This window comes from Periplaneta americana, chromosome 9 (assembly GCF_040183065.1).
Source record: "Periplaneta americana isolate PAMFEO1 chromosome 9, P.americana_PAMFEO1_priV1, whole genome shotgun sequence".
NCBI classification, from domain to species: Eukaryota; Metazoa; Arthropoda; class Insecta; order Blattodea; family Blattidae; genus Periplaneta; species Periplaneta americana.
In genome coordinates, this window is record NC_091125.1 from 83,535,040 (window position 1) to 83,607,128 (window position 72,089).

The 72,089-nt window shown below is 34.5% G+C and overlaps 1 protein-coding gene across 2 annotated transcripts; it reads left to right on the top strand.

Annotated features, from left to right (window-relative positions):
* Nucleotides 1-15,886: 15,886 nt before the first annotated feature.
* Nucleotides 15,887-26,922, top strand: LOC138706144 (U-scoloptoxin(16)-Er12a-like). 2 transcript variants are annotated; one of them, XM_069835129.1, is made up of 4 exons: nucleotides 15,887-16,032; nucleotides 23,948-24,049; nucleotides 24,654-24,777; nucleotides 26,703-26,922. In XM_069835129.1, exons 2-4 carry the CDS (start codon nucleotides 23,956-23,958, stop codon nucleotides 26,806-26,808), a joined length of 324 nt encoding a protein of 107 aa, XP_069691230.1. In that variant the 5' UTR covers nucleotides 15,887-16,032; nucleotides 23,948-23,955; the 3' UTR covers nucleotides 26,809-26,922. The 2 variants fall into 2 exon arrangements, with proteins under 2 accessions (XP_069691230.1, XP_069691231.1); XM_069835130.1 differs by having other exon boundaries at nucleotides 15,899-16,029.
* The last annotated feature ends 45,167 nt before the right edge of the window (nucleotides 26,923-72,089 follow it).

Sequence of the window (72,089 nt, forward strand, 5' to 3'; positions counted from 1 at the left end):
ACATTTTATTTTTACTTCAATTTTTATTGTACCTGAGTTTTTTAATGTACTTCACTCCCACCCTCTCTACTATGTAGTAAATCTCACCCGTGCTCCACACAGAAACAAGGCCGCATAGGCAGTACTGAATGAGTGAATATAGTACGTTCCAGAAATATGGTGGCATTTTCCAGTGAAGAAAAAGCACTCAATATTGAATCATATTTCCGCACAGGAACTGTGTCCGTTTGGTTACCTCGCATCCCGGTTTCACCTACCCGCTTCTGTTCGCCCTTCTGTAATGGCTAGTGTCTTAGCTATTTTCTGAAAATATTTGCTGTTAGTAATCGGAAATATACGTTATATTATACAACTTTTTTAAATAACTTAAATGGGCCTCGTTAAATAATTAACTGTCAAGTGATTTCATCCCTTTCTACAACCCTACGACATAACCACTTGGATGGACAGAGTAAATTTATCTGTGGGATCGGGCAGAATTAAATTTACAGTACGTAAGGTACTGTTGTAGAGTAGGTATATTCCAACATGAGTTATTGTTTTTAGGTACGAAGGACGAAACTGGAAATACGAATTAGGTACAATATAGTGCGATAATATGCAAAAAAGAACTGAAGCCTCTATCGAAATGAACGGTCATCATTTTCAACAATTTGTTTAAATATCCATTTTTGATTATTTTTCAATTTAAAAGTATTCTCTATATTATTTATGCTAATGTGCTGTAGACAGTATAATATACACTGCACAATGAATACGTCCGCTCAGTTCATAACACTTATTGTTAACACTGTAGCACATTTTGATTAAATGAAAACCTAACGAAAATTATCAAACTCAGAATCGTGATATTTCCTAGTTTACGTAAATGGATGCACTACGTTTCTTCCCTCCTGTAATCAGTAAAGTGATTTGTTTGCATTTTACGCTAATACCATCAAACTCAGGTTGTGGAATGGGGTAGTAAACAGTGTTTCCGGTTCTCAACCTTTAATACAAAGGTATAGCCAGGTTAATATTAGAAATGTTAATAAAAATAAAATAATGTCCCGGTATAATTTCCTATAGTTACGCATGTATTGTGCGCTTGTCTGTCCATGTCAAAACAATAAATTGAATAACATTATGTTTATGTTTTAAAATATATTGCAGTCACCATATGGCTTTTCATAAACTCTTCCATGTAAGTTATGTATAAATGAGAACTTCCCTGGCGTATAGCAATGGATTCTTTCACATTGTATTTATTGGATGTGTCGTAAGCATTTCCATGGAAACAACAATGTAATTAATTTCAGATTTTCAAAATCCTTTCAATTTTTCGCTAAAGTGGCGAATTAGGTAGGCCTACAGCAGCTTTCAACAGTGCTGTTACGATGATATCCAACTGGCACCAAATACACGATATCGCCAACATATGGGCATGACATTTACCTGGGGCGTCGTTACCAGGAGAAATTTGCTTTTTTTCCTCCCCCTCCGTCTTTCTTAATATTACTGAGACATAGCGCCAAAGTTTGCGACAAAGTTAGGTAATCGGCCTGGATGCCACAATCGGTAGAGTTCTGGACTTCTGTGCCCGAGGTTGCGGGTTCGATCCCGGCCGAGGTCCATATATTAGTGACAAATGCTTTACGCAAAAATGACACAAGTGAAAGTTATGTCATTTTGATATATTTTTATTTCTCAAAATAGTCGATTTCTACGATATTCCTCCATTTTGCTGTGATAACGTGATACGATATATTTGAAAAATCTGCATTTTCTTATTGTGCATTAAAAATCCGTCGTTCTACGCCTTAAATCTTGCACCTGACAAGTGCATTGAATTCTTAAAGAAAATAGTCACGAATTTTACTAGCAACATTTCGATTCTCTATTGTTTCACAGGGCTCGGTACGGCCCGGTGTTTAGTGGCAAGCATAGTAGGTGTTGCTGTAGTGTCGGAATTATCCACTAATTCCCAATTTTGTATTAGTGTAGGTCAAATATAGATGTTACTTGTAAAAATAAATTAACAGAATGTCTGAATATAAGAAGGCAAGATATTTCAATTACTGACAAAATTTACAGGAAGTCAGTAAATTGGTTTATAATGAGTATTCAAGAAATTTAGTCACTGCCTGTTATCAACATCTCTCTGCTTAATTTACATCTATATTTTAATTAATTGGCATAAGGGTACTTCCCAAATATATAGCTGCATTCGAGTGGTCTAGTGATGCTTTTCGTCCGACCCGAAATTCGTGGGTTTCAATCTGGCAGAGGACGATGTATTTTAAAGGATGATAAAATCCTTAGCATGACTTGTCGGCGAGGGAAGTAATGCTGTATGTCCGTGTCGTAGAGTTACTGTACTAAAGACAATCCTGTCCCTGACAGAAAAGTTCACAAAATTTGCCGGCCATTTCTCGCGTAATTTGAATTTCAACGTTGAATAACACTTGCAGTTCAAAGCTCTGACAAATAAAACACTACTAAGCACTCTACTTCTAAAATAACTTACACAACAGGCTAATTACAAATAAATATACAGTCTGCGTACAAAACCAACCAGCTCAAAATTCTGACTTAGCAAATCAAATTATATACTACAACTATGGAACAATGCATATCTAAATAAATTCCAAAATGATTGGAAAATTCGTATTTCAGCACGGATGCCACATTCCAAAGCTACACCACAAGCTAACCGCCGTCAAAGCCTCAAACCTCGTAACTATAGCACAACTGTCGTATTGAATTAAATGTTGCATGTAATGTTCACAATCATATTAAAAATATTATCATTTCACAGTTATGTGCTAACGAAAATTTCACAGTAATATGACTAGATTTTTATTCAAACTTTCATGGAAGAACATGATGTACATATATGCAAGAAAATACATTTTCTGTTAATGTTGTCACTTTTAAAAGCTTATATTTATGTTTTAAAATTTGAATTTTATTTCATGATAATATCAACTAAAAATAACTGCTGTTTACATAAACTTGAAAACCATACATTTCTGTAATAAGGACTGTCCCAAATTGATGTACACACTCTATGAAATACTATTTCACAGCTAAATACGATTTTTGCGGTTTATGGCTCAGAAGGCAGTGGAAAGCATGGAAACATGTTCATCTGTTTATAAACAAACATGGCGTTGCAATTATCGTTCGATGAACGTAAATGGATACTGAAATGTTATTGGAAAATGGATAATGCTGTTGAGGTTCAACGAAGTTGGAGGGTTGAATATGGAACACAACAACCAACAAGGTTAACTATCGCAAGAATCCGAGATAAGTTTGAAGTCGACGGAACGGTGCAAGATGTGGGAAGAAAGAAGTTCCACCGATAACGAGAGTGTTGATGTAGTCATGCAGGCTTTTGCACAATCCCCAAAGAAGTCAATGAGGCAATGTTTACGTGAGATTGGTATCAGCAAATCCAGTGTTCATCGAATTTTGCGTGCTCAAAAATGGAAGCTTGTCCACGTACTAAATTAGAACGATCCAGATAGGCAACTGCAAATTTGTGAGTGGTTCTTGAACATGTGTTATGAAACGGAAGATTTTTCAAGATTTAATTGTTTGGTCAGATGAAGCCACATTTTAACTCAATAGCACAATTAACCGGCACTGTGTACTGAGCTAACGAAAACCTACACATTCTCCAAAAAAGGCATTCCAGAAGTAACAATATGGTGTGGTCTGTGTTCCAGAGGAATAATTGGGCCGTACTTCTTCGAAGGGACTGCCACGGGTGAAAATATTGGAAATTACGATTCCACGTCTTAATGGCCACTTTGAAAATGAAAATGGGTTTTACTTTCAACAAGACGGGGCTCCAGCTCACTTTCATGTCTATGTTAGGAAGTTCTCGATCGCACACTCAATCAGGGATGGTTAGGACGAAGATGAAGTGCTGCGGATGTTCCGCCTCGATCTCCGGATTTAACCCCTCCAGATTTCTACCTATGGGGAGCTCTAAAGGACACAGTGTACGCCAAAAAACCACGAACACTGGAGAAACTGAGAGTTCAAATTGAACATACCAGTAATGATATTCCATTAGCAACAATTCACTTGGTATGTCGTCCTGTTGTACGTCGTTGTTGGGAGTGTACTGTGGCGGAATGGGATCATTTTGAACATGTACGGGCTTAAGGAATACAAAACCGCAAAAATCGTATTTCTGTTTCATCTCGTTGCTGAGAAATAGTGTTTCAAAATGTGTATACATCAATTTGGGACACACTGTATGTAGAATAAGTCCTGGTTAAATCATGCGATATAGGAAGTATATTTTTCTGCAAGAGGCGTAAAATTTTTATCGAGAAAAAAATTCGAAATGACGTTCATTACCTAGAGCAAAATTGATAAAAAAAAAAAGCTAATTAATTAAAGTAATGTCTACTCCACTATGAGTTATGTTAGTTTCATAAATACTTTTGTATTTGTACTTACATTTGCGTTTCTGTTTGAGTATTTATTTCTGAATTTCTCTCCGAGTTCTTCAGTGACTTTGGAATAGACATTTTCAACTGCAGTGGCGAAGTAATTTTTGCACAATCATGGTATTTTGAAAATTTACAAACAAAGACAGACTTCTATGGTGCTCGTGTACATTTCATTTGTTATAACTTTCTACAAAAATATTCGTTAGATAATTAGTTACTGTTATAAAAATATCAAAACGTGTCGAGCATGAAGTCTAAGAAGGCGGCGTCCACGCTTCTGGATACTTTATGCTGATATCTCGGCGAAAACGATAAGGATAACAAGGGGACAAGGAGAACAAGGTGACAAAAAGTACAAGGAGACGACAAAGAGAACTAGGGTACAACAAGGAGAACAAGAGGATGACAAGGAGAACAAGAAGACGACAAGGAGGACAGAGAGAAGAAAAGGAGAACAGGGAAAGGCAAGGAAAACAAGGAAAAGATAAGGAGAACAAGACGAACAAAGATAATACAAGGTGAACAAATGGCATATAAGGAGAATAGGTGGAATATAAGGAGAATAAGAAATGCAAGCAATAGCGGTGAGAGGGATTGAATTTTTATGTGATGGTCAATTCTTAATTCTCCACAACTAGTGAAGAGAAAGACTATGTACGTGAAATTGGCTGTAATAATTTTTTCTTAAAATCTCATTTGATAAGTAAAATAGTGTTATAGCTGAAATGGTGTAGGTTATGTTCCCACACTCCTACTTTATGCAGATTTTAGGACGCACTACATAGGACAGTCATAAAAAAGTCACTTAATCTTCATTCGCATTTGCTTACATACAGAAGAACAGGTATTTTTATGATCGCCTATATTTTCACTTGCATTCCTTATCTAGGTCGTTGATTAAACACTCACCTAGTATTCAGCATACTATTTTTTCATTGACTGAGTAAAATGCATAAAAGGAGTTTGTAATTCTTATTAACTAAATGCACAGAAATGGCTGTGGCCAATACTTTATCATAACGGAAATGGCGTTCATTGCTATTCGGGAGTCACCGAACATAATGTTATTGCATTTATTGCAGCTCCCCTGAATCCCACAAGTAAAATGTGCTCTCGAGAGGGTTATCACCTTGGAAGGGGCTTGGCAGCCCCAAATGATTCAGACGGCAATGTAACGGAAACCTAGCTAGCTAACTGCCCACAGGATGGGGAGGGAGGGTGAGAGAACGAAGTGGTGAAGGCAGCTTGATTAAAAACCTGCAGTTTAGAGGCAGCCAAACGCCAGATTTACTCCAATCCTGCCCCGAGGATATATTCATTACTGACAAGCTCCAAGGAAGGTTGGCCTCAGGCTCCGAGCTCAATTAGCACGCACAAGACAAAATAAGAGCAGTACAATAGTACCAAAAAAAAGAGTGAAAAAGATTAAATCACTCTAACGCTTCTCAGTCATATTTTGGTTTGTTTAGAAACTATAAAAGTCGAATTTATTTAATAAATAATTCAATTTAATTCAGTTGAATTTGTAACACTAAAATTTGATTCTATTTATTTAATTCGATTCAGTGTGATTTCAATAAAATTAATTAAATAATAATAGTAAATAATAATAATAATAATAATAATAATAATAATAATCATAATAATCATAATAATCATAATAATAATAATAATAATACTCCATGCAGCAACAGCCCAATGGCGGGCTAACCCGATCTCGTTTACACATTTCGGCAGAAGTGAAAGATTACGCCTATTCAATCAGTACGGGGGTAACATGAAGTCAGAAAGATAATCTTCCTCTACGGTTATAGCTGGCTTACGAAACTGAATTTAGGTACTCACTGCAACTTCCCAAATTCATCACGATGGTTGGTGCCAAATAATGGACGAGATTCCATGGGAAAATTTCTTCCTCCATGAGAACTCGAACCAGCGCAAATTTATTCCGTACCGCTAGTCCCAGACTTGACGCCTCAGACAACGCGAGCTACAGTACGGGACACTTAGGTCATTGCTTAATATAGTTATATTTACTCTGTTTAATTCGGATCAATTGAAATTCAACCATTCAATTAGCTTAAATTTCCTTTCTTCTTTTCCTTCTTAATTTCTTATTTCCTTTCTCTCTTTTCTGTTTCCCTCCATTCTCATTGTCTTTCTTATTTTCTTCTTTTTTCATTTTATCTTTCTTTCTTCATTTCAGATACAATCTTTTTCTTTCCTCGCTTCTCGCTTCTCTCCTTTATTCCCTTCCTTTTCCCGTTTTTCTCCTCCACTTTCTTTCTTCTATGCTTTTGTCGTTCCCCTCATTCCTTATTTTCTCCCTTCCTTTTACCGTTCCTCTCCTTCATTTCCTTAATTCCTTTCTTTTCCAGTTTCTATCTTTTCTCGTTTCCTTTCTTCCTTGCTTTTATCGTTTTCCTCTTTTTTCCCCCCATTTCTTATTTTCTTCCTTCCTTTCTTTTCCCGTTTCTCTCCCTTCTTATTTCTTCCTTCTTTATTTCCTTACATCCTTGCTTTTCTCGTTTCTCACCTTATTTCCTACCTTGCATTTCTCGTTTCCCTCCCCTCTTGTTTCATTACTTCTTTACTTGTCTTGTTTTCCTCTTTTCTTATTTTCTCCCTTTTGGTTTCCCTTACTTCTTATTTTTCTTTCCTTCTTTTCTCATTTCTCTCCTTTCTTATTTCCTTCCTTTCTTTTCCCCGTTTCCCTCCATTATTTCCTTATTTACTTGCTTTTCTCGTTGTCCTCTTTTCTTATTTCCTCCCTTCTGGTTTCCCCCATTTCCTATCTTTTCTTCCTTTATTTTTCCCGTTTCTCTCCTTCCTTGTTTTCTTCCCTCCTTATACCGTTTTCCGCCTTCTTCATTTTCTTACTTTCTTGCTTTTTTCGTTTCCTTCCTTCCTTATTTACTTCTTTGCTTTTCTTGTTTCTCTGATTTCTTATTTCCTTCCTTCCTTTTCTTATTTCCTGCCTTTCTTATTTCCTTGCTTTTCTCTTTTTCATCTTTTCTTATTTCCTCCATTCCTCTCTTCTAGTTACCCTCATTTCTTATTTTCTTTCCTACTTTTCTCACTTTCTTATTTCCTCCCTTTTCCAGTTTCCCTCCTTCCTTATTTTTTGTTTCCTTGCTTTTCTCGTTTTCCTCTTTTTCTTATTTCCTACCTTCCTCCTTTCTGGTTTACTTTATTTCTTATTTTTTTCGTTCTTTCCTTTTCCTTTTTCCCCCTTATTTACTTCCCTTCTTTTTCCGTTTTCCTCCTTCATTTCCTTACTTCCTTGTTTTTCTCGTTTTTCAATTTTCTTATTTCCTTCCTTCCTCCCTTCTAGTTTCCCTCCTTTTTTATTTCGTTCCTCCTTTTTCTCATTTTCCTCCTTTCTAATTTCCTCCTTTTCCTCGTTTCCCTCTTTTCTTATCGTCTTTCTTCTTTCTTTTCTTTAGCTCTTATTACATTCCTTATTTAAGTTTTTTCCTTTCTAATTATCCTTCTCCCTTTTTATTTTTTCTTCCTTTATTTTCTTGATTTCTTATTTCCTTCATTTCTCTCTGCCTTTCTTGGTCTTCTTTTTTCCGCCTTTCTCATTTCCTTCCTTTGTTTCCTTCCTTTTCTTCTTCTCTTCTTTCATGCTTTCTTACTTACGGCATAAAGACAATATTGTAATAATATATTTTTTAGAGCTTAATGTTCAATGATTCATGTTGAATATTCGATATGTTTGTATTGAATTGGTTGCTAACATTTTCAGACAAAGTCAATTAAGACCTTACGAGACTCCCCTAGTCTTAAAAGACAGAAGAATTTAATTTTTAACGCTGGCGGATCAGGAGGACGGAATTCAGTATAGTGTATAGTCTATGCAATAGATAAAAATGAATATCAGCATAATTTAATTCTGATGTGAGCGAGAAATAAAAGATAATACAATATAATATTTGTTTTATTCAGTCTTATGACAAATAAATTATTAAAACAATGACATATATTTCATAACATGTAGTCATTGAGTTTTATACAAAGTAAGTTACGAACGTTTTCGCCCATTCAAGCATCTTTAGGTACAATATCTCATTATTAATCTGTGTGATAATTACAATGATAGTCGATGAGATGGACTGTTTAAAATTGATCATGATATATATAAAATGTACAAACATATGCATAATTAAAATGCAATCATGTTACAAGGTCATAAAATTGTGAAAATTGTGAACACGTAGTGTTTTACATTTTGAGAAATAAAATGTTAATATTTTTTTCTCTCTCTGCAACCCTCCTACATTTATTTTAACGTACAAGAAATATAAAATACCAGACTCCAAGCTTCATATTTACTTGTCTTACCAAGGAAATCGTAGTAATAATTGCTCATCGCAACTAATATCATCGGCTTCTACCCGCGATCCTTGAATGCAGTGGTGAGCGTTAACAGCTACTAAACAGCAGACCATAACATGAATTCAATATTCGCAGTGTGATTGGTTCAAAGATCAATTTACTTAGATTCATGACTTTGACGTCATAACGGGATGTACGTAAGGGTCACGTCTATTGGACTGTAGACTAGTGACATGGTCACCACAGACTCGCAGAGTTCTCAGAAGTCCTACCGGTATATGAAGGGAACAGGAAAATGACTTCTTCTTTTCGACCATAATACCGCGAATTTTTGTACAACTTCTCGACTGAAATCTTTAGTTCCAATTAAGAAGCGCGAAGCCATATTTGTTGCGAAGTCACATTGGCGTGAACTTCACCTCTTCACTCAAATATTATCGAAGTTTCCGCCTCAATGAAGATGAGCAACGGCCCTAACGTCCCGGATCTCCGACTCGCAGAGCAACAGTTAATTGGAACTAGGAAATATACACTAATACTCTACTGAGCGCGATGCGCAAGAAAACTATTCTGTTTAAGTACTTCCTCTGCTGTTACTGAGTGATACAATATTTCCGGAGATACTAATTTAATGCGCAATTATGACAACAGTAAAAAAAGTTAACTTTATGAGTCGAAAGAATTTGCATATAAGTACGTTTAAAATATTGAATATGACATTATTATGTAATCTTCTAGACATCTATTATCTCATCATCTCGTTTCTTAAGTTTCGAGTTTCTTGGTTCGATATTTCCTAAGATATTTCTAACCAGCTTCTTTTTTAAGTCTAATTTTTTTATTTTACTGAAGAACTCGTTTTAACTAACGCCATATATACGAGAACGCAATAGAATTCCAGCCATAGCTACTTAAACAGCTTCCCAAATGTATAATATTACATAAGTACTGTTCTTCAACCAGGAGATCAACAGTGAAAGGAATGTGCTTACTATTGCGTCATCTTTTGGAGCGAAGTAGATATATAATATTATCGTTATAACGTCAGTTTAAAAACCATTCGCTCTCCTACATTTGTTATTTCCCGTATGGAGAGATTAAAAGACCAGGAGATTAACAGTGATATAATTTTGTAACTAGGGTAGTATAAACATGTATCAATGTTATTGTTTGTGCTGTGACAGCGAGCCAATAGAAATACGAGTACCCACGTGTGTGACCTTATGACATCTTATGACATCAACATTCATTCACAGCATTACTCCGCTTCGTCTCATCCGGCAGAGACTTTCTCGTGGTTGGAGCACAGTATTTATCTTGCACATATTACATTTTAAAAATCTTGCAAATCTGTTTTTAAGAAACGGGTCCTTCTAAATCTTAGACTGATGCTTATTGTAATCCAAATTGCGGCTTAAAATTAATAAAAAAATAGTTCGATTTAAATTCACTTGTAATTAATGAAGATAAAACAATAGCTATCCCATTTTCTTTAAATAATAGAGATAATAAACCGATTTCATCTACACTAAAAATTAAAATTCACAATTTTGACTGTTCAGATATAAATTGAAATTGTTCAGTTACTAATGAAGTTAATGAGGTTAAATACTTAGGTATAATTAATGATAATCATTTAAAATGGGATAATCATATTCATTATATTTGTAATAAATTACATAAAATATTATATTACTTTGTTGTTCTAAGAAATGTTTTTGTCAATTAACTGTTTACTTACAATTTATTTAGCATTATTTCCATCTATGTTTATGTATGGTATTACAGGTTGGGGTAGAACTTATAAATCCAACTTTTATCCGTTAATTTTACTACAGGAAAAAGTATTAAAAATTTATTTAAAGAAACAGAAAGATTACTCAACTAAATTGTTGTTTAAACATTTTAAAGTTTTCAACATTAAACAAATTTATTATTTTATTTTATTAATTTTTTTTTCACAGAAATTTTAATAACTTTGAAAAGTATATACATAAACGTAGAACTAAAAATATGAATCTTGTGCGTTTATATGAACCTAAATGTAAAACCAATGCAGCTTTTTATCATATCATGGGTCAAGGTCACAGATTATTAAACAAATTTTATTCTAATATTAGTTTAACTACTAATCCTATCCAAATTAATAAAAAAAAATAAAAAAATATATTGGATTTATAGTTTCGGTTTAAACATATTTAACACTTTTTAATCTGTATTCACTCTTAATTTTAATTTTATTTTTGTCTGTATTGGAAACCCCTCCTGAGTACAAGTGTTACTCATTCAGGGGTGGGCTAGTTTATATTACATTGTATTAACTTGTATTCATTTGAAACTTATTAGGAATGAAATGAATAAATAAAAGTAATTAAATGGAAGAAAGGAGTATATCGACGATTTACAAAAGTAAAACTAAGGAAGTTCAGAACATTATGTATTAGAACATTCGTTTCATCTCTGAAAGAATTGACAGAGATACAACAGATTATTTTTCTAGGTCCACTATTATATTTGTTACCTTCCAATCAACAACAACGTAATTTAACTCACTGAAATCTCTGATCATTTCTAAGTAACACGTGCTGAAGTCGGTTTATGGAAAATAACAATTATCTGTATTACTTCGTATGACATGAAAATCTCCTTCACAAAACCAGTCATGAGATTTTAGAAAAATGTTTAAGTAGAGTAAAATTAGAAATTCGAGGAGTATTTTATTATATAAGTAACAGAGTTTATTACTGTGCCCATTTAATCTCCGAGCAAAGAAATTATATTTACATCATAATTAACACATACAATCAATTAAATGGAGTAATAAAAAGACACTTCGGAAAAAATGAACAAAAGCACAAAATTACATTCACACAATACAACGTAACTTACATCTTCTCACCGTATAGAGTTAAGTTTTATTAATTTTAGGATATCGGTTTGTGGTGCAATGAATATCTATTACTCAAGAATAAGTTCATTGGATCAAAAGTCACCAAGGGTCACCGATTAGCTTCACCATATCATTTAGGTTTGTAATGGATGTCTAGCGAGATAAAACCGATGCAGAGGCACACGCATTTCGTCCAAATAAAATATGAATCAAGTGTTTCTATGATGGATATATTTACTTTATTTATTTCACATGAACTACTACTCCTATTTCCCTTCATTTATATCCTCTTCCATTTCATTCCAGGTCGATTCGTCCACACCACAAAGTCCAATACACAGAAAGTCCACTACAAAAATGTTCACAACTAAAACGTTCAATAAAATAAGGTCACTAGTCAAGATGTCCAATATGCAGAATGCCCACAAGTCAAAATTTCCAATATGTAGAAATGTCTACAAATCAAATGTCCAATATACAGAAATGTCCGCAAGTCAAAATGCCCAATATATCGATGACTGAGAACCAGATTGTTCTAAGTCCAACTTTTTATAAGAATGAAACCTTTGTATCATTGTGTTTCAGTTTTTGTTTGCATATAGGAATCGAACAAAATTGTAAATATTCCTCTCCATGAGGTTGCTATGAAGCTATTCCAAATTGTTTCATGAAGCTTTGAATGCTAGGAGCTTAAAATAACTCTCCTGCAAAGAAATTAGTACAATGGACTTGGAACAGTCTGGTTCTGGGCCATCGATATGTATGTTATGTACAGAGATGATTATTCAACATTCTGTTTGGAGAGCCTCATTTCATCAAATACCATCTCGCTATCACCATTTCCATAAACACTAAATAGTTGATACAGCATCGTAAAATAACCAAATAAAGAACACGTTACAAGGTGGTCATAAAACCAATAATGTAGTGGAAGGTCTCCACTTTGGATTTCAAAAAATTATTTATCATGTCAGTAGGCCTATTTTGAAATTTAGAGAAAACGTAATACAAGAACAGATTTAGACAGAGAATACCATAACTTAATCCAAATTCGCTATGGTCACATAATAGCAATAGGTTGGCTTAAACTAGATGAGAAAAGAAATTTACATTCACGTCTCCTTCTCTTCGAAAAATTGAACTCTTCTATTCCTTCGTACCTCTCGTCTCGTTTCACTTATCTTTCTTCTCACCATAATTTGAACACGCTCTCGCCATGAAACAATAGTCTACTAACAATATCATCCCATCGCACTTCCTCATCCTCTTTCACAATAGCCCTGCCAAGACTCTGAAATTCGCTGCCTGCTAGCATCAGGGACTGTCGAAATAAAATTGAATTCAAACACAAACTTACTATGCACTTGGTCAGTAATTGAGGGTCGTTCAGACATGGCTTCTTGCAAATAGTTCTCTTATTCTAGCACAAAATATTTCAATATCCGGTAATTTTATCACTATATAATTTTATTCTAGGTTTAATTTTTCCGTATGTAAATATATATATATATATATATATATATATTATAAGCGCTTTCTTTATGATTGATGTAGACTTCTCATGTGTTTGTGCTGATAGTTGTAACTATCGTAAAATTAAGTTTACATTTCTCTTATTCATAACATCGACAGAAAAAAAATGTAAAAAACGTATTTATATCATATTATCTCAAGTAAATAGAAAACTTTAACCCTAATATACTCATGTAAAATAGGGTTTTTATGTGGGGGAATATATATATATATATATATATATATATATACATATATATATATATATATATATATATATTTCTTCGTCCTTAACTTCTACAATAAACTGTCTAGCCTTTATTAATCAGTTAATCTTTTAGTATTTTGATTTTATTGCATTTGTAAATTTAATATTAATTGTAATTATAATTGCAATTGTATTCTTAATATTGTAGTTGTAATCCCCTGGTAGAGGGGAAGAGAAGGCCTGATTGTCTTATCTCTACCAGGTTAAATATATATGTATATACTATAAACGTAAGACACCACCAAAATAAGAAATATATTACAAATCAACGGCGAACTGAAGGGAGTGCATACCGATACAATCAATATAATGTAAAACAATATTTCCGGGCACTTTCGTATCATATGAAGCTGCATGCTGATCCCAGCGCAGAAGAAATTTAAAAAAATAGAACTAGTTACTGGTACAGAATATTATATAACTTTAGCTTACATTTTATTGTTAAATAATTTATTTAAATTTTATAAATATTGCTTGGACATTCATGATATGGTAAATGCAATAACTTCGGGTATTTTTGACAGTAGCAATTTAATTACTGTGGATATTTTTATACTGGACATCTAATCAGAGTAGACATTTAATATAATGACCATTTATTCAATGTAGACATATTTTATACTGGTCCATTTTGACGACTGTGGACATTTTTGATTATGGACATTAATGATGATGGACGTTTTTGTAATGGACAATTCGCAAGTGGACTAATTGACTGATAATCTTCCATTGACAACATCAACATCGTCGTCGCTATCACCACAACTTTCTTCGTTAACGCTTAATTCTTGTCTTCTTTTCCTATAACTATATTCTTTCCATCACCGTTTCCTTCTCTTCTTCCTCCTCCGGCCCATCCTTCACATCATTACAATAATAATCTTTCTACTTATTTTGCTACATTTTCCATTGTCATTCTAATTTAATATTTATTCTTTAATCTTATATACAGTATTAATTATTTACTTACAAATCTCTCTTAAGGAACCCGCATGTTCATTGCCGCCATCACATAAGCCCGTCATCGGTCCCTATCTTGAGCAAGATTAATCCAGTCTCTATCATCATATCCCACCTCCCTCAAATCCATTTTAATATTATCCTCCCATCTACGTCTCGGCCTCCCCAAAGATCTTCTTCCCTCCGGCCTCCCAACTAACACTCTATATGAATTTCTGGATTCGCCCATATGTGCTACATGCCCTGCCCATCTCTAACGTCTGAATTTAATGTTCCTAATTATGTCAGGTGAAGAATACAATGCGTGCAGTTCCGCGTTGTGTAACTTTCTCCATTCTCCTGTAACTTCATCCCTCTCAGCCCCAAATATTTTTCTAAGCATCTTATTCTCAAATACCCTTAATCTCTGTTCCTCTCTCGAAGTGAGAGTTCAAGTTTCACAACCATACAGAACAACCGGTAATATAACTGTTTTATAAATTCTAACGTTAAGATCTTTTGACAACAGACTAGATGACAAACGCTTCTCAACCGAATAATAACAGGCATTTCCCATCTTTATGCTGCGTTTAATTTCCTCCCGAGTGTCATTTATATTTGTTACTGTTGCTCCAAGATATCTGAATTTCTCCACCTCTTTGAAGGATAAACCTCCAATTTTTATATTTCCATTTCGTACAATATTCTGGTCACGAGACATAATCATATACTTTGTCTTTTCGGGATTTACTTCCAAACCTATCGCTTTACTTGTTTCAAATAAAATTTCCGTATTTGCCTAATCGTTTGTGGATTTTCTCCTAACATATTCACTTCATCCGCATAGTCAAGAAGCTGATGTAACCCGTTCAATTCCAAACCCTGTCTGAATCTTATAGGCCTTATATTACACGTATTTTGTTTTGAATTTCTTGTTTATTCCTTTTATTTTTGTATTTCTTTTGTTAAATTTTATATCGCATTCCTTTTCCTGTACTCTTCTAGATATGTTACTTTCTCATTTGATTCATCGTTTACCTTTCCGCATTCTTCCTTGTATTTTCTTGTATTATCTTATTTTCTTTCACTTCACTTCTGCTTGATGATATTCTTAGAAATTTATTTCTTAATCATTGTTTGTCTCTATTTTTATCCAGTTTACTAGTCATTCACCGCCTTGAGTCCTTTTTCCCTTCTTTGAGTTTTGAAATATATCTTCAGTCTGCACGCACTACGTACCTAACAAAAGTAATGAAACGTCATGCCCATGTGGTCAGTAATGCTCTAAGCCACTACATGGTGCAATACACTACAAAACAATACAATATCTATACACAGTACTTATAGGAAGGAGATATACCTGCACATTCGTCTCGTGTATGAGTCCGGTTTTTGGTGGGGAAAACTGGACTGCATTAAGTTATTACTCCGATAGGACTCGACAAAATGCTCGTACTATAATTAAAATGTCATTTCTTATCACAGATTATGTTCGTTAGAATTCACGATAACCAGTCTGGAAAAGTTCCAGATTGACGATCTGTTGCTAGACGCCGCATAGCATTGCTTAGTGTGAACAAGACAGCATCGGGTAGCTGCAGAAGAGGATAACTGTTCCTTTCACCAAGGTTGTAAGTAGTCGTGAGCAATTATATATAAATGCATGCTGTTAATATTTTTGTGGATTTCCATTTATGCTTTAAACAGATCATCTCGTCTCCCAGACACATATTTCAATAACTTCACTTACTTACCTTATCAGTTATATTTAGCGTTACAGTAAAATAACAGAATTTTTATTTTTATACAATATCATTTATTTACTTCTTCACGTATGTAGTTAATTACTTGTACAGTATTTATCCATTTTATTTTACTTTCTTTACTTACTATTTATTTACATTTATACTTGTTTATTCATTTAATTAGGGCCTATTTCAAGTTTTTACATAATAATTTACGTAGCCTACTTCTTACTTAATTGTCTTATGTATTCATTGTTATTTATGATTATTTGCTCATTACTCCTTTACAGTTAAATTAATTTGCTTAATTATAATTATTTATTGCATTAATTCCGTTTATTTTATAAATAATCTATTTATTTGTGTACTCACTTTATATTTTACCTAATTTACTTTGATTAGTTGAAGAGGTTTATGAGGTGAAGTTGAATTGAGTTGGTTAAAATGAATGGAGAAATTCGGCAATAATTTCTCTGAGAGTGATACTTATTAATCCATTAACTAACATATTTAACTATTTATTTACTCATTCATTTATTTATTCATTCATATATTTATTTATTTACTCATTCATTTATACATTTTTCCATTTTTTCTTTACTTCTGTATTTCTTTCTATTACGTCCTTAGGCCTACATCTTTACTTCTTTCTCTCTTTCTTTCTGTATTTCTTTCTGTATTTACTTACTTGTTATCTTATTTAATTAAATATTTATTTACTTATTTAAATATTTATTTATTTTCCTACTTAAAAATATTTATTTCTCTCTTTATTTATTTATTTATGATGTATTTATTTATTTATTTCTCTTTATTTATTCACACATTAATTTATTCTATTTAATTATTTATGTATTTGTTTACTAACTTATTTGTTTATTTATTTCTTAACAATTTTTTATTGATTAACATAATTATTTACTTGTTATTTTTAGTTTACTTACGTACCTAAGCGTTTTAATGTACATTAAAACATGTAGTTATTTTAACATATTTTAATGTTTTGTAATTATCTATTAATTAATCTCATGATACTATAATCTACTTATATAATCTACTAATCAATTTTTCACATACTTACTGATCCATTCATTTAAGTATGTACCTGTTTACACGCTAAATATTCATATATTTACTTACTAATTTATTAATTTATTTTGTCTTTTGCCTCTGCCAGCATTCATATTCATATACATAGTCGTACACAATTATGGTGTACACATGTTTATATTAGCATTATAATTTCATCTTCCAGAAATTCTCTTACAGAGTAGTAATATTTATTTATTAATACGTAATTTATCTTCAATAGTGATTAATCTTTTACAATTTTGACAATTTATTGTAAAAAAATGTTACCTGAGTATGGAGATGTTTCATATTAACTCAATCTATGTGTTAAAAATTAAAAATCAGAAACAATTATTTGTTTTTAATAAAGGGTTTTTAGTTTGATTTAATAAAAATTAAAGTTATAAAGTATATATAACTTCAACGTTACTGTTAAAATATTGTATATTTTAATATAATGTTTGCAAGAAACTTTATTTTAAGACAGAAGATTATACTTCTGATTTTTTGAACAAGAAAAATTATTTTACAATTCACTAAGTGACTCCACAAAAAAGGTTTCCATAGCTAAGATAAGAATTTACAAGTGAATAATATATATATATATATATATATATATATATATATATATATATATATATATATATTAATTCACTTCCATCTAAAGAGTCTTAATTGTAAGAACAGAAATAGCCGTATTAATATAATCTTTGCTATATAATTTGTGTGTTCATTCCATTTTAAAAATCATCATATATAAACCAAGAAAATTTTCATTACTTCGAGACTGAATTTAAATGCTATTAAAATTGGAAATAAAATCTCACTAATAGGTATAAACCTATTACCAAAATTTATACAAAGCATCTTTTTATATTAATAATTAATATAAATTTGAAAGACCAGTTTTTTATACTGAGAAGTACAATTTCTGTTTAAACTTCTCTGAGTTCTGTGGTGCAGCTACAACCGATGTATCATCTGCACACATTAGAACCACTCCTTCAGTTATACAAAGAAAAAAAATAGATGGGTCCACCACAGATTGCTGTGCAAATCACATGTTTAAGAAACATGTTTCAGAAACATTATTATTTATTTGCACCCGTAATTTTCGGTTTATCGGATAGAATTTTAAAATATTTAAAAAGTATCTCTAAATCCAAATGACTGTAATTTGCTCAAAGTTATACGTAAATCCAAGCAAACGAAAGGTTTAGAGAGAGCAAAGAAAAGTCCTAATAACTTAATTTCTAGCGAAATTACATACTAGTAAAAATAAATGCAAAAAAATAAAACAAAAACAAATTTGAATTTTTCGGTATTTCTTTGAAGATAAATGCCCCGAGACTGGGCGGATTTAGATATGTTTTTAAGATTATATCTAACCTAGACTCGTCGAAATTTGCAATGAAAGCGAGGTATAAGCTCGAGAACAGCCTTTTTCCCTTTTTCTCCCACACGCTGTCTTCACTATCCATTCCCGTTCATCTCCCTTGGTCCCACGCATGCCATTTACTTTAAAATTGTGGGCAGATAAAATTTTGTAAATGACCTAACCAGGACATGCGAAAATTGTAATCTGTGTTTACTGAAGTCGCGTCCAGACTTTTAGGAAGGTTTTCTTGTCAGAGAGACGTCTTGCACAGATGCCCCTGCAACCTCCACTCCTACAGCCATAACAAAGGCTGGACTGTTTCTTCCTCTCCTTTCTGAGTAGAATTATTCTGGGGAATAGCTAGTGGAAACACACACGTTACTGCTACAGTTACGTTCATTTGTCGAAGCTAATAATTATAATTTATGTAGTTACTTTCAAGTTCGCGAAAACTCTGGAATGAACACTAATAATCTGACCAGAATTTACCTCCAACTTCATCCTAGTGATATTATGTTCTCATAATTAAACCGCAGAACTTCATGCAATTACATGTTTTTGTTGATTTGGCATATTTATTTATTTATTTATTTATATATTTAAATATTTATTTAAATATTTATTTATTTAAATATTTATTTATTTATTTATTTATTTATTTATTTATTTATTTATTTATTTATTTATTTATTTATTTATTTATTCACACATTCATTTATTATCTCCATTATTTACATATACATTTTATTAAATTATTTATATATTTGTTTACTAACTTATTTGTTGACTTATTTCTCAAAAATTTTTTATAAATTAACACAATTATTTATTTATTATTTTTAGTTTACTTAGGCCTACGTATCTAAGCATACCTGCCGATTACGGTTTTTACGTTGAGATGAAGCCAACTTTATTGTGCATAAATGCGTATTTTCAGGATTTTCCCTTTTAAATGCATATTATTTTTATTTTGCATATTTAAATGCAAATATTAAGATCTTTTCTTGTTTTACCCGATTTATTATCTAATTTCAAATTTGTCTCATAAAAATAAGAATAATTTCCAAGAAATATAAACATGATGTGAGAAATAAAACCAATAATTAGTTAATTACTGTTGAGGACATGAAATTGCTGCGACGACAAAGTGTAAGTTACTTCTCTCTACTGTATAAGTTGGATTTTTTTCCATGTTAACATGAGGCTATTTCTGTGTACGTACTATCGTGTAAGTGTAATGTTTCAGAAAGCAGTGCGAAAATACGAGTCGTCTAAATGTGATTCAGACTTTTACTCTGATTTCATAGAAACAAAACTGAATGTATTTAAACACCTGCGACAATGAAGTCACCTGTCACATCATGTGATGTCGAGAGATCGTTCTTGACATTTGAACTAATCTGACAGATAAGAGAAGAAGTTTCACAGTAGAGAGCCTGGAGAAACAGTTGGTTGTTCACTGCCATAATAATTACGTGAAAGGCAAAGGAAGTTTAAAAGAAATTGGAAAGTTAGAGATGTGTCCATTAAAATATGTATGTAAATTTAATAATAATTAATACATTTACAGAAAAAATACTTAATAAAAATGATGGTTACTTCAAATTATTTTCATTTACATCATATTATTAAATCAAATAAACCCATAAAGTGTACTTTTTACTGCATATATTTCAAATTTTAACGTACAAAGTGATCAGTTTGGGTATGGATAAAATAGAAACACCATAAAACATTTATTACTGAATTATATTTGTTGAAACTTTGTACATACAACACTGAAAGATGGGAGATTCCTCAGAGCTCAACATGACCCCCATTGCGCACCCTGCACAACTCATAACGGTGATGCAATTCAGCTCATGTCCGTTGTAACATAAGAGGTGTGATCTGTTGAAAAGCTTGAGTAATTTTTACTCTCAGATCATTAATGTTCCTGGGTTTCTGTGAATAGACACTGTCTTGACAAAACCCTACACGAAGAAGTCATTACGGATTAGATCTGGGGAGTATGGGGACCAAGTCAAGAAATAGCTGCTTCTCGTATTGGGTTTCGCCTGAGACTATCTGCATGTTTTCTTTTAAAACAGAACCTGTTTTGATATCACAACATTATGGAATCATATTTAGGTACATTACGCACACCATACACACGCCGAAATTCCCTTTGAACTCTCAAATTTAGCATACCAAAGAACACATTGTGCCCGCTGTTGATTTGTAGTAGCCATTTTAATCATCTACGATTTTCATTTGTCCTTTCAGATTATGCATATATGGAAACTCCCATCTTTTAATCGGAATATAACCAGCGAGAAATTTTTCCTACTATCATAATAGCTTTGTAATAATAAATTAATATTATCCATACCCAAACGGATCAGACTGTATATTTGAACAATTTTTACTGCATGTCATGATTATCTTCTTCCTCAAATTATCGTCCGAAAACCTGTTCTACTACATCAATTTTTTCGTTTTTTTTTTTTTTTTCCGTTGTTGGTAACTCTATAGCATCTATTAGATGCTTTATGGTTGTGCTAACAGATGGAGTTACTTGTCAACAATGTGACGCTGAAACGTGTGTTCAGGTTACTGCCCAGCGACAGTCCTGACGTATTTTTATATTGTGATGATTGGTTAATTTATATTAACCCGGCACACTCACAATCACATTCATACAAATTTCCAGACTCTAGACACCCAGGGAATTCCTCTTCTTCAAGAAAAATTCACCGAGAGCCTAGCCCGGGAATCGAACCCGGGACCTCCTGATCTGGAAGCCAGCATGCTGACTTCGTTCTTTTATTGAGCATTTTAATCCTTTTATACAGTATATCGAATGATAGCCGTCCAAATCTTGGATTTTAAATGTTGGCATCCTAATCAATTCAAATGAACAAACAAGAAAATGTAAATTGATGTTAAAAAAGTACATAATGAAATAAAAAAAAAAAATAATAATAATAATAATAATAATAATAATAATAATAATATTCTGCGACAAGATGTGGTAGCTATCAAAACAATAAAAATTTATAGAAAATAAATAATATACATTTAATATTATAAAGATGAATAGAGATGGTGATTCATGATGTTCAATGAAGATTTTAAAATGGTTGATGCAATTGTCTAAAGAGTCTTTTTCAGAAACCTTTAATTTTCTGAGAATCTCCAATGTAAATTTGGGAATTGTTCCTCGCCCACCAAACATAAGTTTTTATAAAATTAATGAATAATAAATAATTAATAAATTATAAAATAAAATTTTCATAAAATTCCTGCCATCTCCAAGACACGAAAGAAGATTACAACGAAAGAGATATAGGCCTACTGACCTGAAATTTGACTTAAATGTTCAAGAAGACCTCCATTGGATACACCCTTAATACATATTTCATGTCTATATTTTATCTGTGTTTTCCCCAACTAAAATGAAACTTGTTACAATAAAATTTCCGTTCGCAAAAAATTAATAAATATGAACTAAGTTCTTGAAATATTGTTTTGAGTAAACACCATTAATTTTCGTACAACTTCCTTTTAATGAGAACACTTATTATTTTTCATAAAAATTATTATATATCAGAAATGAATTAAATCGTAGATACCTAATGCGAACATCATTTTTCCAATAGGGTAAACTAGGGTCCATAGGACAGTCGGGCATGTTGGACACTCTGTACTTTAACGTGTTACCTCGCCACTTGTGGACACCACATTCTGCTAGAAGTCAATGACGGAAGTAGCCACGAGTGGGGTAATTCCGTCATTGATTTTTGGCAGAATGTGGTGCCCACAAGTGGCGAGGTAACACATTAAAGTACGGAGTGTCCAACATGCCCGACTGTCCAACAGACCCTAGTTTACCCTATTTTACGATAAATCGCTGTTAACTAGAAGGGCAAAACGACATATACAGTACGTGCAAGACATAGCAAGATAATTACCTTTGACATGAGGGATGCCGTCAAAATAGACAATCGAGATTCTGTAGTAATTACATGCAATTAAAGCATAATATTCGGCCACCTACAATATTAAATCGTTTCATAAGTAATGTCGGATTTTTAAGTTTTGGCGTTTTGCAAAAATGTTAATGATTTTTGTAAATTGGGCTATGCATTTTACAAGACGCTATGGTTATTATTGTATATTGTAAGCTTGTGACAGTCGTTAATTGTCAATATAAAGAATATAAAATGGTCGTGATAAAGATTGACATTAGAGTCCTCCTAAAGAACTATTGGAAACAAGGCTCGAAAATATATAAAATCTAGGATGAAGGTGTCATTAGTCAGTGTGCAGCACAACGTTGGTTCAAGAGTTTCAATAATGAAGGAGATAGTAAAGGTTTTCGTCGTCCGTCCTGGAGAATCTAAAGTATGGAATATTGAGAATACACGCTGTGTTTTGGAAGAAAATTCACAAAAAAAGTATTCGGAGATTGTCAGAAGGACATCGTCCTTCAAAAGATACAATACATCGCCACATTATGACGCGTAGAAAGTCATACAAAAGTTACTCATAAATTGACACCTCAACAGGCTCAACGCAGAGTGAATATCTGTCGTCAGATTATCGCTAATCCCAGGGATAATAGCTTTATCAGGAGAATTGTCACGTATGATTAAAAATGAGTATGTTACCACAATCTAGCACCTCAAAATAGTAGCTTGGTCCCAGTCAATTTGCCAAAATCGTCAACGAACAAAATCGGTTCAGCCCCAAAGTAATGTTATATGTCTGATGGAATTTTGATATGTGATTCACTGGGAGTTTGTCCCCAGGGGACGTGCAGTTCATACAGATCTTTATTCTCAACAGCTAGGCCGAGATCATGAATTTTTTAGAGAGAGGTGCCCTGCATTAGTTAATCTAAATATTAGTAGAATATTATCTTGTAACAGGACATTGGGATGTTCCATACCACTCGATACCATGAGAAAGATATAAGAACTGGAAGGAATCGAACTGCTGTCACATCCGTCATACAGCCTTGATCTTACGCCTTCAGATTACTGTACCATTTTATCGATTCATGGCCCACTTCCTGCAGAGAAGAAATTTCCAAAACTTGGAAGCCGTTAAATGGTTATCACCGAATTGTTCGCATCAAAAATCAGAATCTGGTACAGTCACAAATCTCGCTAAAAGGTGGCTCAAGACCATAGGATGTAATGGCTTTTACTCTGAAGATTAGATTAATTTCTTGCCACAGTACACTCCAACTAAAATTTTTCCACATAACTGATATTACTTATGAGACAGTACCTGCATATCCCATGTATTACAGTACTCGTAAATTTAATTGGATTCTTCTCTTAAGAAGTAATAAAACTGTTTCAGATATAACAATGAAATATATAATACTTCTGAGCATAGCAGCGCTACTATTTGTGGATTATGCAAACTCCGCCACATGGTTCAGAGATATTCCAGAGAGAGAAGGTGAGTGAGAGTGCATTACTGTTCGTCGTTTACGTTTATATCCTGTTTCATTTATATATCAGCAACACGATTTAGCACTCCTGACACTAATTATAGCGGAACTATTTTGAATTTCGAAATCAACTAGAAAATTAGGTACGAACTAGATTACGCTAATTATTGAAGTATCATTTTGAATTTTGAAACCAGCTTGAAAATTAGAAACAAACTAAAGTTCTCGAACCCCTCGTATTGAACAGTTTATTTTCAACAAGTCATAGCTCTGTCATTTCTTATTATTCGTGTTTTAGTCACCATTTATTTACTGCATTTATTTATTATATTAACCCTTGCATAGTTTTTTATTTTAAAATTTATTTTGTTGTTTTTTATTTCTTCAGTCGTTAATTACATCGTTATACCTATATCTTCTTTTCTTAATTTCTTACCTCGTTAATTTCTTTAGTTGTCTATTCCGTACTTTATTTTTCCTTCGGTTGTTCTGCACCATCACTATAATATTGTCCACGATCTCTAATAACCTTGCAGTTAAATTAATGCTAGGCTAAATAAAGAATTTCTGTGCGACATAATTTATTTCCTTTTTCTGTCATATTTGTTGTAGATTCCCCTGGTAAGTGTTTCATCGAGCTGGACGAGGGGGAATCTTTCTACAAGGAGGGTGAATGTCATAGATATACATGCTTGAGAAGTCGTCGCGCCGGCTACATGACATTGAGTGGTTCCTCGTAAGTATATTATCTGAAAACCCCATCATTACACTTTTTACACGCGTAACTTGTGTAAAATTTTAACCAAGAGGTAAATATGAATTTTAATCACATAAATTGTGTTTTCTTTATAGCTACCTTCAATTTTGTATTTTTAATAACTAACGAGTCTCAATTTTCTATTTTTATTTCTCCTTTTATCCACTCGAGTCCTCTGCGATCTTGCGCTACATTTCATGCAGACATCTTCAATTGCACGGAAAAGCAAAAACACTTTCTGGTCTCTTTACCAGGCTTTTTTTTTTCTTTTACAATTTTCAGTATTTCGGCATTACTTAAAAAAATCCATCTTGCCGGATCAGTGTGGATTTTAAGTTAATCACTTGAATTTGTTTAATCGAATCAAGCTAAATTAGTCTTGCTCTTACTGTTAGCAATGTCGATGTTAATGGAATGCCAATAAGAAGTACTTAGCATGGCTTATAATTACTGGTTTTGGCACTTCTGATTTCTTTATGTTGCACTGCCTAGTTTGCAGTTTCCCGATGTTTATGCAAAATCCCTTTTGATCTTTGAATATAGTGTTCTTTTTCCACTTCCCATTCGCAATGCTCGGCGCATGATAATTTTCATTTTATCGGATATAATATCTATTTCACTGTTTTAAAGCCTAATAATAGTGACAACAAAATGTATAAATTAATAACAATTGGTAGGCTGTATTTTTGTAAAAGAAGAAAAACGCATCGTTGTAACGTTGTGCAGTATCAAATCGCTTAAATTTTTGATAAGAAGAAAAATGAAAAATATTCTGCTGAAACAATGAAGTTGTGTAGCACGTGGAAGACAGAGTGACAAACAATATGACGTCATACAAAAATTCCTATTACATGGTTGTTTCCGATCTCTGATAACGAATTTGAATGAAGTCATGTGCGTCAGGTATCACACCGACAGCTGAATTGCGACGAGAAGTGACAGACCAGTAGTGAGTAATTTCATAGAGTGCACGGTATATCACAGTAGCAATGCCCAAGAAAATCGAGCCTTTTTGGGAGGGGTACATAACAACTCTTTCCGATGCCAAGTACAGTTACGTGAGAATCATAGGAGCCTGCAAAAACGTGGTTTCGTTGTTTCCAAGAAAGGCATCTTGTGTGTAATAAGACTGGCAAAGCTCGGATGGGATTAATTCCAGAGTGGAAAAAGCAAGCAAATCCACCCCGTCACAAGTCGCCGACCCCACGAGATGATACAAATTAATTCCATTCGAGCTTTGCCAATCTTATTAAGTACACAGAAGATGCCTTTCTTAGAAATAACGAAACCTCGTTTATAGTAGGCTTCTTTTATTTTCGCTTAACTGTACTTGGCATCGGAAAGGGTTGTTATGTAACCCTCCCAAAAAGGCTCGATTTTCTTGGTAATTTCTGCTGTGAGTCGCCGTGCACTCTGACTATGAGATCACTCACTACTGGTCTGTCACCTCGCGCCACAGTTCAGCTGTCGTGTGACTCCTGACGCACATGATGTCATTCAAATTCGTTATCAGAGATCGGAAACAACCCTGTAATTCAATCCTCTTGAAATTTAGTATATAATCATGTCATTCTAAGTTCGTTATGAATATGTTACTTTTATTTAGAAATTCTTATAAATGTACTAGTTTTAACTCAGATCAATAATAAAGTATGTGGTAGGGAAATTAAAACAAATTAACGGTTGTTAGTAGCTGTTGTCACATCTGTTACTAACATTTTAGGGAAGCTCACAAACACAATATAGGCTAATACTACATTATTTTACATCTTTTGAGTTTACCTCATTTTTGCTACCCAGTGCAAATTCATGAGTTACACCGTTGGTAGAGCCGTTCCTGACAGCGAAAATAATTATTTCTTACCATTTCTATACCTCATAAGATAAAACAAACGATTTTACAGATGTGGAACTGTGGGGCATCCGGAAGAATGTATACTTCTGCCTGAAGACAACACAAAGAAGTACCCCAACTGCTGCCCTGAAGTTTCCTGCCCAAATAATCTGTAGAAAGTTTCAACACGGTCGCCACTAAATCCTTCAAAAGAGATGTTAGCTTTAAGTAAGCATATGAGATGTATGCTTAGGAAAAATCTATAATAAAAATTAATTATTTTTACTACAGATATAATTTTCATTTCAGTGGCCTGAATACATTTTCCTAATGCCAGATACAGAGTGAGTGAAACCTAAGCAATCGGCATTCTTACTGAGCCTCGAGGTTTCCGTCTGAAAGGAAATGCTTTGGGTTTTCCCGGCATCTTGTGTGCTTTAACCCTGGCAAAGGACACAATGCTTGGTTTCCTTAATCAACTGTTTAACTAAGTCGACGACAGAATTCTACATACACTTTACAGTGTTAATGTCTGTCATTTGTCTGAATTTCAACCATAGTTACATACACAATACATAACGCATTTTCCTCACTGAAATGCGTATACTGAAAAATAAATCCTAAGAGTTATGTTTACGAAGTTTCGGCAGTGTTTTCGAGGTTACACAACCATCGAAAGAGTGTGTTGTTAAATTATTAATAAGTGGTGAGAAACAGGTACCATTCTCGATAGGCTAAGAAGAAACATTGCCCGGAGCGTGATCTAACAAAAAGAACAATTGAAGACATGTCTGTACGGAAAATGCTTTTCTGCACTGTGTATCTAATTACCTTTTTAGTACAACAATTGACAAGGCATTGTGTCCTTTGCCGGGATCAAAGCAAGCAAGATACCCGGCAAACCCAGCATACTGACTGCCACACGGCAACTTTGCGGCTTGGTAAAAATGCCGGTAACTTAGATTTGACTCACTATGTACTGTCTTATGTGTTGTATTTGAATTGAATTTTTTAAAAGGGCGTAAGTCATTATTTTTTACATTTTCATTTTCACCGTAGTTTCGAAAGTACATCGATAAATCTATCGTTTTTACTTGAAAGACCGCCAATAACATTGTTAGTTGGCTTGTTAGAGGCAAGTTAAAATCACAATTTGCTTTAATTGGTCAGTAGTCAATGACATGCATCGTTTAAAACTATTCAATTGACAGTGGTGACTGAGTGTGAACAGCTGAAAATAGAAGAAATATCATAAAAAGACTGCTGTTTCTGAAGACAGAAGGAACAAACAATGAAGTGAGGTGCAATGTGTGCCTAATTCACCTTGAGTATACACATGACAGAGTTGGATACATCAAAGTATCTAGTAGTATAAATGAATTAGTAAACCACGCATTCTTCATGGCACTTCTGCGAAAATCTGTTCCTCCACGAACAAGCCCAGTCTACCCAGCATTAAAAGTGCCAATAAAACATAAAGAAATGCAAGACTTGGAAAAAATGAAGCAGTAGATTCTACATCTCAAGTGAGTATACTGCATTTTATGAAGAACTTTTCAGCTGTCCTACAGAACAGTAATGCAGCGTACGATGACTGGAAAGCAGTACATCTCAAGTGAAAAGGCTGATTTCTCTTCATCATTCATGATATGTTCCTAATTTTTTTTTCAGTTATAAAATTATTATACATTCTGTTTGTTGATCGTTTATGATTTCCAGCAAAGTAATTCAAGAATAGCACGAAAATATCTGTATCTTATTTGATTTTGCTTGTTATCAAATTGATTTTATTAAGAGGGCGGTTTTTTTATATTTTAAATCTCAATAAAACCTGAAGTATCCGCATAATGCGTATAATTACTTTAAAAACCAACTGTAACCTAGACTATCAGCTCACATGTCCAAAATTATGTATTTCCAAATAGTTTTCCTCTAACATAGTTTTCTTTTCAATTTCTCACAAATTTACTTTTCCTGACTTACGCGCTTTCAAAGAAACCGATTCATTTATACTCAGTTTAAACTGAGTCTCACTCAATGATAACCCCTCGACTTTGAAAATCTGCTTATAGTTCTCGAGCACTTAAGAAAACAGATGACTAAAATGTCTTAATTAAAAAGGAAGCAGGAGGAAGAAGAAGAGAATTAGGGGAACATAGAAACGATGAGGAGAAGAGGAGAACATTGAAAAGTAGGAGGAAAAGTTAATGAAGAAAGGAAGAAGCAGAAATAGGAAAAGAATAAAGGGAAAAAAGAAGAGAATAGAAAAATAAGGAGTACAAGAGAAAGGAGAAATACGATGATAAGGGAAAAGGGGAGAATAAAGAAAATAAGAGGAAAGTGAAAGAGCAGTCAAATGAGAAGTAAAACGAAGAGGATTAGAAGTGGGGAAGTAAGAGGAAGGCATATAATAAAGATATATTAACTATAAAATGTAAATAAATGGCAGAGAGAATAAGAAAAATAAGATGAAGCAGAAAGAGAAAGACAAAAAGAAGAAAATGAAGAGCTGTGAGATATCGATGGCGAAGAAGTGAAACCTCGTATCTGCACAAAATTGTCATTTATTTTAACTACATTGTTATTTAGAATAACTATGTTATCATTATGTTCAAAAATTGGACAGTCAACAAATACTTTGCCCTCAAGCAGAATATCTTGAAAAGTATAAACATACATAAAAAGTTTATCTATTTTAAGAGAAATTAATTTTTAAAACAGTTTCCTGATTCACGTGAAAATTCACACATACGAAGTATCACTTCTTAGATATCGGTATGGTAGGCCTACACATCGATTTGTCATGTAACAGGAAGCCATAATATAACATCGTGACTCATTTTCAGTTTTCATCGTGTGTCAGAAGGGAAATTTAAGAGTTCCGGAAGAGAAATTTTGTCTTTTTGCTCTCGGTATGATGAAGAATTAGTTTTATGGAAAGAACTCCCACGAGCGGCATCTTCTTATTAAGAGAGACAGGGAGGGAACGGAATTTTATTCAACTTCACCCTTGGTCTGAACCAATTAATGCAACTATACTGCCGCTTCATGTAAGAGATCTTGTGATTGGCTGCGGACCGTCCTGGGAATTGAGGAGGGTTAAGACCAAGGATGAACCGAGAGGGAGAGAGGCGGGAACAAGGCAATTAAAATATACATACTGGCGAAACCCAAAGAACAAAGAAGCAATGAATAATAATAAGAAAAGCGGAGAGAGAAACTGACATGCATACAGAAGATCAGATAGCAAATTGGTATAACAAGAGCAAGGAAAGAGGATTGCAGACAAATAGAGTTCATTAAGAAAGAGGCCAAAAAAAAAAGGGAAGAAGGTTAAGGCGTCTGTTCCTGTTGCCTTTTGTTTTTCTTTTTTTATTTTTGTGTTGTTTCTTTTGCAGTCACGTCCCTTGTCCGGGTGAACTGTAATTGAAAGTCGTGTTGGCAAGACGGAGCTAAAGTCGATGCCGTCGCTTAGTCCCTTCTCTGCTGAAGACACGTCTTCAAACCTCATGCATTTTGAATCCTAAAATGCTGTGTCAGACTTGCAACCTAACCCAGCCGTCTCACCTCGTTAACTAATTAACACAACTGTTGTCGATATGCGCCATATAAAACGTTGTAGATAAATAAACAAGTACATGTCTAGAATCACTCAGACTGTCTCAACTATTCTTAAGAATTCAGCTCTCTCTACTCAACTAAATTAATTCAAAGACATCTGTCTGCTTGTCTGTCCCTATACTGTATGTCTATCTGTACTTCTGTCTGCCAATACCCGTCCACATAATATGGAACTATCGGTGTCTGTCAGTATCTATCTAACTATCTGTCTGCCAGTATTTATTTGTCAATGTCCATCCATGTACATATGCCTATCTATATACCTGTCAGCATCTTCCCTACCTCTACCAGCAAATTCATCGCAAAACTGATAACATTAGAGACGCTTGCAAAGAAAAACAAGTCTGTCTGGGTATTTTCCTTGACGCCTTGATGAAGTCTGGCATGATGGCCTACACTTATATTAAATATCACACTTCTGGTACTTAATTCAAATGCAGTAAATCTTATTTATATTACCGCACCTCTTCAGTTAAGTTGAAACATCGAAATTTCATTGATATCCCGTTTTTTCTGGTGTTCCTAAGAGCAGTGTCTTACGATTTTAATTTGTCAGTTAGTGCCAATAAGCTTTATCATTAGCTCAGAGATGTTCGCGAGGAATTGTCACGTTAATGTTTTTCTTAAGTTCCTGAAATTTATCGTCTATGCCCACTATTTGGAAGTCTAAAAAGGAAAAGAAACTATCTAATCCCACTGTTCGGAAAACTAAAAAGGAAAAGACATTAGGTCTTGAGGTTCTGAAATAAGATACCAAGTGCTACTGTGATATCCTAAGAGATGCAGGTATTATACTTACCCCACGCAAAGGATTCGTATAAGTGCTTAATATATAATTTAAAAAGTTAAAGTGTAGTTAAGCACGCACTTACTGTGGCTAAAATATTAAGATGAACACAAGCAATAAATTAAATATTGTTGGAAGGAATGTTGTTATATTAACCTTTGTCCTATAAACTTTCTCTATACCCTTTGATAAATTTCAGACTTACAGACTTAAAGTTTCCACAAAATATCACTTCCATCTTTTCGGCTGGTTATCATCATTTGTTAGAAAGCTTATCCTTTACTTTTGAGTGGCTGTAAACCCTAGAACGTACGTTTCTTATCATAATAATGCTACATTTTTTTTTTTCAAAAACCTTCATTTAGCTGATATTTCTGCATCAGTCGTTTTTCGTCAATCGAGATGTGGACGCCACAGCTTAAAGTGTAGTGCGTGCTCTGGTTTGCAGAATGTAGTCATTGGCGTGCACGAAGGGAATGGAATGTGGATCATCCCACACGCACATCCATTTACGAGTTAGACAGAACCCTACGAGAGACTAGAACCTTGAGTTCCAAAACTGTGACACATCCTAAAAAGCAAATAGCCGAAGAGACCTTTGATCAGGTGCGTCAGTCATTCGTTAGAAGCCCACGTTAAGTCAATTAGACAGGCCATCAGAGAATTGTAAGTTCTTCGTTCAACAGTTCACGACATTCTTCACAAACATATCTCCAACTACATCATCTTAAACCAGATAATTACCACAAAAAAGATCTGATTTCGGTGCTGAGATGATTTGCCATATCGGTTAAAATCAGCACGCACTGCACTTTACTTTGTGGCGTCTACATCTCGACTGACAAGTAAACGACTGATGCATAACCTGTCCTCTTTCCGTTGCGGCCGGTGATGTAACAAGACCTTACAAGTGTGACAGAACAAATCTCAGGAAGATTTTCTATCGATTGCGCTTTACGTTACAAAATTATAATGTACAACTCTCGCATCATACGCTGTTATTTATGTACACCTGTATAACCTAGGCTAATAGTAGTAGTGGTATTAATTTAACACTCACGAAGTTATTTCCAGTCCACAAAGCGATATTTGTCTTAACGTTGTGTGGCAAAATAAGTTTGCTACACTGTCTCCGAGAACATGTTGTCAATTCATCGCTAGAAGACGAAATTTTGAACAAGAAATCCTCATGTGTCAATGTTATAATCACTACTCTTTTACTAGCCTGCAATGTCCTATCGCCCTTCTGTTTTGTTAGTTAGAAAATTCGAAACTAGCACTGATAAGTCAGCTCACTGTTCCACCACTACCAAACCACTACAAGGATACAACCTGTCCAGACCATCACGCGCATTGAGTTATTATATGCCGGGCATCTATCGTGTTCATACTACATAATTTTTCTCCTCGGAGGTGTGATTTTTTCATAAGAATCGAAAAATATATCGTAAATAACCTGGTGTGTTATCTGCCACTAGTGTTCCTATAAAAGAAATAAGGCCTGCTGAGCTATTCACAAGTAGGTATCACACATAAAATATTCACTTTACACTGACACTGGTATTCCATTTGTCAAATACTCGTCAGTGGTAGGATACATATGGACTAAAAATGCCTCTACCTTTTATGCACTTGTTCCTTGTCTATGAATAAAACTTAAAGAATATTAGCGGAAAATGTTCTGATCGGTTATATTTCGCGTATGATTACTGAAAACACCGCTGTTTAATTTTTGACATAAATTCATATCTATGTGCATGTAAATAGCACACACACAAATACCAGTGAAGTAAAAATAGAAAACTGCACAACCTTTTCTTTAGTACTTTAGAGTTTAGAAAACCTCCACAGCATTCCTAAAAATAGCAACTATTGGAATGGAAACCTTAAGAGTTGGTGTTAATGCCTCTGTCTTCAAGTAAATAATGTGCAAGAAAAACGTCAAGGGTGTTAGTCTAGCATAACTTGGCATTATGAATCAAATTATACCAAAACAACTTTGTATGATGTGCCTTCTCGAGTTTGGTATAAAGCAGTGACTAGGTATAAAATTATATTTCAAGAGCAAGGTATGGATAAATGTGACGTTAGGGTAATAAGAGGGAATAAAGTCGTAGGTATGAAATTTAGGTGTAACAGAGCGTTCCGCAATAAAGAGTGTGTGTAATAAATGTAATTGTGGCACCGTATGTAAACTTGTGTGGTCCACATTACACGAATGTAATTGCTGAGATGAAATATACAATATATAATATACAATATCTTTCGACAAAATTTCATACCTGACCAATCATTTGATCCGGAAACAGACTGAGAGAAAATACATCAATACTCGACTTCAGTTGCGAATTCAAACAATATACTATTTTGAATTAAACTTCGGTTTGAAGTCAAATTTGCTTCATGTCTGTAGACATAAAGATTGGTAAATAAAAGACAATATCAGTTCCTCGTAAATCTCTGTATGCAAGAGCGCACCTATAAAGACTCCTTACCAACAACATCCTATATCAAAGCTCTAAAGCCTACATTCGCCTTCTTTTCGAAATAAAAGTTTTTTCTCTCACATGCAACTGTCACTTCGGAGACGTTTTCAAACAACGATGTTTGATTTACATGTTTTCATATATTGCAATGCTGTAGACGAAAGAACATTCGGGAAGTAATAAAACTCCGAGTCTTCTAAACTTCGTTCCGCATTGACACCCGTATTGGAATAAAATCGAATCCAAGAAATTGTAAGTCGGGGGAAAAAAATGCTTTACGACCACCTTAAATGCAACTGAAATAAATTTGCAACCCGGACATGACGTAACTCCCTTCCTGCAATTTCAGCTCTCTCTTCTCCTAGTACAGGTGCAGGGAACATATTTTCCAAGCGAACCGGAAAGAAGCGGTAGAAGAAGCTGTTATCGGAAGAAGGCGGTGGATTGGATGTGACGTATGCGCGAGTAAAAGAAGGAAAACAAATTAGTATCGGAACCCGCAACATCTAGGGGAGTTGCCGTCTTCAATTTCTTTCATTTAGCGGAACTGATGAGGGAGGGGATGACTGGGGATGGAACCGGATGTGACGTGGGTGCGCACTCTCAACTAATTGCCGTTACTGCGGAGTCAGCAACATCCCTAACCTCACTCTTGCTGACTGGTCGACCAACGTAAAGTCTACGATGAGTGAATAACAACGCGATGCGTCCGGAAAAATAAATGAATAACGGAATTGTATAAAGAATTGTAACGGAATTTACAACCAACGTCCCTTCAGGATGCGTGATTTATACAAAGTGCAGGTGAACGTTCGACATTCATTCTCATATTGACGATCAAAAATGTTATAACAATATTTTGTTCCTGTGCAGAAAGGTTTCCGAAAAAATAATAGCAATTTGTGTTAAAATTTTAATTGTGAATACCATGAAATTGTTTAAAATTAAGATTTTTTTATATCGGTGTAGTGTAAACTATTTATGACCACAATTTAATACTAATTTAGACAAAGAGTGCAGGTTTCGATTTAGTATCTAAAGATGAATCACAAATTCCACTCAACATTAGTAATTTGGTTGTGCCTGTAATATGACTTGAATTTTTCGGATTTCAAAACCTTCTGCTAGTTGTGGGTTAAAGAAGTTGGAACGTCAAGTGGAGAAAAAAGCGAAGATTTCCCACATATTCTTCTGTTGGGTGGAGGTCCGGAGCTTCTAGGTGTTTGATTTCAATTTTTCCTGATTCATTCTTCTGTTTGAGTTTAAAAGAGGAACAAAGGCAGCGGAGACGACACGAAACATTCGTGCAGTATACGGAAAGAATGCCATCGGAGAAAGCATTGCAAAAAAATGGTTCTATCTTTTCAATACATAACAGCCCGTACAAAAGTTAGGGTCCATCCACAGAAAATGATGCAATGCGTTTCGGGGATAAACAAGGCGTCGTGTACTATGAATTGCTTTCCAGGAATGTAACCATAACTGCTGATATTTATTTCCAACAACTTAGATGCCGCAATGTAAGAAAATTCACCGAGAAAACTGCATCAAGTGCTGCTGCAACATGATAATGCAAGCCAATACTCCGCTAACATGACGAAAGTAGCTATCAAGGACATTATTTGGGAAGTGACTCCACATCCTCCATATTCTTCAGTTCTGGCCCTCAAATTTCCACCTTTTCCGTTCCTATTCAATGGTCTCCAAGGGAACTCCTTTGATAACAAAGATACTTTACAAACTTAGTTTTAAAGGCTTCCTTAACTCAAAACCAGCAGATTTCTTCAGACACGGAAACGAAAAACTACCCCAGCGTTGGCAGAGAGATTATGGAAGGGAATATACGCGTATTACCGATTAATTGCTGTCTTCCATTCATCTCAAAAACTTTTGTCACAGCGAAAAGGAGGCTATACACTTTTGCACCAACCAAATAGAAGTCGCTGATTATTCATATATATATATATATATATATATATATATATATATATATATATATATATATACCTCTGAAACTGGGACAGATAAAAGGAGATAAACGGAAACTGAAAATCTTTAAATACAATTTTTCTAGAAAAATATTTAGTGCAGTATCTGACCCAGTCAGTTTAGAATGGTGAAGATAAACCTTAAAGAATTTTACAATCTCTATAGAGTACCTAACATACAGTAATTACAAAAATCTTTGAAAGCCTGGAAGTTGGACATGTAGACCCAGAAGGAAACATAATTAAGAGAGATTTGAAAGAACTTTCACATGGGCGCAGGCCACTGAGAAGACCAAGACTTCGATATTTAGATAAGTTATAGAATTACATGAGGATTATAACAATGTGTGATTTGTACAATTGGAGCACGATGGTATTTTATTAATTGAACAGTGAAGAGCTTTCATAGCTTGTACGATGATGAAGACGATATTGAGTTAACTGTCCAACGACAGAATAATAACAATAATAATAATAATAATAGTAATAATAATAATAGTAATAATAACAATAATAGTAATAATAATAATAATAATAATAATAATAATGTTTATATATATACGAAAACGAAATTGCAGTATTCATATGTTTGTATTTTGACCATGGACTCTTATGTTTTTAGTCGGTTATTTAACGACGCTGTATCAACTACTAGGTTATATAGCGTCGATGGAATTGATTATAGTGAGACTTTATTTGGCGAAATGGGGCCGAGGATTCACCATGTGATTACCTGACATTCGCTTCATAGTTTGTAAAATCTGGGGGGGGGGGACCCAACTAGCTAGCCCACGAGGGCATATCAAACCCACGCCCGACCTCAGCTCCAAAGGTGAAGATAAGAGTGCTAGCGCCTGAAGTACCTCGGTGACTGTGGCCGTCTTTAAGAGATGTCCACAAAAAGAGGTTTCACTTTACACATATTTACTTTAACCGTATAACAGAAGTCTGGTATCTTACATTTTGGGATTTTAAGTAATGTATCGTCGTTGATTTTATTAAACCTCCTATGCGACAGACAGAGCATAGTAAGAACAAAGTAATTAAATATCAATAGGTCTACATAAGAATATTAGATAATTCGGTAGAAAACGTTGGTTAATATGATGACATCATCGAGAATCGGTGCAGGCCTATTTATATTTAATTACTTTTTTCTCCCTCCTGAAGAAATATGCTCTGTACTGTCACATAGGACGTTTCATAAAATCAACAACAGTACTGTTATTGCAAGTTATCTTGAACTTTCTTAGCGGGGACAGAGGGGCAGAGGGAAGGAAGCGCGTAACGTGGGTGGAGCCAATTGAGTTGTTTGCGCATGCTCCGCATCATAATCTCTTGTCAAGAAACATTGCGCTATTTCCTTCACTGCGTACCAGTAGTGTTAACATGGAACAGTAATCACAGGGTAGTAATTATGGTGAAATCACACCACCGCGGAGAAAAAGTAACGCTGTTATCCACAGCGGAGAAAGAGAAATTATCGCAAATATAAGTGTTGCGATGAGGAAAAATTAAACAAATGTTTGCTGGAACCTCTTGATAAGGAATATGAGAAAGCAGCTAAATACTCTGACAAAAGTATTAGTTCCGTGAAGAGAATTAAGAATAATATTGAAATACAACCGAATAAACCTCACACCACTCCAGGAAAGAATAGATATGTAATGATAAGAAATTATTGCTATAATAATTATGTACAATAGTGTGTGTGTACTGTGAGTGACATAATGAATTACTGTTGTAAGTTGTTATTTTGTTATAGTTCTGCAAAACATTATTTCATTCCAGAATTAGGATTTGTGTAAAGTTGAAGTGGATGACTTCGATCAACTTGTCATTCGGGATACAATCGAAGAATTCTGTCTTGTTCAGGAAGTAGTACCTACGATTAAAAAGATAATTCCGAATGGATGATGCCATTGACGAAATAATAATTACTTAATTTTGGACCAAGCGATGATGACAGCAATGATAGGGATATGGATTGTGTATAATTGTAAATTAATGTAAATTCAAATAAAAACCTGTAAAATATTGTTATAAGAATATGTACAGTACATATCAGCTGTAGATGTAAGTCATGTAGGCCTATATAATGTATAGAAATAGCTGTAGCAACTCCGCCATTGCCGGTCCCCAGCCCGGATGAGAGAGGAGGTGTGTACACACGATTATATTTAAATACTTACTCATTACAGGTTAATTAAAACCTGCAACGAAATCATTTTCTCCTCTCAAAACCAGAGTGTCGTGAGATGACGATGTCCGTATTAAACCAAGTTCTTTTACAGTTGAGAGCCGTAAAGTGAAAGAACTAGCGTTTTCTGAAGAGTCACGTTACCCGAGGGAGGGACATCTTTGCCGTGCCGTTACGTTGATGAGTACATGCCGTACCGAGCACTTCGAAAGACAGACTTAGGGGATGTAAGGTTCAAGATTTAGTATGCTGTGTGCAATTCAGAAAGTTTATCTTTATATTCATATTAAATTAACACATTCATCAATTTTATTTCTTCGGAACAAGAGTTGAAGGAACTAAATTAAAAGCTAAAATATTATTCGCAAAATAGGAAACAACTGAATTGTTGCGACAGACGTAATGAATACGACGTATTTTTCGTGTTTATAGATTTTTCTTCCGATTCTTTAAATTGACTTCACTGGGACGCCAACTTCGAAGTAAGATCATTAAGCAATTGGCTTGAAGCTCACATGGCTAATCATATAGCATCAAGACTCCATGTGAGGACGCAAAGATTGCGTGTAACTTAATATTTTTCTACTTCCATATTCCACTTCTATTATTGTCATTGTAATATGATTTCTCATTCACAATTCCGCACTAAACTTTATCAAAGTCGACAGTATATGACTTATTCTAAGATTCAATGGACCAAACTCATGGTTATTCCTCTTTAATGGCTAATTGTTACGAATGCTATCATACGAGTGTACATATCATAGTGTAGTTCACCGCTGTGGAGTAACAGTTAGCATGTCTGTACGTGAAAAGAGCGGGCACGGGTTCAAACCTCGCTTGGAACAAGTTACCTGATTCAGGTTTTTTCCGGGACTTTCCCTCAATCCATTTCGGCGCTGGAATCTGGACTCATTTCGCATTATTACCTTCATTTCATACAGACTCGAGATAACCATCGCAGTTGACAAAGCGTCTTAAAATAAACCAAGTAAAAAAAATGACAGTGGACAGTAACAACATAACTTCATCCACTTACTCCATGTTGAGAATAACAGTAAACGGAGAAGGTAGTGAAACGTTAGAAAGGAAAATACAGTATTCCGAAAAATATATCATATTTGTACACGACTTGTGCCACTTCGAATGGCTGGAATTTAAAATCGTGCCTCCTACTTGAAAGCCAATGCTTTGGTCGTTAGGCTAATGTTGTTCCGTCAAAATCGATTCACACGTGCCAAATTATGAAAGAGACTCACAATACATGCGGATGAACACCTCTTCTTTTTTCGGAAAACAACAAAAACTAACAATAACAATGTTCCGTGCATTATACAAAGCCAAACCATCAAACAGGTAGAGAGAAGTTCGTGACACAATACTCCTGTCCTCTTTGAAATTGATCTCAGATTTAAAGTTTACAGAGGTCAATGCAGTAACAGCATTGATGAATGAAATATAAATGCGTAATAACATCCTCATATTGTGTTAATTGAGATGACATCAAAAATGCAGGTAATGGTAATAAAAATATAAAATCACTGAAATACGATAACATTTCAAAAAGAGTTAATAGGGACAGACAGTAAAAGCGTTCACTTGAAACAGATAGTTCAAACAGAGGCCTATCTTGGTATTGTAGAAGTTTAGCTTCGATAATAAATTGTTATTGTTATATCAGCAGTCTATATGTAGACAACTAATATCTATAAGCGTGGATATTTTAAATGTATTTCACAGATAAATTAGTTCGTCCAAAATGATAACAATGATGAGAATAATAAAACGGAAAACATTGAATATCATCATCGTCCAACATGAATAAGACTTTTTCAGATCTGTTTTGGCTCTATCATGTAATCTTGGCTTACAAATAGATAATGTGTTAATTGGAAAAATCATATTAAATAAATTACCTCTAAACTAAATTCAGCATGTTTTGCTGTTAGATGCTTCCACTCGGTAATGAGTTTTGGAATAATATTCTGGGGAAATTCCACAGATAGTAACAGTATATTCCTAATAATAAGAAGAGTGATTAGAATAAAAGTGGGTACCAAATCTAGGGAATCGTGTGGGACCATTTTCAAAAAACTACAAATAATGTCCATGGTTTGTCACTATATTTTTTCATTAATAATCTTTCTCGTATGTAATCGTGAAAACTTTGTAACTAATTCAACAGTTCATGGCATAAATACGAGTCAAAATGAATTTCATACTCCATCGGTAAGTCTATCATGCTATCAAAAAGGAGTGCGTTATATGGCAGTAAAAATTTTTAATAGCTTTCCTATGAATATAAAAAATGAAACTCAAAACATATGATTATTTAGGGCAAAATTAAAGATATACCAAATTTCTCACGCCTTCTATTCTGTAGGTGAATTCATGACGTTCGGCAACGCTTCATGAATACCAGTATTTGTATTGTATTAAGTATTGATACTAAAACTTTGAGTTGTACTATTAGACTATAGGCCTATTATATAACTCTTCTGTATATATTTCAACTAGACTGTGACTGTAATTAAGACTTTATAGTACTAACGTAGTCAAATATAAAATTATAAAATACAAAAGCATGTAAAGTACAAGTACGAAAGTCTGGAAGTTCCAACCAAGAGACTTCGAAAATCAACAACAAAATTATAAAACAAACAACCATGAAACCATAAAACTATATTCTACACAGTATTCATTATATCGTACTTTCAATTTATAAATTATTTTTTTAATCTTACGACATTAATATTATCTTTGTGTGCTTTATAATGAATAATGTTAACTTATAACTAATTAATTAATTGCTGTGTAAAATTTAAAAGCAATACTTCTAACACTCTATGCAAAATAATGAGGGTACTTAAAATTTAAATAATTTAATTAATTCATATTATAGATTCATACACTAGTGTTCACTTTAAAGTGTTGTAAAATCTTTAAAATTGGCAGAATATTCACATCTATAGCCTATCTGTTCACAATCGAAGCTTAACATAACTCTAGAAAATCTCAAAATTATTTTCCCTCCTACTAACATTCTCGTTCTTTTAAGAAAACATTACATAATTAGAATTGTGGTTTTTTATTTCTTCAAGTAAACATTAAAGATAATACTTTTCAAAATGCTTTAAAAGTAGTATTTGAAATGAAGAAGAGTGTAAAGAATTATCCAAATAGTACACTGTAGCCATTCTCCTTGTCCATCGCTGTGGAGTAACGGTCAGCGCGTCTGGCCGTGAAACAAGCGGGCCCGGGTTCGAATCCTGGTTGGGACAAGTTACCTGGTGGGGTTTTTTCCAGGGTTTTCCCTCAACCAATTGAAGCAGAATTGCTGGGTAACTTTCGGCGTTGGACTTCAGACTCATTTTGTCATTAGTAATTCACATATCATCATCATCATCATCATCATCCATTCCATAGTTCGAGTTCAGATCACGGTCAGAATGTTGTACTTGTACAAGAGCGCGGTCGTTCGGCTACCCAATCATTCACAGAATAGGAGTGGTAAGCACAATAAGCCTCAGGCTGTAGTGTAAACCTTCGGGTCCCTCCTCCGTGCAATAGTCCAGTTCGTGTCTGGCTCGGAGGACTTACATTATTACACTCGAATATGAATAGAAAAACGAATTATGAAGGTAGAGAAATGTTAATAAAAATCTTGTGCGAATGTAACATAATGAAGGAAGACTAGTGAATTTTGAATGAGGCATGTAGAATGAAATAGTTTGTGGAATTTTCTCATGGCTCTGTCCATTGCATATTATATAATACGAATACATATATGCTCTCTAAGCATTTTTCTATAATTTTCAGCGCTAATTATCTGAATTTCAGTTTTTTCCTTTCCATTTTTGCCGCACAAAGTTACCATGAATTACAACGCCAAGTCTTTGTAACTGGAAGCGCCCGGAGTTCCGCTGTCCAGTTCTTCCTTTATGCCGGCAGTCCCAGCAAAGGATGTTTCACGTAATTAAACATGCACGGCATACACCACGCTCCATCACAGCTCAGTTTCTGCTCGTTCAGAACGCTGCAATATTATTCATTCGAAATATTTCGTCTCCACATATATATGACTGTTTCATGTGCTTATAGTATTTCAACAGCCTCTTTAAAGTACATACATTGGAATATTTCTCGACATGACACTAGATAACTGTATATTGAATTATTGTGTTATGACACTGGTACGACGCATCCAGCTAAAACAACACAAGACTTACATTTGACAATAGCAAAACATCTAGATCAGGGCTCTCAACCTTTTTAAGATAGTGAGCACCACCCATGTGTAATACTAAATGAGCGAGACTGTTTATATATGGACACATAATTGAATTTAATAACAAATAATATAGGCTTTTCAAAAACAATTACCGTGGTAATGGGTTCTTTGAACTTGAATTTTATTCAAAATTTCAATGATGTCCAAGGATAAGCTTCTTACATAAGAATCAATAAATTAATCGTGATCTCGCTTTGTTATGGAGGTATTTCATAAGTGAGAAAGTTTTTTTTTCTTTTCTTTCGCATAGGTAGGTCATCCCGACCATGGCTGCACATTTGCGAAAGAAACACTTCACAGTATTTGGAATCTCTTTGTATCTCCTGCTTCCCATAAATTATGAATTTCATTTTTCCTTTCAAAACAAATATTTCAGCGCTAAGGAAGACAGGAGATCTATCAATTGAAGTTCCTTACTAGCAGCTATTTATTGTCTTGAATAATCTTGATTTTTCTGATTAAGTCCACACAGGATTAAAAGGAATTATACAGTATTAAATACGGGAAAGCCTGCTAGGTTGCTTAAGTAGTATAATGGATGGATAGGAACACTAGTTGTTCCGGCTAGTACAACAAATTTTGAATTGAAAAAGGACTTCAGAAGCGTTCGTGCTCTCATGACAAGAGCACCAAATATCATTAAAAGAGCACAGGTTGAGAACGCCTGATCTAGATTTTCACACTGCACTTGAATTACTCATCACCAGAGACCGGAAGTTTAGGCATTATAAATCATTAAAATAGGCAGGTAAAAAAGGCATCACAAATACCTAAAATAGGCAGGCAAAAAGGCATAAAAAATAGCTAGAATACGCAATAAAATGCAATTACAAAAACTTTGCACTAGATCCACAACCTTGCATTTTCCACAAAGGGATTTCGGCAGCAAGAAAAGCTTTACATAAGTCGAATGCAAATTGAGATTTTCGACTCGATGTTGCAATTACTGTTGGAAGCAAAGAAATCTCCTTCCCAGTAGCCTTGGAAAGTGCATTTTTGTGTTTGGTTGTACTGGTACGCTGCAATATGAAATATTTAGCTAGCTACAACAACGTCGCAATGAAAATTAAAAGAAAAATAACCGTTAAAAACCCGTTAGACCCGCACTCATTATTGTTTTGTCAAATAAACACAAGCGATAATTAAAATGCTTACTGTTATACATTTTTGCACGGAAACACTCATTGTTGCAAAGAGAATATGAACTCACAAAGACAATAATATACATTCGGTGAAGTCACTTACCTGTAGGCAATTTTTAATAATAAATGAGTAAATAGTAGATAAATAATCAAATAAAGCAAAAAAGTATTTATTTTGTAAATTAGGCATTTATATTAAAAAAGACAGAAAAGTGCAACATAAAACTTTGACTTTTCAATCACGAAGGTATAATTCGTACAGATTTACTTTCAAAATGAAGCTAGATTTAACACATTTAAAAAGGCATTCTGCCAAAGTTCCGGTCTCTGCTCATCACATTGAAATAAGAAAGTTTGTTTGCTGTTTTCTCCTTTGTTGCATGAGAAGTCTTTGCAATCGCAGAAAATATGATGCTCACTGTCACGGCGAAAAATTTTCATAACTTTCTTTCACGAAACGGTTAACAATGAGTATTACATTACAAACGAGGAACAATTTTATTAATCTGCTCCCACATTATCGGAGTAAGACATTAATAGGCGGTTTCAAGAGCAAAGTGCAACAACTCATATTGCCAGGGCAACAATGGATAACCTTGGAAGAATGTTTACAGGACGCTTCATTTCAAAATATTTGTGACCGACATGATCTCCAGACTTTATGTAACTCTCCCAGATCTCCTATTTTGGGAATAACTCAAGGACGCTGGATGTTCAGGTCATTCTCACACAATAAAAACCTTCGAGGGCAATATTCAACGCTGTGTGGACAAATTACTAAATTGAAACATTGTAGAGGGTATTTGTAAACATGTTTCGTCATGTAAATTTGTGTGAAATGCACAATGGTGAACATTTTCAGCAGCACATTTATAAGTCACGTGTATTTCTTTCTAAGATTGCATTATTTTTGAACACATACTATTTTTCTTTGTGTGTGCACTGTTTTATCTTGTGCATTGTCTAGTATTTTAATGCACGTTATTTTGTTAAAATTGTTCTTTCGCTGTTTTGTCATGTGCATTTCCATATCCGTTGTAAACTAGTTCATCTTATATTTTTCGTCGTGTTGTATGCTGTTTTGTCTTGTGTATTTTCTTGCATTTTGTTGTACGTTATTTTGTCTTACATTTTTGTAAGTAGGCCTGAAGCTTAACTGTTTTCAAATGCATACAATTTTCTGCTGTGAACGTTATTTCGTATTGTAATATTAGTTATGTTGTTTTGTTCCATGCATTGTCTTATCGTATGCTGTATATCGTCTCATCTTGTGTTCTGTGTGCATTGTATTACATTTTACATTATGTAATTTTTTTGCGCTCTTGTCTTTTTGGTTGTATTGCGTACTGCATTGTGCGTCTTATTGTTTCGTGTTATATTACCTTAACGCTTCAAGACTTTCATATTTCATACTTAATTTTTACAATGATATAAAGATTCATCTAATGGAAATGTACAACTTTCATGCGAAAATAATACCAGTTGTATTTCAAGTCTATAAGCACACCTGTCTCTGTTCTTGTACGTCTGTTTCTCTCCGTCTCTCTTCTTTTCCCTCGATATCGCTCCAAGCATTGCTTTTCATTTCAGAACCAGCACATTTCATATCACAATTTTACAGCTCTTAGGATTTTGCGTCATTGTTTAACACCATCTGCAAACTTAGAGATGAAACAAAACGAAAATAACGGCCTTTTCTTAATGGAAAAACAGAAATGTAATGGTCTGCTTTGCTTCTAAATATTTAATAATATATCCATTGACGTTCTTCATCTATAACCGATATATTCAGCAAAGTAAAAGCATCTTCTTTATTTAGAACGTCTTGTCCTTATGAGTTTTTTTTTAAATCTATAAGGCCGTATTCATAGACATTCTTAGCGCGGGCTTCCGGTGGATGATCAGCGAAACTAACGTTTTTCATATTCCTAAACCAATGTTAGCGATATGAATAATTCGTCCCTCCTCTGAAAAAGTCGGGGCTAGGATAGCACGCTCGTAGCGAGGCTAGCGAAATGTCTATGCATAGCACCCATAATGTTCGAATATTCAAAATTCGTAGTGAAGTATAACTTCAACGGTCATCTGTTGTCTACATAGTCTCACACAAATTTTGTAAATTAATTTGTCTTCGTATTTAAATTACCCAAACCATCTTCATTACATTTATGTTCAGTAAAGGACCCAACAAAATACAAAGTCAAAATCTTCCTATTAAGACTATGTTGTCAAGGAAAAGAAGCATTAGTTTAATTATATACTTATTTTTTCTTATAATTTCCCCACCTACGCAACTACAGTGCTTATTTACTTAATTATTTATTTACCTATGTATTTGCTTACATTTATTTACTTATTCGTACTTTTGTTCGTTCATTTAATTGTTCACTTATTTATTTATTGCCATTTAGTTCATTAACTGATTTAATTATTTCTTAACTTATTTATTTGCTTACACATTTATTCTCTTGCACACTCATTTACCCAATTGCATAATCATATACCCACTTGTATACTCATTTATCTACTTACATACTCATTTACCCACTTGTATACTAATTTACCTACTTGAATACTCATTTACCCACTTGTATACTCATTTATCTACTTGCATACTCATTTACCCATTTGTATACTAATTTACCCACTTGCATACTCATTTACCCTACTTGTATACTCATTTACCCACTTGCATACTCATTTACCCAATTGTATACTAATTTACCCAATTGTATACTCATTTACCCAATTGTATACTCATTTACCCTACTTGTATACTCATTTACCCACTTGTGTACTCATTTACCCTACTTGCATACTCATTTACCCATTTGTATACTCATTTACCCACTTGCATACTCATTTACCCACTTGTATACTCATTTACCCACTTGTATACTCATTTACCCATTTGTATACTCATTTACCCACTTGCATGCTCATTTACCCACTTGCATACTCATTTACCCACTTGCATACTCATTTACCCACTTGCATACTCATTTACCCACTCGCATACTCATTTACCCTACTTGTATACTCATTTAACCACTTGTATACTCATTTACCCTACTTGCATACTCATTTACCCATTTGTATACTCCATTTACCCACTTGCATACTCATTTACCCAACTGTATACTCATTTACCCAATTGTATACTCATTTACCTACTTTCATACTCATTTACCCATTTGTATACTCATTTACCCATTTCCATACTCATTTACTCACATTTGCATACTTATTTACCCACTTGTATACTCATTTACCTACTTATATACTCATTTACTCACTTGTATACTCATTTATCTACTTGCATACTCATTTACCTTCTTGCATACTTTTTTACCCACTTGCATACTCTTTTACCTACTTTTATACCCATTTACCTACTTGCATACTAATTTACCCACTTATATACTCATTTACCCACTTATATACTCACTTACTCACTTATATACTCATTTAGTATTTAGTATTTATTTATTTAACCTGGTAGAGGTAAGGCCGTCAGACCTTCTCTGCCCCTCTACCAGGAGATTCCAACTGTAATACGAAGAATAAAATTACTTACTTACTTGTATATTAATTTATACATTATGTAACAGTTAAGAAAAGGAACAATGAATCAACGAATAAATAGGTGATAATGGGACGAGGAAATTAGTGCATTTTATTTCATTTTATTTTATTTCAGTTCACTTTATTTCATTGTCTTTTCAAATTACAGGTTTCACTCAAATACTTTGTTTAGACAGAAAACAGAACTAAATTGAGGACTGAGGATTTTAAAGAAAAGCTAATTTTTTCCATGTACTATTCCGTAGCACTTTTTGGGCCATATAGAATAGCCTGGGAGTGAGCCCTAATCCATCCCGTCAGAAAACATTAGCCAATTAAGCTGCGACCACCAAACTATTATAATGTTCAGTTCTCGATCTCTATCAGTTGTTGTTTGCCACATGGTAGGTTTGAATAAAACAAAACGTGCAAACGATTATTGATCTATCAGAGAGTTCCGGGAAGAGTCGTGTACGGAATGCAAATATGACATCTAACGAAGTTTATGCTCCATCTAAATAAAAGCAGCAGCAACAGCTTCCTGGTAAACGGCGCTTGTGAAGCTGCTACCCTCTTCAGGCATGTTATCGAATTATATTACGTATTTTTGTCGTGAATACATTAATTACGTCTGCTCAGCAAATGAAATGAAGCAGTCTGACTACTCCTCAGCCACTTCAAATATAATGCTTCTTAGAACTACAGAAGATGCCATTTTGAAGACAACTTACCTCTAACTACGAATTCTGAAATATTGTCATAATCTAGGCCAGGGTATTTACATATTTTTAAAATAAGTTTTTATTCCCGTTATTAAGTTTGTAGCGTGAAAACTATAAAGGATTTTAATTATTTTGTGCTTAATTTCTATTCTGTGGCGTTTATTTTCTAAAAATGTCTGTTACTCTTTCAACAAATCTCTTTCAAGAAGAGATGGAAATAGTGAGAATTTTTATATTCGTTTTACAGTAATGACTGCTGAAAGAAAAACTATAATCATTTTAGCACTTTTAAAATATTTACTACCGGTATTATTCATTTTAATGTACCGGTACTATATACGAGTGTCTATAATCTCCTGTGAAGAAACAAGGATATATTAAATAGATTATATTAACGATTGTACTTTATACAATATTCTTCTGCGAGGATTTACTACCACCACCACCACCATTATTATTATTATTATTATTATTATTATTATTATTATTATTATTATTATTATTATTATTATTATAAGTTCTTCTAAAATAACGGAAGGAAAGGGAATAATTATTTTACATTAATGTATTTATCATGACATTGCCATTGTAAGCAGTACCTCCTCCACCACAGGTTACAGAACCATAGGACTATGTTCTAGTATGCTAAGTTTCATGTATCCCTGTTCCACAGGGACATCATTTTATTTTTACTAACATTTCTAATATTAACCTGGCTATACCTTTGGATGAACAGTTAATAACCGGAAACACCGTTTGCTACCTCCTTCCACGACTGGAGTTCGATGATACTGGCGTAATATACAAACATATCACTTTACTAGGTATAGGAGGGAATAAAAGTAGTTCATCCATTTACGTAAACTAGGAAATATCACGATTTTGAGTTTGATAATTTTTATTAGGTTTTTGTTTAATCAAAATGCAGTACAGTATTAACAATAAGTGTTTTTACTCACGAACTGAGCTGTCCATGCGGACATATTCATTATGCAGTGTATATTATACTGCTTACAGCACATTAGCGTACAATATAGAGAATGAAGTTAAATTGAAAAATAATCATAATATGGATATTTAAACACATTTTTCAAAATGATGGCCGTTCATTTCCATACAGGCTTCAGTTCTAATGTGCATATTATTGCACTATAGACTATTGTACGTAATTCCAATTACCAGTTTCGTCCTTCGTACAAGTAACTCATGTTGAAATAATTATGTACCTACTCTATAAAAGAGTACCTTATCAATCTTCACTTCTGCCCAATCCGAAAATATAAAATTACTCAGACATGTTATCTACTCTCCGTCCAATTGGTTATGTCGCAGGGTCGTAGAAAGGAGGGAAATCACGTGATAGTTTATTACTTAACGAGGCCCTCTTATTTAAGTTATTTTAAACAGTTGTATAATATTACGTAGACGTCGAATTCCTAACAGAAATTAATGTTCTCAGAAAAGAGCTAAGACAGCCCAGCCACTAGCCTTGACAGAGGGGCGAATAGAAGCTGGTGGGGGAAACCGGGATGCGACGTAGGCAAATGGACGACAGTACCTATGCGAAAATGATTCGATATTGAAAGCTCTTTCGTCACTGGAAAACGTGAACATATTTCTGGAACGTACTGTTTACTATGGCCGTAAGGCTACTATGACTGTATATGCGGTCTTGGATCTGTGTGGAGAACGGTTGAACTTCATTAGTAGAGGGATTGGGAGTGAAGTACAGGGACACCATTTTATTTTTACTTCAATTTTTATTGTACCTGAATTTTTAAATGTATTTCACTCCCACCCCTTCTACTAATGAAGTTCAACCGTCCTCCGCACAGATCTAAGACCGCATATACAGGCATAGTAGCCTTACGGCCATAGTAAACAGTACGTTCCAAAAATATGTTCTCGTTTTCCAGTAACGAAAGAGCTTTCAATATTGAATCATTTTCGCACAGGTACTGTCGTCCATTTGCCTACGTCGGATCCTGGTTTCCACCACCAACTTTTATTCGCCAGCTAGTGGCTGGGCTGTCTTAGCTCTTTTCTGAGAGCATTAATTTCTGTTAGGATTTGGACGTCTGCGTAATATTATACAACTGTTTAAAATAACTTAAATAAAAGGGCCTCGTTAAGTAATTAACTTCACGTGATTTCCTCCCATTTCTACGACCCTACGACGTAACTACTTGGACGGACAGTAGATAGTATGTCTGAGTAATTTTATCTTTTCGGATCGGGCAGAAGTGAAGATTGAATTTACAGTACGTAAGGTACTCTTTTATAGAGTAGGTACATCATTATTTCAACATGAGTTACTAGTATGAAGAACGAAACTGGTAATTGGGATTAGGTACAATAGTCTATAATATGCACATTAGAACTTAAGCCTGTATCGAAATGAACGGCCACCATTTTCAAAAATGTGTTTAAATATCCATATTATGATTATTTTTCAATTTAACTTCATTCTCTATAGTGTACGCTAATGTGCTGTAGAAAGTATAATATACAATTCATAAAGAATACGTTCACATGGACAGCTCAGTTCGTGAGTAAAAACACTCATTGTTAATACTGTACTGTATTTTGATTAAACAAAAAAATAATGAAAATGATCAAACTCAAAAGCGCAATATTTCATAGTTTACGTAAATGGATGAATTACTTTTCTTCCCTCCTATATCTAGTAAAGTGATTTGTTTGTATATTACGCCAGTATCATCGAACTCCAGTCGTGGAAGGGGGTAGCAAACGGCGTTGATCCAAAGGTATAGGCAAGTTAATATTAAAAATGATAGTAAAAATAAAATGATGTCCCTGTACATTCAAAAACTCAGGTACAATAAAAATTGAAGTAAAAATAAAATGATGTTCCTGTAGTTTGAGTTTCGGATGATTTATTTAAGTTCTTATTAGGTTTGATGGTATTTGTATCTTTTATATTAAGTTTGAATCATTTCTGTAAATGTTTATGAACTTGAAAGCTTCTATAGTTAACTGTATGTTAACTTTTGCAATTAACGCATACTTGGGGTGCATTGTCATCTTTATTACATTTACTGTATCTGCTGAATGCGAGTCATCACACTTGAGCTTTACGGCAGTAATTTTTTTTCTGTGGCCATACTCTTGGCACTTGATGCACTGTACGAGAGAACCTTTGGTTTTGGTGGTTCAATTTTGACAGCTGCGCCATAAAGACGATTTACTTGATATTTGTTTATGGTTCATATGTATCTAGAATAAATAGCGGTAATGCACTTTTTTACAGCATGAAAAACAGGCTTCATTTGCATTGGTTGGTATTCCATTTCAGAAATTTCGTCCGTCAATACTCTGGTGTCAGAAGAATAGTGTAGCCCACGCACTACAAATCTGAAACAACGATGATTTTATATGGAATGTATGAAACTCAGCGTTGTTTCCTTTATGATAATTAGTTGCTAGTCTATAGCACTCAACTCTTTCAAAACAGAATTTTATTTTGTTGTTGCCGGTTGTGATATGTCTGTACGGGTCAGCATTAAGTTTATTAATTGCCACTAGAAGAGATTCATATTAGCACAATGATTATGAATATAGGAGGAGATTTAACCCTTCCTATTTTCAGCTTCTGTTATTCTTACCTCTGCTTACATGCTTTCCGTGTGTTGAAGCGCTGAGGAAGGGTTAAGTGACGCAATTTGGGATGAATATCCAAATGTTGGTTTCTTTGGCGCCTAATTTTTATAATAATTCGATGTTGTTTGGGTAAAGGGAGATAAGTTATAAAAATGAGTTTGGAGATAAATGAAAATTAAACTTCGGACCATTATAGAAAATAATTTTCTACACAAATAAAAAACATCAACTGCTAGTATTATTTTGATTTTTGCACATTCACTTGTATAATTTAGCTTGTGTGTTCATCTAGAGAACAAATTTTCATCTGCACAAAAAATACTTCTCTTTACCCGAACACCTCAGAATTATCTTCATCCATGAGTCTGGTAGTTTTGCTTCACAATGAAATTAAAATATTTTCACTAAAATACCACATAAAATAGTGGTTTTAATTCACACCGAAGTAAGTTAAGTGAAATGTAAAATAAAACCAGCTCTGCAACATAAAATAATAGTAAAATTAATTAAATCTTAAAATATTGGAGGCAGAAAATCTTATTCTCAACAATGAGATCACAATTTTCTCGCTAATTGATAGACATTTTAAATTTAAATTATAAGTTTCTCCATTTATTTATTTACTTAATTTTTTTCCCCCTCGCTGTTATTTATACTCGCTTTAACATCTTTGGTCATACCGCGAGTTAATCTTTGGTTGAAATCCGAAGCCTGTGTAATATTGTTGAGACTGGTTCTATTGTTGTGAACTAGATGGCGACTGTATATATGTTACTGATTTGTTACGAATATGATTTCGGTGATGAATGAGGCCGGTGATTTTCAGGGATGTTGTGGCCTGAATTTCCTGAAATTTGCCTTGCGGTTGAGGAAAAACCCTGAAAAACCTCAACCAGGAAATTCAACCCGACCGAGAATCGAACCCGGGCCCCCTGTGTAAGAGATCAGCATGCTGACCCCTACACCACAGAGGTGGCCTATTTACTTAATTATTTATCTGATTCTGTATGTATTTATTTACTTAGGCCTATTTATTTATTCAATTATTTGTTCATTTATTTATTCACTTTTTGTTTATTCGTATTTGTTTTCTTAGTCACTTCTTACCCAGTTATTTGCCTACTAACCTACTTATTCACTTATCTATCTACTTATTTACTTACCTACCTACTTATTCCCTTATTACTTATTTATTCTATATCTTTATGTATGTAATTATTTAATTATTCATTTACTTATTCGCTTTTCGTTCCACTGTATATTTGACAAGAAACCTATTAAAATTAAAGGCATACGTAACAGTTCTGGTATCACAAATCCTGCCAGTAGATTCATCAGCTAGATTCATTAATCCGTTTTATACACCTGCATTTTTCGCATTCTTTGTTAAATTTATATTTCATTTTATACATCATATAATATGTCCGTTAAACCTTAGGATTCAGATTTGAAGACCCTGAAAGCTTTTGTCTGAAGCTTTAGTCCGTTCTACCTTTTAAAATGATGATGAAACAAATAACAACGCATTCAAAAGTGTAATTTTAAATAATAACACATTAAAATCACAGCAGCTGGAGTAAAGAGTTAAAATCACTAAATATATTATAGAGATTCGTGAAAATATAAATATACTAAAAAATTACTCCGGTACGTTAGAGAATAGATATAAAGAAATGTCAGCAAGAAACAACTTGTAAAGATGATGATTTAAATTTGGCCTAAAAATCCTTATTTTATTTTTGTATGATATGAAGAAATGACGTTAATAGCGAATAGAAGCACATGCAAAATTTAATTTATATTTGAACGATCTTTCTTTCAACGTATGAAGATGAACCTGGGAGAAATGCTTTAGAGTTTGTTTATTATTTTATTTTATCAATTCGGTTTCAAGAATTTGGTAAGTAAACTTTTAAAAATAACGTCTTCATTTAATTCGGGTGCATGATACTCTTATTGAATTTGGTATTCCCAAGAAACTAGTTCGATTAATTAAAATGTGTCTCAGTGAAACGTACAGCAGAGTCCGTATAGGTCAATATCTATATGATGCCTTTCCAATTCACTGCGGGCTAAAACAAGGAGATGCACTATCACCTTTACTTTTTAACTTCGCTCTAGAATATGCCATTAGGAAAGTTCAGGATAACAGACAGGGTTTGGAATTGAATGGGTTACATCAGCTTCTTGTCTATGCGGATGACGTGAATATGTTAGGAGAAAATCCACAAACGATTAGGGAAAATACGGAAATTTAACTGGACGCAAGTAAAGCGATAGGTTTGGAAGTAAATCCCTACAAGACAAAATATATGGTTTGTCTCGTGACCAGAATTTTGTACAAAACCGAAATATAAAAATTGGAGATTTATCCTTCGAAGAAGTGGAAAAATTCAAATATCTTGGAATAACAGTAACAAATATAAATGACACTCGAGAGGAAATTAAGCGCAGAATAAATATGAGATATGCGTGTTATTATTCGGTTGAGAAGCTTTTATCATCCAGTCTGCTGTCAAAAAATCTGAAAGTTAGAATTTATAAAACAGTTATATTACCGGTTGTCCTGTATGGTTGTGAAACTTGGACTCTCACTTTGAGAGAGGAACAGAGATTAAGGGTGTTCGAGAATAAGGTCCTTAGGAAAATATTTGGGGCTAAGAGGGAAGTAGTTACAGGAGAATGAAGAAAGTTACACAACGCAGAACTGCACGCATTGTATTCTTCACCTGACATAATTAGGAACATTAAATCCAGACGTTTGAGATGGACAGGACATGTAGCACGTATGGATGAATCCAGAAATGCATACAGAGTGTTAGCTGGGAGACCGGAGGGAAAAAGACCTTAGGTTAGGCCGAGACGTAGATGGGAGGATAATATTAAAATGGATTTGAGGGAGGTGGGATATGATGATAGAGAGTGGATTAATTTTGCACAGGATAGGGACCGATGGTGGGCTTATGTGAGGGCGGCAATGAACCTGCGGGTTCCTAAAAAGCCATTTGTAAGTAAGTAATGTCTCCATTTAATTCGGGTATAAATTTCAACCTACCACAATCTTAATAGCCGTTATGTATTTTCTTGTCCTATTATTTATGTCTCTGTACGTCCTAATTTTTTATTTACTATCGTGTAACTCTTACTGAAACACGTCTGATGGAATCAAATACCTTCTCTCCGCCCACTACAACGCCAACCAGCAATAACTTACACTTTATACTAACAAACCTATTTTATTTTAAAGTCGTGTTTAAAACTCATTTATCACCAGAGAATGTAAGACGGGATGAACTAAGTAATAAATCTAAAAATGTATGTTTGTTTTACTTGGACTGTAATTAGAGCCGATCCTCCTCGATCGCAGCAGGGCGCTGCCCGATAAGCCGGGGCACTTACCAGGAGGGCGGATGCTGCGAGAAGCAGCTAATTGTTATTTTAAACAGCCAGGTAGGGTGTCACAGAAGTTGCATTCCCCTTGGTTCCGTATCTGAGGAAGATAATTTAATTTTTCAATTAACTACATTTTATTTCCAATAATGAATTTCGGTAAAATAAGAGAAATACTGTAGCTTCATTTTGCTTCTCTCAGTTATATCTGTTCCACTTTAATTATTTTAAACAAGATAAATAATTATAATTACATGTTGTCCCCCTCAGCCATATTTGTCCTCACGGTAATTTTTTTAAACAATCAATGGCATAGGCCTATTCTTTCCCTTAACGATATCCCTCACGGTAATACTTTTTTTCAACAAGACTAATAATTATAATTACACATTTTCTGTCACGACATTTCCCCCCACGGAAATTACAAAAAGGAAAAAATAAAACAAAAAACAAATAATTATTATTACACATCGCTTCTCTCACGACATTTTTCCTCCCGGTAATTTTGTAAAAGAGGGCAGAAAACTATAAAATATAAAATTGGAATCTATTCAATAATAGTACATTATGCAACGAACCTATAATGAAGGTAATTAAGAAGTGAGTATGGATATTTATGAAACGAGCGCAAGCGAGTTTCATAATTTTCATACGAGCTTCTTAATTACCATTATAGGCGAGTTTCATACGACTTTTTATGCTCGACCATATTTCTAACTTGATATTATTAATTTTTTAGCAATGTCCCGCATGTTGTGAGATGTGCGCAGACGCGAAAGTATTGATTTTTTCCGAGGAACAGATGTCCACATTGACCTTGCTAGGCCATAAGAACCTACAGAGATAACATTGAAATTAAATTAGACATTGAAAAACGAGATGACAAATTGAATTTATTTGAATATTATTTACAATTAACGCTAATTATTATAGTAACAGAACATAACCTTCTGCGACAGTATTGGATTTCCAGCCTCCGTGACTTTTCGCTAATTCTCTTTCGATTGCATATCCGAGAATAATCGATACTTGCGGTTTTATAACGGTAGAAAGCTGACCTGTCATTGGCTGAACAGTTGTAACCTGAGTCGTCATTGGCTGAAAGACCTGACCTTTAATGAGTAGGTGTACAGTACTTCAATGACATGCATTAAAGGTCTGCTACCAGGTGTATAATTACTACATTTCGGCATGGTCGAGCATAAAACAGTATTAAAACACATAGATAAAATCGATTAAAATCAATTATAAATGTTAACCACGTTTCGAGATTCTGCCTTCCCATCATCAGTAGTTGTATACATACTGTATATTCATATATGAGGTCTCGCCATCCTGATTGAATAATCAAGACTATTATTTTATGTTAGTAGTCAACGTGTAAATACCTATTAATTTGAGAAAAATTCGTTCCAGCACAAGGAATCGAACCCGGGACCTCTCAGCCTCAGCGCGCAGAGCTGAGAGGTCCCGGGTTCGATTCCCAGTGCCGGAATGAATTTTTCTCAAATTAATAGGTATCAGTAGTTGTATTGACGCCAATTATATTGTTACATATGCTTATACTTACTTACAAAAGGCTTTTAAGGAACCCGGAGGTTCATTGTTGCCCTCACATAAGCCCGCTATCGATCCCTATCCTAGGCAAGATTAATCCATTCCCTACCATCATATCCCACCTCCCTCAAATTCATTTTAATATTATCCTCCCATCTACGTCTCGGCCTCCCCAAAGGTCTATTTCCCTCCGGTCTCCCAACTAACACTATATATGCATTTCTAGATTCGCCCATGCGTGGTATCATGCGTGTCCATCTCAAACGTCTGGATTTAATGTTCCTAATTATGTCAGAGTTAGGCCTACATATGCTTATGCATGGAATAATTCAAAATTGATACAATAATATCTTTTTAATCAATATATTATAAGAGTATTTTTATTCATTCATAAAATATAAAATTGGAATCCATTCAAAAAACAATATGGTATTAAAAACAGATCGATGAAATCGATTAAAAACCAATTGTAAATGCTAAACATGTTTCGGGATTCTGTCTTCCCATCATCAATAGCTGTAATGAGGCAAATTATGCTGTTACGTATACTTATGCATGTTGCTGAGTATACTTCAAGACTCAGCAGACTCTGCCTCAACAGAGGTGTATCCTGTGGTTAGCAGAATTATTCCTCCAGCCGTCATAGCTGGTTCGCGGAACCGGCTTTCACTACCTACCGTAGCTCTTCAAATGAAACACGATGCTGAGTGGGCACTGGTCCCGTATGGCCGAAATTTCATTTTATGAGAAAAGTTTTTTCCCCTCGTGAAGAATTGAACAAGCGCCCAGTCTGTAACACGAGTTCAGGCATGGAACCTTTGATCACAACGCTACGACGCGAAATTCCGTTATTAAATATATGACGTAATTTGGAATTTTGTATAAAATAAGTTTTTAAAGTAAGAGATCATTTTAATTGCTCTTTTTTTTTCATTTTCTTTACAATCATAAAATTCTAACACATATTACACAAGAAATTGAATTTCTTTTCATCACCACCTTAATAGTAGATTTTTTATCCATCATTTAATTCTTGTACAAATAAGAGCCTCTATTCAATATTGTATGAAGCAGTTCTGTGTTAATGTTCTGGAATATCTGCCACAGTGTGTGCGATGGAGTCCTTCAACTCATCAAATGCCTTAGGTTTGTTCTATGCTTTACAAAGCCCCATGGCCAGTAATAATCTGCTGGGTTAATATCTGGCGACCTTGCAGGACAAATTACAGATAAGTGCCTACTGATAACACGACCACCGAAACAATCAGAAATAAGCTCGTTGTTATGGTGATGTAAAAAAAACATTTCTTTTGTTATAAGCCAATGCAAGAATTTTTAAACTTCTGTAGAAAATCAGGAAAATAAGTCCAATGAAATTTACCTCTTACTTTTGAAAACTCCGTTTAAAATGTTGTGTAATGTCCAATTTTAAGATTAATGTAACCCCGAGAAAATTAATAATAAATAATATTAGATTATATATATATACATATATCGTCGTTGTTCCTGCAATAACTCCTATAAGACATATTTATCGATTTTCAGATTTTTGCTCTATTAAATAGCTTAAATAGTGACACAGCAAATAATAAAACCTTCTATATGTAATTATATTTCTTTCTTTCGAAAATGTAAGAATTCACAATTCCCTATGTACGGCTGCCATAAGATGAATAAATGTGTTTTTTCCCCCTACTGAAAAATTGTATATTTTGCACATAGGAGTTATTGCAGGAACAACGACGATATATTACTGTTTTTGTACAGAAAACAGTTTCGACTTCTAAGTTGCAGAGGACTTGTTTTTCCTGACGTGTCTTCACTTTTTGTTCCAGCCAGTGGCCGCTGCAACTGAGCGTAGCAAACGGTGTGCCCGTAACACTTACCTTCCATTTCAAGCGCAGATCGACAGGATAGGTTTTTTCCACCACGACTATCCCGGTCTTCGTCCATTGACAGGCACTCTGACAGAGAGGTGTTCAGGAATCCCGTCTAGTCACTTGAACGAAAATTCCTTCACCTGAACTGTCCGCATTCTGTTCTGTCACTCACAAGACAAACGCCTGTCTAGGTCATTTTGTCCCCCTTCTCAAAGTGCATCGCATGCTGTCTGTAACTTTTTTCTACCGGTAAACTTCAAATCTGTGTAGTAGGATACATTATTCCTAACCTCAGACGAATGCTACAAATAAGCAGCGAAAATAAAACGTATTTGCTGGAAATGGTATTATAGAATATATTTAATAAAAATTGTATAGTCTGAGATGAGTTTTTTCAGGTCATATAAGGACCACCCTAAATGACATTTCATACAAGTTTAGAGGATGCAAATGCATTTCTTTCCCCTTCTACTTGCCCTGAGTCAGTCAGCGACAGAGTTAGTAGCTGTTACCTCTTATACTTGCACCCCCCCCCCCCAAGCAGTACACACGAGAAAATAAATAAGTTAATATAAAATACAGCCATACAGATGTTTGACAGTTACATTTTGAGTATATTTTAGTGCCGTTCTTATAATAATTTCAACTAATAATTAAGTTAAGGAATGTTAGTTTGTATTATGAAGTCAGGGGAGAGCGACACAGTGCAGATTGTCCCATTCTGTATGCCGTAGAGTAGTAACTAGCGATGAAGAAAACATTATCTTCTGCTGTCAGTAGCTTTTAAATGTGCCAGTTGATTTTAATAGCAATAAAAATGAAATACAAACGCTTAGTGTAGACTTCCGAAATATAGATTACTGGTACAAATTTTAAATAATACAATTTGTCAGTGTGTTGAAAGTCAATTAGTCAAACGTGAGATGGACATTAGCATCTTCTCCTTCACTGATGGTAGAGCGTATGAGTAGTGGGGAAAGGTCTATCAACCAAACTGAAATGGATATTAGTGTCAGATACTCCATATATTTTCAGATTAGCCTCTATCGTGTTTCCCATTTGAGAAGCACAAATTTGACGGAAAATGAAGTGCATTCAAACTCTTCATAGGCATACAACAACGCCAGTTTTCTTTCTGGAAGTTATTTTAGCTTTTGTTACTTCATTTTTATATCACAATGCAACCACGTTGCGACTACTTCAAGATAACACAGCTATCGCGTACATAAGTTTACATCATCTCTTTCAGCAATATTAGTACCCAATATCCTAGCTTCCTGGCAAGAATTAACGCAGCACTAATCCCATTATAACATATTCAGTGGACCGCCGTGCTTCTTGCTCGGCCGGATTAGAGTGAGTGCATTAGTGTTACTCTGATGGTTTTCAGGTGCACTCAGAAATGTACAGCATGTATTATGTTTATCAATCCGTTCGTCTACGTCAACGTGCAGTAAAATTCTCAGCTTCTACCGTACATCACATTGTGATTAAAGACGAGAACCTATTTTCTGAAAAGATAACTCTCAATACTTTTTTTACATTTACAGTGACTTAGTAAGAGAATAGAAATTTTGATATAAGCTGGAATAAAAGCTCATAAAAATTAATGCATCCACGTACTTTTGTTTTCTGAAACCTTTTATCAGAACAGAAGTCTAACGTTTTGTACATAAACTTTCCGAAGTAGCGATAAATGACAGTTTTTAAATCTCAACATAAAATATACTGGTTTTCCGAGGAAAATGCCTCAAAATAACACAAATTGTAATCTTACACAAAATGACACACCAAATTTAAAGTTATTTCTTCTTATGTTGTGATAATATATTATATAAGTAAAGATAAATAAAATGAATACGTTCAGACATTTTTGGCACAATAACAAAGACACTGGTATACAAGATTGCCTAGCTAGGTATGTTCAAGTTAAAAAAGTAACAAGTTTGCTAACAACAGCTAAAAGTATTTTCCAAGATATATCAAAGACTGCCCTATGAATGGTAATTTTCGTAATGAAAATGTAAGAAAGCACCATCATGTGACCGAAATAATCAAAGTCGTAAATAATGACAGAACTGGCTGAAGATTAGATTTGTGACAATTTAGTGATATTAGTTCACAAAAGTACAAACTTAATAATTTAAAAAAAAAAGATCTATATACAAAAGTAGTTATACATAATAAATATACAATTTCCTAAACTAATTAATTTATCGCAAATCTCACTAATTAATTGTTCAAACTTGCACTTACGTACAGTTTTAGTGCATGTTTGAACGAATCGTAATAACCATTAAAACTTTAAAACTTATTTATCTGCTCCTTTTCACAATTTTCTACCATGAACATTTTTGAATTAATTAGTCTTTTGGCTGAAGATTAAAATATCAATCAATTCTGGCCTACGAATACAAGCCCTATGTCCAGGGATAGGTATTTATGGAGATTAATTTTATCATTTGTGTTTTTTTTTAATATTGGTGCCGGCGGAGATAGTTGGAGATTGATTTGTATTAATGGCGGAGATTAATGGAAATTTTGGAAAATACAATTATTTTGGAATTGGAGTATTAACTCAGAATGAATATTACTTTCAAAATAATTAGCATTAAAGGTTCGTTGGATTCTGGTAAAGGTGCGGTATGACCAATAGACAATATTTGTTGGATTGAGACTGTATTTAACACACATTCATTTCTATTACTATTTTGTAATATTATCTGCCTCATATTTATGATGTCAAACGACTGAAGCTTAATGAGTGACGATAGATTGTATACAAAAAGACTAGTCCTTCTAGTCCAAAACTATAGTGTTTAGGACTTATATTTTGTGTAGGGGAGACCCGGGCAAAACGAACAACCCGGGCAAAGAGAATAATGCCTATTTCTTAGAAACGCCAACAGGTAGCGCTTTATGCTATGTTGGGGAAGAATCTCAACCAGATTTTGCTACTGGAACTGACTTGTCGTCATTCTAGCTAGTAAGAGAAGAAGTCAGCGTGTGTTTGAAGAAAATTGACTGTTTTCTTAAAATATTTCAAGGTAAGAGAAACATATGTACAACATACAGTACTGCAGAAACTCTTTGTTATGTGATAGTAATATATAGGCAGTAGAATTAGTTCTAAAATGCCATACTTACGAAAAAGATTATTGACGTTTATGTTTGTATAACCTTAAATGAAAAGCGAAGTGGCGTCTGCGGGCAAAGTGAATACGGCAAAGTGGATAACTTATCCTCTTTGCCCTGACACCTTTATTTGGCTATATAAGTGTCAGCTGTATTTTTGTATATATTTATCTATTGTAATATAGCGTGTTAGATCATTTTACATAGTGGAGGCATTAAGTCACACTAATTAAATTATAAATCAGCAACACTGATTTTAATTTTTACTTTAAAAGGTCGTAATGTGTTTTCAGATGGTTTAATTTTTCAAGAGGAAGACGGAGCAAGCCAAATGGTCTGAAGAAGCCATGAAGAAAGCACTTGAAGAAATAAAATCTTCCAATCAGTGGTTCTGCTATCTGACCATACAACCATAATGTGTTTGTTGATTAAGATTTTGCTCCAGATGAACTTACAGTTCGCCCACATGAAACAGAAATCAGCGAAACGACAGCTGGCTCAGATTTAACCACTTCTGTGGTGCGAGCTTCTTCAGCGGCTGAAGAAACAGTTAATGCTTACTCAGAATCAACCACATCTGTGATATCGGCATCTTCAGAGATTGACGAAATATTCAATACATCAATTACACTCAGATTTTCAGTTTCGGTTACACCAAAACCCTCAACATCGTCAGCAGGAGAACCCAAGTCAGTTCTTTTGATTTAGATCAGTGCCAAAAGTGGATGCTCGAAAGATGCTAATTAAATGAAGAAAATGTCAGCGCTTTGAAGCTCTTACATCTATACAGATTAAAAACGTTGAAAGAGAAGTAACTTATGGGCAAGAGGAAAAGCAGAAGAAATCCAAGTCTTCAGTGCCAGTGAAACGTCGACTTGTTCAAATTTGTATTTTGTACTAATCTAACGTGCTGTAAAGGGCTCTAATAACATTTCTTATAGTCTCATATGCCTCATTAACATCGTGTTTATGTTTTGACTAAATTTTATTATCAGTGAATACAAATTAAATAGAAAGGCGAAAATGTTATAGGGATATTCACTTTGCCCGGGTTAATTATTCGCTTTACCCGTGTACCCGGGCAAAGCGAATAATTAACTATATTTTCTTTCTCAAATCATATCACTTTCCGTAGGTACGAGAAACGAATTGCTGTTTTGTAGATATGTGGACAACATGTGTCACAACCAAAGTCATGGAGTTTTTATTTCTGGAGCACCAAAATATTGCCTGTGGCATTGTTTATTCTTAGCTTATCCGCATTGCCCCGGTTTCCCCTATGTTTTCTAAGAGTAGAGTATATAGTCCGTGCGCAAACACAATCGTCAAGTTTATTTCCATCAGGACTCAGTCAGTGAAGTCACCGTATAAGGTAGACCTACACTTCCGCATATTTTAACCTGAATTCCAACTATGTTTAAAAATAATATAAAATATGAAATTTAATAAGATGTATGTATAGGTATTAAATTTAAAGAATTTTACTCAATTAGTTGCTACAAGTTCCCAACGCAGACTTGCGCACATACAGTTTAATCACCACGAAAATAACCAAAGCTGGGATTTCAGTTGGAGTTGGAGAACACGATGCATTTATGCGCCGAGCGACTGTACAAGCTGAAAGTGTGGCTCGATAGGGTGGGGCCTGCTCAAGGGCTCTTGTCACCACTCCACCCTCTGGAATGAGGACGTCACGTCAAGAGATCATCCACCGCACCCCATCAGCACAACACACTAACGGGTGCAGGGCTGTCCACCCCCCGAACAATACATTAGCTTATATAATTAGAAACCTTATACTTTACAACGACCTAACCCCTTCATCACTTTATGTTGTATTTCAACATTATTCACTATCATTCTCATCCGTGCATAAACTACAGTAACATATCTACAGCCCACTGACGCATTGGGATTCCTGGATATAATAATACATGTCATTTTAGTGTTTTAACTAATTGAAATGTGAAGCACTGAAATTGCTTGCATTCAGACAGATTACTTTGATGAAAAGAAAGACATGATGATGATGATGATGATTATGATGATGATGATGATGATGATGATGATGATGATGATGATGATGATGAAACCGACTGACGGAGTCGAAAAATAAAAAAGAACGTATAAGAAAATATGGAGACGGAAAGACTACGTAATTAAAAAAGTAAGAAAATAGAAATTCTATGAGACAAAAAGAAATAAAAGGACGAAAAACGAATACAGCAATGAGAAGTAAAGCAAAGAATACGATCACAAGTAACAAGAAGTTAAGAAGGTTATGACCACGAAAAGCCCGAATACGGGAAAGACACAAATAAAATATGAAGATGATGTAAATTCAAACACGATTAAGGCAACGATAAGGTCAAACGAAAGAAATGATACACTTGGAACTTCAAACCTCAGGAAGTTTTTGGCCTCGTTCACAAGCTTCCTCCATTTTGTTCTTTCGTGTACTTTACCTCCAGTTGTTCATATTATGTGATCCAGTTCTCAGTGAACATGATCTTTCAGTCTCAATTTAGGTCTGCCCAATAATCTACGTCCAGCGTTGTTTTCTTGCCATACAGTTTTTGATAAGGAAGCATCTTCTCTCCTCATCATATGTTCCAACCAATGGAGCCTTGTTACTTCAGATGTTTTGAATTATATCTGATTCAGAAAATAAAATTGTAATCTATTTCTCCTTTTTATTCAAGTGTCATCCCCGTTAACGGGGCCAAAATTTTACTCAATAGGGTAAAGGTTAGTAATATTGTGATATGAGTAATATTGAAATAATTCTTTTTGAGAATTTATTACAATTTTACTGAGCGAGAGAAGTACCGGTTTTGTGCAGCAACTTATCCACGAACATCCCCTTAATACGATGACGCAAAAAACCGATCTTCCTATCGCTCAGTAAAATTGTAATAAATTCTCAAAAAGAACTAATCTCAATATTACTTATATCACAATATTACCAACCTTTACCCTACCTTATTTTTAAAAAACTATTAGGGCCGTATTCATGGACATTCTTAGCGCAGGCTTCCGGTGGATGATCAGCCAACTAACGTTTTTCGTATTTATAAACCAGTGTTAGCAATATGATATGATATGAATCCTGTACAAGCAATCTAGTCGATAGCCGGGGCTAGTTTAGCACGTTCGTAGCGCGGGCTAGCGAAATGTTTATGAATAGCACCCTTAGTTTTTTTTTTTTCGAAGATTTTAGTTCGAGTCTGCACTGCACGATAGGACTGTCTGAATTATTTCTTTATAACAGCGCACTTTAGATGCATTTATTAATCTTTGAGAAATTTCTATATTCATTACGTTCTGATGTGTTAATAGGTAGTCTATATATCTGAATTCTTAGATCATTTTGAATTTTACATTTTCAATCATTAATGAGCTGCAGTCTTAGCTGTTTTTCCGTATTACCATACACTTTGTCTTGTCTACATTATCTGAAAGTTTAATTTGATTGTCTCCTGAATTAAAAATACTATTGATCTTTAATTTATTCTTTTATATTTCAAAATAATAATATCATCAGCATATGAATACATAAGTTCAAAGATAAAAATGAAATATGCGAATACGAAGAATACGACAACTACGGAGATCAGAATTTTGAGAGAGCATTAAAGACAAAGAAGACAAAAAAGAAGACTAGAAACGTAACGATCACGATCCTAAAGAAAAATATTACCAACGTGGAGAGAAATGAATATGAGAACTAAAAGGAGATCATTAAGAAAATAAAGAGAACGATGAAAAATAAGAATATAAGAGCATTATTAGTAATAAAAGGTTTTCAGCAAACAGCTTTCGATTCAAGTTAAAAAGAAATAACAAAATTGTATAGGCCTACATAATTTAATCATATTCACCGTTACAAATCCACATTTCCATTCGTTTCAAAATGACGTATCTGTGATGCATAAACTTTAGATAGAAACCCATTCAATATATTATTCTCGTTACTAGAGGATTTATAGTCTCACAACGATGTTGAGAATAGAACTATAAATTTATCGCATCATTTACTCTTATTATCTCAAAATTCTATTAAATTGCATCACCATCATAATCATAAACTGCACAGATTAGGCCTCCAGGCCTTTTCCGGTTTCATACATTTGTTCGATTTTTAAATTGTTCTCTCCTGCGTTTTCAAAATCTGTCAACATTTCGTTTAGCAATAGGTTTATGATTATATATTTAAATGGTATCTGAATGGCTTCATCCTTGTAAGCATAGGTCTACGTGTAATCCAGTTGCCTAAATCTTAATACATTATTTTATAACAGTAATCTCACTAGAGGTTTTGATTTATCTAGAGAAAATCAAAACTCGAGTGGGATTTAATTGACTATTACCGATTAGAAGAAAGTATATAAAGATTAGAAGTAATGAAGTACTCCAATACAATAAAATATTAATTGACTTACGAAAATACAACTGTCTTCAAATGTATTATTGTACCATCTCCACATTAAAAATATTACGCTATATGGCAGTAGTATGTTATGATTAGCTGTTTTCTTGTTATCAGCTGTGCCAACTATGGAATCTTCATTGAACTCTGGACAGTTACTAGTCAAGAAGGCTTTGTTGATTCAGTTTCATTTTTATTAAAATAGTTGCATTCCACTTCAATTATCCGAATCCCAGTAATCAACGTCACTTGACAGATGAATTTCAATAAATCTTAATATTAAACAATCTCTGATACGTGACTATCCATAATATCATATAGCAGAAGCTATAACATAACCTAAATAATAGAAAGAAGTGTTTGAAAAGTTTTAATTAAGGATGATGAAATAAACAAGAAAATTTTTAATTAAGGACGATGAAATAAAAAATAAACGTGAATAATTTTAAAAGGAATAATTATTGAAAGCACAATTTTTAAATTTGAATGTTTTAGTGTTTGGTGGTTCAGTTGAAGTTATATTGGACGTGTACGTAAAAGAAGTGGAACTCGTTGATGTGAATGGTATATTCTTCAACTTATTCAGGATTTCTGAATGGTGCTCTTCATTTATTTGTAAATAGGGTTTCAGAGAAGATTCATAGCTATGACCAGTAATCTTTATTAATTCTTGTTCTTGAATGCCAATGCGAGTCATATTTGAAACTGCTGTACATCGACTGGAGTGGTTTGTAATTTTATGTTTTTTTGACGTCCAGACCAGTGCAATTTGAAATGTTGCCAAACAAAGAAACAAATGCTAGGATAGTGATAAAAACAAACAAATGCTAAGGACGCGATAAAATTGTGCGAAAAGCATGGTTGAAAGACGTCCTTTCGTACCGTTTTATTGGTCAAAAGTAGTATGAGGTAGTAAAAGTGCAATAGTCTATTAAAAATATTATTGATTTCTAGTTAATTTCTTATGTTTCCACTTTTTCTGCAATCCAGCATGGTGTATCCTTGTCAATTCTATAATTATATGTGAAATTTCGTAACAAACGAATAAGGAAAACAATTTGAAGTTATTTTACACAAAACATCCCATACATTTACTTATGAATCTAATATTCTGTCGAACTAGGTTTAATGGAAAATTTCATCTATTGTTAAGACATTTGGAAAACTGATGTAGAAATAAATCTATACCGAAACCATATGTTAAGAACTAGGTCTACGAAACGCAAAATATCTAAACGGAAATGCAACTCGACTCACATGAAATCGCACCATTCCCCATCTTGTTAGCCCTGGAGTCTGACAAGTTAAACAAAATGGCCGCATATTAAAACAGAACGGGTAATTTGATCTTTATCCAAATATTTTATACGTCAGCCAAACTGACAAATGACCACGGCGTGCACACAAAAGAGATTGCCACACGTTACAGTGAAAATTATTTCCCTCACGAGATTAACTGTTTACTCTTAAGAAAAACTGGGCAAACAACAACGCAGCAGTAAACACTGACCTGGCCGGCATTAACATAACTCATTTCTTGCAGCTCTCAAGACCGGATTAAACTAATACTCTACCTATACATCATCCCTTTGCAGAACATGTTGCAGACTCGAGCTCAAGTTCCAGCAAGTCTAAACGGAATCATTTATGGGCAAAAACTGTGTATGAGCTACCCTCACCACCGTTCTATGACTTCTCCATAGTACAATAAGTTATTAATACTCTGAAAGCGAAGGCGAACTCTAGCGCTACGTTCATCTGAACGAACTATTACCACAGTCTAGTATATACAGTCACGAAGCTCAATACGTAGTAAATATGCACCCATAGATAGTTGCCAACCACTGGGATTGCTACTACCGCCTCATTACAGACAATGCGAAATAGTACCTGCACAGTTTATTGTTCCTAGCACCCTCACAACTCAAGCTTCGTGACTATAGTCTATATACTAGACTGTGCTGTTACACTGGTCCTCTAGATTGGCGCATTCTAACCCATGCCAACTGTCGGTGCTAAAGTTCGTTCTGTATCCAGGTTTCATGCAGATAGTCCTCATATTCCTAGAACAAAACCCTCTGCAGTTCGTCCACTGCTGATCGAAGAAATGCTATGAATATGATAATAGAATGGAAAATGGCCGGAATTGTATGATGCCCATGAAGAGTAAAGAGGAGACTCTCGGAAAAAATCGCAATTGCGACCTTGTCCGCCACAAGTGTCACTAATGAACTTTTCAACGAAGAATTCCACATCTGACTGCGTATTTAACTTAGACCATCTGCTTGTTACGCTGATAGTTAACACCACACAATCACTACAGCGACAAAATATGTGATTAAATTATACAAAACTAGGTATCCTGTATGTTAAGAAAATTACCGAAAAAAAATTATATTTTCAGAATTTTATGATACTTATTAATTATCAAAAGGCTTTTGACAGAGTTAAGATAAAAATGTTATCGACCATTATTAAGGAATGAGGAATTCAACATTCAATATGGGCTATAAAAGTATTACATTTTAAATCAGAAATTAAAATATCAAACGATAATTATGTTGGCGGCCGGGTAGCTCAGTTGGTAGAGCAACTGGCTACGGACTGCAATGTCCGGGGTTTGATCCCAGGTGGTGACAGGATTTTTTTCTCGTTGCCAAACTTTCAGAACGGCCCCGAGGTTCACTCAGCCTCCTATAAAATTGAGTACCGGGTCCTTCCCGGGGGTAGAAGGCGGTCAGAGCGTGGTGCCGACCACACCACCTCATTCTAGTGCCGAGGTCATGGAAAGCATGGTGCTCTACCTCCATGCCCCCCTAAGTGCCTTCATGGCATGTTACGGGGATACCTTTACGATAATTATGTAATAAAATATGTACCGGTAGTACATATAAACAGATAAGTTTTACTTACATGGCTGTAAGTCACCGCCACTTTTTAACACCTAAAACGATCGAGTAACTAGAGAATTAAAGGGAAAGAGAAATTCGGAAAGAATTAAATATAAGATTTCAACATATTGACAATCTACTTTCTGTAGACTACCGGGTTTTATTGGCCGATTCGGAAGATCTCCAGCGAGCAATGTAAGCACATAGTCTTATGACAGAAGAATATTCAGATTCCTTTCGCTTATAAGCCCTTTTCTCTGCGATAGTTTTTTAAATAATACGTGTTTCTTTTTCTTCCTTTTCCTTTTTTATTGTTCTCTCGATCGTCAGATGAATTTATTATCGTACCCTTTTTATTGTTGATTCTATTTAAATTTCGTATTTTTTAATTATGTTATTATATTCCATTTGTTGTATCCTTCCTTACGTTTTTCCCTGTTAACTATCTGTACAAACTGAATTGCTTTTATTATATTCCACACTTTAGATCTGTATTTTACTTTCCTTTTTTATTCTGGTATTGTTTTCATAATTATTATAATTTAACATTTTTAGAAACAAAAACAAAGGCCTTTGAAAGTAAAACACGTAATTACAGTGAAAGTAGTATATAAATAATAAATTGATTGAACGAGTAACACGATTTAATTATCTGGAATGTGATATTACTTTGCCTATGTGAATGAACTAGATGTGATAAAATCAATAGATTTCAACATATAAATAGTACCATAATAGCAACGTTAAACAAAAATAAATGTCGTCGTCTTATCTTCTTGTCAGGGAAATTAGACAGAATGGCTCTCATGCCATCGCTTTTTTAGATCTTCTGAATTTTATTCTTCCATGTGCCTGATAAGCTGAATTTGTTTCGGTCCGTGTGTGTGGTTAGTTGTGATCAGTTGAAATGTTTAAAGTGATCGAGCACCCCGCCGACTGTGAGATGCGGTCTGTTATCCGTTTCTTGAATGTGAGGAACATCAAACCAGCTGACATTCATCGTGAACTTTGTGAGGTGTATGGTGATGATGCCATTAGTGATGGAATGGTCAGGAGATGGCCACACACAGCTCGTGACACTCAAAATCTCATCTTGAAATTTGGTTGGGAACAAATTGTCCATCCCCCTACAGCCCGGATTTGGCTCCGAGTGACTTTCATCTCTTCCTGCACCTCAAGAAGTTCCTCGGTGGTCAACGTTTTGATGGCGACGATGAAGTGAAAACAGCAGTGCGGGAGTGGTTCACATCGCAGGCGGGCGAATTCTACAATGAGGGGATAGAAAGACTTGTGCGACGACTCGATAAATGCCTCAATATTGGTGGAGATTATGTTGGGAAGTAATTGAAGTGTGGGGAATACAATGGAACAATAATGGTTTGTAAATATCTTCCCGTTTACTTACTACACCCTTTTGGAAGTTACTTTAAGAACACGCCTCGTACGTACCAAGGATACTTTCCGAACGGCGCCTTATTAAGCGAAATCTGTTCCCAGGCGTATACCCGTTATAAACACGAACAGCAGACGTAACTTTAGAACCAACCCGTTATTCATCCCGAATATACAGTAGACTCTTGCTAATTCGGCCATTCCTTGCACAGAGGGGTGCCGGATTACTGAGAGTGCTTAAACATATTATTAAATTTAATGTTATAAACTGCGCCAACCATTCCACTTGCACTTCTGAACCGAAACTATATTTCGTTCCATAATGTCTGACAGGCGAAGTAAATGATGCCGGCAGAGAAGGAGAGAAGTATAATTGCTATTCAACCAATGGCAAAGGTCTCAGTCCACGCTTGTCTACATGTTGGGAGGGGGTAGAACGCTTCAGATCACCCAAATTCAAGAAAGCGTGGAATGAGATCTCTGCCATTGGTTGAATAACAAATATCCTTCTCTCTCTGCCGGGAATGTTTACGTCTCCTGTCAGACATTATGGAACGAAGTATGGAACATTCTACCCAGCGGTTCCGGATTCGATTCCCGGTGAGGATGAGTTGCCTGGGTGAGGTTTTTTCGGGGTTTGCCCTCACTCCTATGAATGAATATCAGGTAACTTTACCAGGCATTTGAAACCCCACTCATCATCGCCACTTCCTTTCCTCTCCCATCATCCTTTCCTTATCATCCCGTTTCTGGTTTTTCAGATCACTCTACCGGCGGCCTCCCGAAGCTGCTGACTCTCTCGACCGGCCTCCGTGGAATGTAGCTAAGCGACGTTGGTTGGCTTCTGCAATGGCACCCGAGGCGGACGTACTCGGGGGAGGAGTTTCGCCTCGGACCGACAGGGGAGTCTTGGGGGAATTTCCCCAAGCCGGAATGGTATATGGATTCTGTCGGCTGTAGGGACCGGTCGTTAACGGAGTCCTGTGGTTAGGGCTGTGAGCGTAGGGGATCTGTGGCATGCAACTCATTCCATATCGAGGGTTGGCGCAATAGATCTCAATAGGTCGCAGTGTTGGGCTAACCGTGCCCCCCTCAGTTAAATTCCATTTCATTCTATGGAACATTCTATATGTGGCCGGCGCGTGTATAGGACCTACGTGTATATAAATATATACGTGTGTAAGTAATACAGTATGACACATGACACCGGTAAAAATTTCCTAGAAAACTATTACAGTAGAAGTGATAGGAATTACATTAGAAGGAGGTCGGATGAGAGGCCGGATTAGCGAGAGTCCAGTGTATTTTAGCCTATTAACTATTATGATTCCTTTAATACAGCGTTTCTCAAACTATGGTCCGCGGACCACCTGTGGTCCTCGAGGTCTGCCCTTGTGGTCCTCCAAAAAAGACAGAAGAGAAAATAAAATCCAAACGAATTCCGTATCACACTATAGCTGAAAATCTCAGAGTTTGTAAATGACACATGGTAATCGCCTTTCACTTTTTCTCCCAGTACTGACATTTTATGAAATTTATTTACCCTACCCGTCTATTGACTTCCCACTCTACTCTCAGCAACAAAAACGGGATTTAAAGCACTATGTACGTGGTGTTTCTCGCTGTCTTTTCCCTGCACATCTGGCGTCGTGCCTGTAATCCAGCTAGAGACTGCCCGAATTCATAACAGGACCAAAGTACCGAGCCTTTTCATGTATTTATGACTTTCTTAATAATTTGGCGACACTCAGTCTGCACATTGAAATGGTCACGTACTGTACGTCGTACACCAATAATAGAACATGCAAAATTGCATCTTTACTTGTTGAAAATCGGGCATTTTTCTGCAATAATTTGTTTTTATTTCTGTTTTACGGATGACGATATAAGAAATTTTCTTCTATTAACATTAACTTAATTAGTTAATACTAATATAAAATTAATTGTAATTATTTCTACATTAAAATGTAAGTATACTGATATTAAAATATGCTACATAAATTACAAATTTGCTTTCGAAGGAAACAAGAGTAAGTTGGTCGGCGAAACTGACTTTAAAAAAAGTGGTCCCACTTCAGAAAAGTTTCAGAAACGCTGCCTTAATGTTTTTCCATTCCTTTTCTGCTATTGTTATGTACGTCACAAACCTATGTGTTAAATAAAACTGTATCACGAAGCATATTCCCGTTCTCAATCGAGATTCTGGATCGCATTAGACATCTGTTCCCGAAGTAGGAAATTGGTGAGGTGGAAAAAGGTTGGCCGGTAAATTTTACCGGAGATACTCTCAATAAGAGACTTTTCTTTCAAGTGCAGTAAATCTGCGACACGTGACACCCGGCTTCAATTTCCTTTCAAACG

Bases quoted from the DNA above. Each gene is read 5' to 3' on its own strand.
- LOC138706144 (XM_069835129.1), top strand. From the start codon at position 23,956: ATGAAATATATAATACTTCTGAGCATAGCAGCGCTACTATTTGTGGAT. The intron at 24,050-24,653 runs GTGAGTGAGAGT...TATTTGTTGTAG, and splicing joins AGATATTCCAGAGAGAGAAG to ATTCCCCTGGTAAGTGTTTC. The intron at 24,778-26,702 runs GTAAGTATATTA...ACGATTTTACAG, and splicing joins ATGACATTGAGTGGTTCCTC to ATGTGGAACTGTGGGGCATC.